Below are 72,089 nucleotides of genomic sequence, written 5' to 3'. Positions count from 1 at the left end.
ATAAGTCCTGGACCACACACACACACACACACACACACACACACACACACACACACACACACACACACACACACACACACACACACACACACACACACACACACACACACACACACACACACACGTTTGGTTCTATGTTTAATTGTCTCACCCATGGTGAATCTCCAGCTCTTGGAGTAGTGATAAGTTGTTTATAGACCCAAACATGGTAAGATCGTTCTCCAAAGAGGGGGGTTGGTGGTGGTTCTGCATAACCAAAAACTGTGCTCTTGTCATCTTATAGGTCATCCACAGGACAGAGTTATTGCAGCAGTTCTTGATGATTTAAGATTTGAGAAGTGAGAAGTTGAAACAACATGTAGCCCAAATCCCTGGTCACACTAGAAATGAGCTGTGTGAGATTTCTTCAAGTGTCTTTGAAGTAGGCTACGTATAGTTGATATATAGAAGATATCTCGCCAGACATACATAAGACATACATCAAGGAAACAACATTACACAATCTACTCATGTATCTATGCCTATTCCATGACACCTTCCTCACTGGAAAACAAGCTTTTTGTGTAATGTCTTTTGTGTCTCCATTTATTTCTGGTGGCACTGAATTTTATATCATAGAATAAGTTAAAATGACAGCTAGAATGAGATTTTATTTTAAACTCTCAACCAGACAGTCCCTTGAGAAGGTCAACACAGCCAAAGCCGGTTTGTTATTGGGCAACGATTCACATGATTTTGGATGTGAAAGTTCACCAAGGTTGAACTCTAGGCGAAATACCGCCGCCACAAATGCTAGTGTGATCAGGGACTTCCAGGAAAATTCAGAATATTTCCCGACATGGCAGGCAAAAGACCTTAATATGTGCTGTGCCAAGCTGCAGTTTCAAGAAAAACACAGTACCATGAAGGTCACACTGCGCTCTATTCAAGAAAGGATGGAGATTCTCCCAATAACCACAGAAACAGCTGAATGAATTGTAGGTATCCAATGAAGGTCCCTGAAGAGCACTTTCTCCAATGCTCACCTTCCAAGTATTTCTGTCTTTATCCAGATTAACCTGAAATCCCACTAATACCTGGACAATCCTAAGCCATCCTGGACTGTGGGGCAGCCCTCTACTAAACCCTGCCGCCCACTAGCAGCCGCGTTCCAACTAAGTTACAGATACTCCTATAAATTGCACTGTTGCACCTTCCTCTGGGACTGTTTTTTTAACCCCATACATGCACAAACATAAAAACCAAAACCTTTTTGTCACACAAACATGCAAAATCCATTACAACCGCCCGCCCCCCCCCTGCATCATCTTACCCAGCGACTCATTTGAATGTCAGTACAATGTCCTAGCCCTACTCATTTCCATCTAGGCTGTCCTTTCCCATTCAAATTCTACAGTTAACCATGAGAATTGAAACAGCACAAGTATTCTACACATTTTTTTTTCTATTGGCTCTCTCCAAGTAAGGCCAGAGGCCATCAAGGCAAGGGCACATGCTAAGGGAGTTAGCCAAGTCTAATTGGGACACTGCCTCATGCAGTGACACTAGAGCATAATCTTACCGAGAAACCTTCCACTGCTATCGGCCCCTCCTCCTCTTCAGGCTTGCCAAGGGCATCACGGCAAGGCAGGTGGAGTGTGGACAAGAAGCTAGACATTAGGTCAGTTTAACCTCAACCACAGGCCATTTTGTCCCATTTACATTAAGCACATCGGCAATCGCAATGAGCACACCTGCCCAATACCATATAATGAGATTATCAGAGACGGCCGTGTGTAGGAGATCGCATTGTGCACACACCACCCCGGCACCATCTGAAGTAGTGCTCCCGGAAATTTGGTCCTCCTTGTCCTGAACAGCTTGGATCTTTTCGAAACTATCAGCAGTGGGCTCCTGGCCCTTCAGCTGGCTGCGAGACATAGCATTAGATAATCACTGGACTTCCCCTCCTCTTCACCTGCTAAAAGTAGTGCACTGATGTCACGGTCGCATGAGGGATCAGTGAGCGACACGAGCCGAGATGGGCTGGGCTAGACTGGGGCTTGGCACAAAAACTCAAACATCACACTCGTACATGGGCTTTCAATGTAGGTATAAAAGTAGGTCTTGAAGAAAAGAAAAACAAAATCAAAAAAATTTGCTCTGTGGTATTTGACCGTCAGTTAAAAATATATATTTGAATATTGCTTCTGTATTTAGACAAGGACCTATCAGTTGTGTTATTTATTTGGCCTCTATTGACATCTTGCCAAACTGAACCCAAAGATTAAAGTTTGTGTTCTCCGTTTATTGGTTTGCGAAGATCCTAGTCAAGGTTTGAGGGTCAACCCTCAAGTCATATTCCAGGAAATGCATGAGGGAACATGGCTCAGGTAGGATAGTGTGACTCTTGCAGAAGAAGAAGAAGAAGAAGAAGAAGAAGAAGAAGAAGAAGACAAAGAAGAAGAAGAAGGCTTCCTTATGAACAATTCCATGAAATAGAGCCAATCACTATTATAGGTTGATGAGGATTCTGGCAGAGAGGGTAGAAACAGAACAGACATGCCGTTGGAACCTCCCCAGCTTGACAAGAAAGAAGCGGGTATTGCAGGCTTGTTATTGTTGCAAACTGAAGTGTACGAAGTTTGCTCTCACTGAAAGGGACAGTTGTGTAATGGAGCGTGAAAATGGAGTGAGTCACCTGCAGCTGCCCTAAAGGGTTAACATGGAGTGTGGCAAACAGTAGCAGTAGTCCACTTACACACAAAACTCTGACAGAGGAGAGGAGATGGAAATGTGTACAATATGATGAAAACTCCTGTGGTTACTCCAACTATGAAAACCTGGTCTACACAAGAAGGACTTACCTCCACAACGCCTTAGAGTGAAGAGTGGGATTAGACTCAGAGTATCAAGAGACAAACTACATTTCATATTTCTCAAAAACGAAATGCCTTGCAAGCACTGGATGCAGGGCTGTTTCAATTGATTCTGCCCCAAGCAGTCTAGATGCAAGGTGATAAAATCCCCATTTTTAAAAACACACAAGCGGCGGCACCAAGCCATGCAACGACTCAGAAGCGAGTCCAACGAACTGGAAGCAATTGCAGGCGCGAAGCAGCATTAGGCTGCTTACATCTACATTCCTGGGAGCTTCTGAAACACAACACAGCACAGGCCGACAAAGACACTTGCAGTACCTTGTTTTGTTAGAAAAAACATTTGCACAATAATATGAAACTGTCACATGCTGAACAACATCATGCAAAAACAACAGGAGGTTCTGTTTCAAATGTACACTCTCCTTAGCTGACACCTCATAAATGAACAAAGACTGAGCTGTCCACACATAAGGTGATTTCATTTCTTTTATTTAATTATATTGAACAAGATTTGTATACTGAATGAGTATTCCAGCACAATTTATATCATTATTATTAGGACTCAGGAGTCACCGCGTCATTACATGCGCCGATGCTGCGTTCAATGGAAACTCAGAAAATGTAACATGTTTAAGACAAAATGCTGATGTAAAGGCCAGTGCCAGCACAAACTAATGCTACGTTCCATGGGAACTCGAAAATTTGTCATTGGTGTCGATAATGGACTCCTGTGTATTGCTGCCCGCAGCTATATTTATTTATCTATTTATTTATTTTTATATTAGGGGTCCATCCCGCAGGACCCCTAATAATACTACTACTACTAATAATAATAATATTAAATATTGCTGCAGGCAGCAATACACAGGGTCTAGTTTAGTCGTGTTTGGTGCCTTTTACAGTTTCCCGGGTTCTCTGAAACGCAGCATGATTTTCCGAGTGTACTTGAACGCAGCATGAGCTCCCCCCAGTCCCTCTTAAGATTAAAGATTCAAGAGGTTATTTGTCACATACATATGCATAAGTTCATACATATATGCAGTGAAATGTCATGACACCCAGTGATTATGCACAATAAGCTCTAAAAATACTAAAATGTGTGTAACCGACTCAAGGCGCTCGCACAGCCAGCTGCAGGAGGCGGCGCCACAATCGCGGTGGTTTAATACTCTAGACTCAATAATCAATAAATTCTATTGGAAAAACAAGAAACTGAGAATTAAACTGGCAAACTCTACAGAAAAACAAAGACTGTGGAGGACTACCACCTCTATGGGCTGGACCCCTAAAAAAAAACCTCTGAATTTTGAAGCCGAAAACTATCTGGAACGCCAACTTCGGCATAACACATACGGTTTATGTCTTGTTTTAACCGCGCTGTCACAAAGAACTCATGGTTAAAGTTTCATCCAAATCGATCGACATACGGAGCAATCAATTTACGTGTATATTAGTATAGCTTCTTACCTGGTAGATGTCAGAAGATATGTTCGATTGATATTTTAAATCCATGGTCCACATTACTTTGCCGGACTAATGAAAAACAGAATATAAAATATTTCTTGAAATGTCGTGAGCCCGTCCCGCAAAAACACTGAAATGTGCGACTCAGTGACGCGTTCAAGATCCATTCAGGCGTCGGAAAAATAGAAACCGTGCAATGGTAATTACCCACAGAAATATAACAACGTTTTCGCATTTCATGGAAACTGAACTTACTGGAAACATAATCCGAGTAAAAAACTCAACTCAACAAAATAATTACGTAATTTAGACTGCCATCTTAAAATCGACGTAAATACGTCATAATTGACCTATACAAGACACAACATCTCCCGTCACAGAGACTCTGGATGTACTTCAGTGCAACAAGGTAAGTTATAACAATGACAACATATAGGTGAGAAAAAAAAAAGACTTTGTAATAAACGTCTTGTATAAACATTTTCCTATAACTCAACTTAAACTGAAAAGGCAGAAAGTGTTTGTGATCTTGACAAATTATTCCATAATAATTTGAATTGCAATTTAATGTTAATGTTACATAAATGTTGTCTGCAATACAATATAGACAAGTAATCTATTAAACTGAATTTTACAATTGTACATAAAACAAATAAGCTGCACCCTGTGTATTGCCGCCTGAAGCTATTTTTGTTATTATTATTATTATTATTATTAGATTGTATCTGGGCAGCAGTTTGTTTTACAGTTTGTCTTTGACGTTTAAGGCAAATGGAATTAGACTTGTTCAGATACAAGCTCAGTGGTTCCTTTCTGTAATATCATTTTCCGCCCTTCACCTAAATTGATGAAATGCTTTAGAGAAGGTGAACAATGGCCATCTATGGGATGGGAGCTATAATATTAAACCAAAGTCTAAATGCAAAAGGCCTATAATAACAGAAATGTGTCCGGACCCTATAACATTATGTTCAGGGGTGTTCCTCACCCCAGTTGTTCACTATGATTTCAAGACTCTTATCACTTAAGTTAATTTCTATTCAGAATCATACGAACAATTACATAACCGAACCACAAGGTGCTGCCGTCTCTGCCGCAGTTGGATCTTTACGGTGAAAAAAGGACTTTGGTATAAAACTGCTGCAATAAAAAATACCCAGAAATGGAGAAAGAGAAACGATCACCAGCAGTGCCACTGCCAGCCATCAGTTTTTGATCATGGCTGCTCAAAGGTTAGCATCCTGCTGCCTCTTCTCCCAGCCTTCAGCTAATGTCCCAGCACAGATAGAGGAGCAATGTATAACATAGCAGAACATATATATATTTTTTATAACATGTCACTGCGACTGAAGCTACACCTTAAACATCCAGTGGAATCAATGTGTATCAAAACTGTGAATGACCACAGAGGTTGTTGTTAAACTGCCACATGTCCAGTGTAGTTGATAGCAGATTGTGTCTTCCATTTGCAGTGCATGCAGGAGGACAGCAAGTTTCTGTGTGGTCCAAAGGCACACATATGATGATGCTTTGTTCTTACAGAGTACAAGATGAGGATTGTAGGAGTTGTGAGAAGATTCACAGCTAGCAGCTGAAGAGCCACTTTGGAAGCTTTCAACAGAAATACTGCTCTTGCTTCAATTCATCAAGATGAAATGGATTTAATGTCTCTAATGTTTCTAATGTCATGTACACTAGGTCGATAACAACTCTGCTCGTATTAGTGCACGAATAATTAAGGGTGAATTGTTCCATCAGGAGCACACCTAAATTTGCCAATTTGAAGGCCATGACAAAATAACAGTGCAGCTGCGGTTAACATATTGTGTTTAAAATCACTGACTTTATGTTATAGTGACCTATGACAAAGTAAAACCCCTCGGCATATCACAGCCAATGCTTACGTTAGGAGAATTTCCACTGCAGGACAACGTTAAAAGCATTTAACGCAGATTAAGGAATAATTAAGGTGACAAGATGATCATTGGTCAAATCTGCCTTTGCGGCTGGCCAATGTACTCTCTGCAAGGACCTGGGAGACAGGGCCGGGCTTGCGTCTTTATTGATCGGGTTCCGAGGAAATACAAAATGTGAGTTGGTTTGATGGCAGGCGAGTGTAGTACACTGAGGGGCGAATTCACAAAAGGCTTGCGCGGCATTTGCGGCTGCTAAACTGGCGCAAATAACAGAAAAAGCAAGCATCTAATTCACAAAGAACCCGCAAACAGTTAAATGGACCGCTAACTGTGCTGCCACGCAAATAGCGTCTCGGTATGCCAGTGCTATTTGTGCGTATTTAAATTTGGTTTTATTCACACATTGGATGCAAAATTAGCCCCTTTCTATGCAAATGAGTCTTGGTGCAAATAGCATCCAATTCACAAACACGCGCGCTAATAACCACACGCAGTTAGAGTGACGCTATAACTGTCTGTAGAGAGCTGGTGGTAATTGCGTGGACAAGAATAGGGGCAGCAGTGCCAATCCAGTCCCTGCACGATCAGAGCATAAATACCTGTGAAGTTAACCATTAAGATTTGAAAATAATGGAAATGGTCCAGCACCCCCCTCCTTCCCCCCTAGGCACGGGAAGACCCCCAACGGAGTACCCACAACGGGATTTTGCGATCAGATGCAGGGGCTGACGAACAGACCTCCCAACAGAATCTCCCCTTTATGCATCCGATTGCAAAATCCTGTTGCACCGGACGATTGCCCTTATTTGCTTTGCGACATGGATGATTGCGACCGGATGCCGCAAAACAAGGGCAAATTGCACTCAGCAGTGAAACTTTATGGCCGTGTTTGCACTGGCATACATTGGTGCAATATCTTTTGTGAATCAAACACTAAGGCTAATACCCAACACAAAGACTAACTGATGCGCAATTCATGGTGCTATTAGCGGCCGCAATCCATTCTTTGTGAATTTGCCTCTCAGTTGTAGCCACACACACACTTGACTCACTACATGGAGAGAGACATTTTTCAGCTAATTTTATAAAAGGGATAAGTAAGTTTTCAATTTAAAGGAAATAGCCAGAGTGGAACTTTCCTTTAATAGCCATTGGGAACATTTCCAATGCATGCACAAGACCCTAGATAGACAAAGATAAGCACAGTCAATCACTGGATTCTCCTGTGATCTGGCTTTATGTGCTTACAAACACTGCTTAAGTGAGTTCAAGTGACAGTGAGTGTTTCTGTTGGTGTAAAGAATTCCATTTCTCCTGGAGCACAATGGCTAATAATGGAGAAAGTGGTGGTGGGGACAGTTGTAAATGAGAGGGACGCAGTGCATTATCTCCCAACAGTTAGTGGTTCTAATAGCCTAACAAGACAGACCTTTTTTTGGAAGCGGGGCAACACAGTGGGAGGAGCGCGGAAACAGAAATAAAGAGTGATAATGAAAAGGAGACAGGGGTGTGAGTGTGTATGTGTGTGTGTGTGTGTGTGTGCGGGGGGGGGGGGGGGGGGGGGTGAGGACGACAACAACCAATAACCTCCCCTCAGGCCGCAGAAAAAGCACAGTGGATTAATTCATCACCACTCCAAGCCTTTGCCTTCCTCTGGAATAAATTACCAAATGGCTCTCAACTTAGACTAAACACACACACAATCTCTACTGGGCAGACAGGTCTCACAAGAGCGAGAGCGAGAGAGAGAGAACCAAAACTAACGGTACAGGAGAAGTTATGCAGGTCCAAAAAGTAAACCGTGTCCCGCATTACTCTCAGAAAGTCTAGGCTAGATAGCCACTGGGAAACACACAGAGCCCAGCTCCACGGCCCCGTGATAGGGCTTCTGTGAAGCGGCTGCTGTGGGCCCCCCACTCCTCCCTGCTGGGGGTGCCACAGCGTTTAAATGGACAAAGTCTGACATCCGAAGAAGTACTGTAGTTGTGCCGCAAAAGGTAAAATATGAACCGTGAGCGCAGACAGAGCAGACAGGAAAGATGTTCCCTACTGAACCTCGGGCTCATTACTGCCATTTTAGCCTCGTAACAAGTTGGGCTGAGACAGGGTTCACATTTACCATTCAGGAAGGCAAGCCAGTCAGACTGTGAAAGTCAAGGCCAGATAAACGTTGCTGTGTCTGGCTGTGAAATTTCTCTGGCAGTTAGTCTGTCTTGTCTGTTTACTCCTGCGCGTGCACGCACGCACGCACTTGTAAAGAAAAAAGAAAAGAGGTTGTTAGACTAACACAACTATCACAAGACCTTGTACTTGGGTCTTATCGTAGCCAGAGTGATCCAGATGGTAATGTACCCTTGACAAGGGAACCTCATACAAAAAACCCTCTGTCTATCCATCCATTCCATTTGTTTCTGCGGATTATTATTTTTCCCCCCATTAACCCCTGTGCTGGTCCTAAATGTGAATTGTGTTTCCCCCATGTGTATGTGTGTGACAGAATGTGTGACAGAATGACCCACAGACGGCGCCTGGTCACAGACAAATGCATAAGAGAGACGTCACATCTCATAAATAAGACACGTGAGTGGAGTTCTTTGGGGAGCAACTTCAGCGCGACCCCAAACCAACTCTTGAGAAACGCGAGAAACAAACGGTCCCATCTTTCAACGACGACCGGGAACTGCGTGAGGCTGAGGCTGATCATGCCCAAGCAGCGGGCGCGCACCTCCTAATCAATCAAGTGTTTGGTAATGATCTCTTATAGGTTCCTACAGGAAGCCCGCAGCCAGTCCTTTGGGATCGACATACTGTACAGTACGGTGTGATGCAGGCGGAGGCCCGTTGGAAGAGACAACGGAGGAACGCCGATTGCTGACGACGCACGGGACACGGTTTTAGCATCTGCAGCTGAAAGAGATTTGTATGCCATTAGTCTAACTCAATCAGGGGGACTAATTCAATCAGAGGCACGGTGGGTGTCTTGACGTTGGTGTGTCTGTTGCACGGACCCCTTGCTGAATCCTGTGGTGACACTTGGCAAGAGAATTCTGCTTGACGGGGGTCTTCAAAGAGCTTGTAGTCTGCCGCGCACACACACACACACACACACACACACACACACACACACACACACACACACACACACACACACACACACACACACACACACACACACACACACACACACACACACACACACACACACACACACACACACACAGTGGTGTAACGGAATGCAGATGATCGGTACAGATCGCCCCCCACAGTTCAGCACATGTCAGCCGCGGATTAATTGCAAAATTTAATGATTATAGTGAAATACAGTTTTACTGCACTTTTACTTTTTAAAGTAAAAGTAAATAATGTCGATGCAGCGTTGCACTGAAAGGAAGATGGACAGATGTGTGCTGCGATTTACTCTGAAGCACAATGATTGGTTTATGGTATGTTGCGCTGTGTTGCTGCTACTTTATGAAATGTCGTCAATGAGCTGTGGATACAGCCAATGTCACTGCTATGCTTCTGTGTGTCCGCCATACTGGAGCAGTGAAGATCCACTAGTAAACAAATACAATGTGTATTGAGAGACGCCAAATTCTCTACAAAATCGACTGTGACTTAATTCTGAACCGAATTCCATGAGGTTTGGGTTTGTCAAAAGTGAGAAGTTGAACATGATATCGGTTACTTATTGGAATTAAATTCAGTTACTGGGAGAGAATCTAATCATATTTTTTCATTCACTACTATGTTTGAAGTAGTCAAATTCTGAGAAACTGACACCACGATGCAGTGAATAAATACATAATTCCTGCTTTTTGCCTTTTTAGGGGTATTTTTTATTCTTCAGTTACACCGACATTGTGATATATCCTTGATGAAATGTCTTGCAGTGTATCTCAGAATCACTGTTTCATGATACCGTCGCTATCGTGGGCAACATATATTGATAGTATCATACCGTGACTTACTCTGTGACACACACACACACACACACACACACACACACACACACACACACACACACACACACACACACACACACACACACACACACACACACACACACACACACACACACACACACACACAATCTGCAAACATACATAATACAAAAACATAATTCACATCTAGTTCTCGTCTCTCTGCACAAGTGGAAGTGTACATACAGTGAACTACGGGTTCCCCTTGTGGTCAGTTTATCAGCTCCGGGGTCTAAATAGTTTTGAAGAATCATTGAACACACTTGAATTAAATCTCTTAAATTCTGAGGAAGTTGATCTTTTTGGACATAGTTTAACATGTTTCAGGAATTATTATTCCTGAAACATGGGGGGGGGTCTTGTGTAATGCATATTCAGGTTTTTACATTTCTTTTAAAGCTTCTGCACATGCAGTCATGCCACGATTGACAAGGGGGTAGAAGCAGATTCAATAATAATAGGGGCACCCCTATCAGGGGAGCCCTAAATCAAAACGGATGATGGCCTATCAGGTAAAAGGGCAATGCAGAGGCCTGTGCAAGGCCTGTTCTAAAGTGCTAAGGACCGTATTCCAGCTTCGACACAAATATTCACTGGACTTTATTTGTGGTTTTAGTACACAACCTATGCAACCTATAGCTATGATTTGTCCAAAATTTTAGGAGGGATTTTTGGACAAATAATCTCTCTCTTATTATATTAAAGTATTGCAAGAAAGTAGTAGCATGTATATCACAAGGCAGGAGTAAGTATTGGGTAGCCATTATGGGTAGGTTATGAAGTAAATTATTCTATGGACTTAGTAATAGCACCTCCCTCTAGGTCAGACAGCCAATTTGGTGATTAGGTATTGGAATAAATGTGAACATTACTTGCTTGTCGACCTCATAAATGCACATTAAAGACATGTTAATGACTTATGCGCTCACATATTTTATAGAGCTGAATTTGAAGACATTTTGTGACCTTTTAAGGACCTACAGACACACACATACAGAGGCTGGAATCATGGTCCTCACCTTGCAGCTGGCTGGTTTGATGGGTGCTCCCGAGGCAGGGTTTCCTTGGTGCTGTGTTGTGTTGGTCTGCTGGGGTGAGTGGGAATCCTCGGACTCTTTTCCACTGTGGTAGACCACCCTATCAGAGATATGGATGCTTGAAGCACAGCCCATGCTTCAACCCACTTCAGCCTTTTTTTTGTCCTTCCGCGCAAGTCCTTGTATTGGCGAGGTCCCCACTCCTCTGCGTTTCTGGGCCAATGCGCGTTATATCAGACGGGCTAATACAAGAACCGCCAGCAGGCATGGGAAACAGCTCCCATGCATTCCACCCTCCAACTTTCCTTTCATCACATGGAGTCAATTGGAGTTATTTCGTGTCATCCTCCAAAACATCATGGATTCCGTTATTCTTCAGTTCCAGGTGCACTTGCTCACTCACTCACTCACTCACTCTGGCTCCACGCCATCATCATCCTCACCATCATCATCATTTCTTTCATCCTCAACTTCACTGTTATTCAAGTAGGCCCCGGTCCTCCTCGGGATCATGCAGCAGTAGTTCTATCCATTTTCCTTTTTTTTGTCAAAGGAGTCATTCGACGTCGTCTCCCCCACCCCACACCCACACCCACCCACCCGAGACGATCCGATGCCCAACTCCTTTTTTTCTCGTCCTTCTCGTCTTTCGGCAGACCGGTTCCCAGCACAGTGAAGTCCAGTCCTCGGCCCGTTCATCAACAGGCTGACACATCCACACCGCTGGGTGCCCTGGTCAACACTCCCCCTGGCAGCATACTGCACCGAGGTCCGGCCGAGCACCCACCCGCCCCCGCTACCCCCACCTCACTTGCGAGGACCTAGGAGCTGCGGAGGACTTCGGACGGCTCGCACCGCATTGAGACGTCCGCAAATCGCTCGCACGAACGCCGGGGTAGTCTAGACGTTGGCTACAGTCCACTAGGCCCACGGTGCTCTCTCATTATTCAAAAAAATAAATGAGCGTAGACGCTGTCGGACGGTGATATGTGGAGGTAACTGCCGTTGTCAATCTTCTGCGTGTGAGGAGGGAGGGAGGGGGGGGGAGAGAGAGAGAGAGAGAGAGAGCGACAGGGGGGGAAAAAGGAGAAGACCGCCGATCCGCGTCGAGAAGTTTCGTCTGTGGGAGAAGGAAGGCGTGTGACTGAGGTTGCTGCGGGCGCCGAGGCGGAGAGCAGCTACATTATGATGGTTCCCTGCGCGTCTTCTCTCTGCCTTTTTTTGGTTTTTTTTCCGCCGTTCGTCCTTCCAGTTCTCTCGGCGCTGCTTGACAGCGGCGCGTCCAATGGAAGCGCCCGCAAGGATTGACCTACAGCCTCTGCTGACGTCAATGCAAATGAGCCGCGCTCGGCCAATCGGCGCTCGGCCCGCCGCCGCTGGGCGGTCCCCACGCTGCGGGGGAACTTCGAAGTGTGTCGAGGCCGGGAGCAGCAGGGCGGACGCGGGGGGCCGAGGTCGCGTTTAGAAAATGCAGTCGACTGACATTAGAGGTCAGTTCTTTAGTTCTTCAGCCGCATAAACTAGCTTGTGCTTTGGTTGTAGGAAATAAAATAAATAAATACAGCGAGAGAGAGAGAGAGAGAAGAAATTCACACAAGGCCTACGGTACACATGGACTGTGTGCAAAGGCCGACATATCCTGTTACTTTCTGCGTCAACTAATGAGAGATAACGATACTTAAAATGTCAACACTTTCACCATAAACCACGGTAACTCTAAGGCGCAGGCACAGAGTGAACGTTTTGAGATAGATACGAGGTCTTGTCCGAGATCTAGATTTTCAGGTTACATCTGGTAATAAATGAGTCGTGGACTTTTTGTACCTTTTTTTTTTTTTCCTACCATTACTCAACAAATCAAATCCAATCCATGATGCAGGCCTATCTAAATGGTGCAGCCCACCCACGTGCAGGGCACTCAAAGATAGACATTTTCACTTTTTCCATTTGTTGATTTGTGTCAAGTTTGACGTTCGGTCACATGAAAAAGAAAGATCATAAACTTCCCCAGGCCACCTCCGGTTACCCTTTCATGTTCAATAAAGCTGAGTTCCATGAGTTTCTATAATGACAATCATTATGGATTATATTTGTGAATCAATTACATTTATTGCGTGTGCTCCACTCCACTCCACTCCACTTCCTACATCCCGCTATTTAGAAGAAAGAAAGAAGAAAGAAACAGTCTTTAATCGTCACGCAACACACCACACTACAACACATGCTTGCACACACACACACATGCACACGCTTTGATGGTGGCCGGTGAAATGGATCCTCTGCTTTTGACCCATCCTGGCTTGTCCTTCCTCCGGGGGCACAGCCAGGAGCAGTGGGCAGCATACGTGGACGCACCCGGGGACCTGGTGATAAGTGTCCATCGCTGGTCAGACGATGATGGGTGCATGTTTTTGGTGGGGGTCCTTACTGACGTGAGGTGGAGGAAACCCCATGTGAGCACGGGGAGAACATGCAAACATGCATTGATTTACTGGCTAAATGACACAGAAAATAATAGTACTTGGTTCATTTTGAAGTGGTAATTCAAACAAATTAAATAAAATAGTATGAAAAAATCAAAGTAATGATAATGAAATAAAATATCATAAAAAGGAGAGTAAAAGATAAAAATTGCAACATATAAGCAATATCCGAAAAATACAAAGCATGAATAGTTAAATATATAATAATATAAAACCTTTATGTTACTTCTGCACAATCAGCAGATTACTTACCAAGGGGTGCCAGTACGCTCACAATTAATTACAACCTTTCAAAGCAAAGAGATGCATTTACCACAAGAAGAGAAAAAGAAAACACAGGGTATTTTGAGTTTGTATGCAGCCACGTGCTTCCAACCCCCAGGGTGAACTGTTCAACACTTTGTGGATCTCCCCTTGTCTGCAAGTGCTCACATGGTCTGCTGCGTCACGCTTGATCTGGCGCTGGGGCGAAGGCAAAACTGCTGCAAAGAGCACAGAAAGTATCTTACAATTGGGTTGAGTGTATATCCAACCATCACAAGTTCACTTTTTAACTTTTTCAAAGGAAGGAAAGGAGAAAGAAATGATGACCTGAGAGATGGATAACAGATTTTCAAGGGCATATAAAAATGTCCCCCAGACACAACAGCTTGAACCCAAATGCCCTCTTCAAGGTGACGCCGTTGCTGTTTCATGTACTGTCTGCACATATTGTGCCAGTGCTGTCATTAACGTATTAACATGCAGTGACCTTCACTTCAACGCGGGCCAGTTGTGGGCCACCTATTGAAATTTGGAGGCTGATCTAATATCTTATATCTTTGCTGTATTTTTGTAGCATCTGGGCTACACATGAACACACAGTGAAGCACTTATTTTCTGGAAAAAGTGACACCAATTTTAAATAAAAAATGGGCCATGTGCTATATGTGGTTTGTGTAGATGCAATGGAAAAGATTTTTGGGATCATAAGTGTGTGCCACGAATGATAGAGGTGGATGATCTGGAGGCCTAAATGGCCACCCTACTGAGCACGGAGGCGGCTTGTGGCCGGCCGAAGGAAGAGTTGGCTTAACAGCGTCCTAAAGGAACCAGCTACGAAAAAAGAAAGCTCATATGTGCATGCTCCGGTTGCCGGCAGTCATTTGATTTGAGATGTTCAGAAGCTCAGTCCCGGATTAGTAAAGGGTTGAGGTTGGTTTGATCGTGTATGCTAAATCCTATAGTGTGTCCACTGCCGGGGTGGGAAAAGTCCCTAAATGCATCTTTTCAATGTGTTGTTATGAGATGTGTTTCGGTCTATCCCTGTCACAAGTAGCAAGGGCCCTTTGTGGTCACATGGCAAGTGATGGAACATTGATTATGAGGTTGCACGCTCAAGACAGAGGGGAGACACAAATATACCACCTCAACCTCCTCGAAGCACAGGGAGGCGGCCCCTATCCCAGTGATCTGGAACCGGTGGAGTCGAATTTCAATTCCCCCATCCCACTCCCTTTTGATGACCATCATTTTGACCAATGTCCCCAAGACCACCTTTTTTGCAGACTTTAACCCTTAATAGATGACACATCCTATAGCGTTTTACTCACTTAAGACACTTGTGTTCAGTTTTGTTGTATGAAACATTACATTGCTCTCCAGTCGATTAAGTTTTGATCTGATGTGGCAGCCAACCCATGTGACAAAGCCACTCGTCATACGTCTCTGACATGGGCCGGCATGAGTCAGGTCTTCCCCGGATTTTCATATATTTAGGGAGACAAATACATCATTTAAGGGAGACAAATACACAATGCCAATTCAATCAAGTCAATTGAATTTAACTGTGATCTGTTTCACAAAATTGCTTTATACCATAGGGATAAGCATGTAATTTACCAGTAGGTGGCAGCAGAATACAGACATTGGAACAAGTTGCTGCCAACTCTCTCGTGTCTGTCTGGTGTTGGTTTTTGATCTGTTATATAAAAATATCCACGTTTTACCTGCTTTTCCTGAAGCCGTAAATCATCGAAGGGTGAGGGCACACAAGCCTCCCTGACACTTTCACTCACCCGCCATTCACTATTGTGGGCAATTTAGTCTTCGATTTTCGTCTTAATAGGTTGCGGGGGGGGGGGGGGGGGGGGGGGGGGGGGGGGGGGGGGGGGGGGGGGGGGGGGCAATGTCTGTCACTTTGGAAGCCCTGCGTAGCCATGCGCGCCTGCCCTCCTGTGGGGGAAGAGGGAGTTGCATGGAAACTGTAACGCTCTTCAACTTCCTCATTCATTTAAATTTGCCACTTAAACTCCTGAGAGGCCGTGGTAGAAAGTATTTTTTCCATTCGCAAATACTGGCTTTCATTATTACATTTGAAAAAGTGAATTCAATGCAGCTATTATTGTAAAGATGGCTATTATGAAATATTTATCAGATTAATCGCAATGTTTCATGGAATATTTATTACATATATTTAAATTATTGATGTCATAATTCAATTGGGATTAATTTGGTCCTCCACACACATGACATATGTTTGACAGGTATGCCTATAAAGTTGCATTTTATTTTGGCACTGTGTGAGTCTGTCGGTATTCACTACACTAGCGTTCGCAATGACCAAGCCCCCTTACCGTGAAATAACACGGGTCCTCGCTTCTCACCAATTTGCTTAACAAACTGGTCCTAGGAACGGAACTCGGTCGTTAAGTGAGGAGTACATGTACACCTATCATCCACAACATTAAAAGCACCAGCCTAATATTGTGTAGTTCCCAAAACAGTGCCCCCAAAACAGATTTGACCCATCAAGACATGGACTCCACAAGACCTCTGAAGGCGTCCTGTGGTATCTGGCACCAAGACGTTTGCAGCAGATCCTTTAAGTCCTGGAAGATGCTGGGGCCCCCATGGATCGGGCTTGTTGTTCCAGCACATCCCACAGAGACTCCATCAGATTGAGATCGGGGGAATTGGGAAGCCAAGTCAACACCTTGAACTCTTTGGCATGTTCCTCAATCCATTCATGAACATTTTTTGCAGTGTGGCAGGGCGAATTACCCTGCTGAAAGAGGCCACTGGGAATTCCGTTGCCATGAAGGGGTGTACTTGGTTTGCAACAATGTTTATGTAGGTGCTACGTGTCAAATTCACATCAACATGGATGCCAGGACCCAAGGTTTCCCAGCAGAACATTGCCCAGAGCATCGCACTGCCTCCGTCTGTTTGCCTTCTTCCCACAGTGCATCCTGGTGCCATCTCTTCCATTTACAAATTACATTTACATTAAGTCATTTAGCAGATGCTTTTATCCAAAGCGACTTACAAGGGAGAATAACATTCAAGCTACATTGCAACAGAAACATTAGTGTAACAATAAATAAATACTGCTAAGCAGTGCTAAGTAATTGTAAGTTAGGAGAGGAGGTGCTCTCTGAACAGCTGGGTCTTCAAGTGCTTCTTAAAGACAAAGAGGGAGGTCCCTGCTCTGGTGGTTTTCGGCAGCTCGTCCCACCAACGTGGAACTACAAATGAGAATAGCCTGGATTGCCGTGGTTGTGCAGCTGGCAGAGCCAGGCGACGAATGCAGCATCCGGGGGGTAACATGTGCTCTTACAAGAGCATTTAAGTAAGTGTGAGCATTCCCAACAATATCTCTGTAGGCAAGCATCAGAGACTTGAACTTGATGCTAGTGGCTACAGGTAACCAGTGGAGCTCGATAAGCAGCGGAGTAACGTCTGCCCTCTTTGGCTGGTTGAGCACCAGTCGCACTGCCGCATTCTGTATCATCTGCAGTGGCTTCACCGCAGTAAACAACGCACACGCACCCGGTCATCCACATGATCTAGAAGAAAACGTGATTCATCAGACCAGGCCACCTTCTTCCATTTCTCTATGGTCCAGTTCTGACGCTCATGTGCCCATTGTAGGCGCTTTTGGCGGTGGACAGGGTTCAGCATGGGGAATCTATCCAGTCTGTGGTCTGACGCCTTTCTATCATAGCAGCATGAACCTTTTCAGCAATTTGTGCTACAGTAGCTCTTCTGTAGGATCGGACCAGACAGGCTAGACTTTGCCCCCCACGCGCATCAATGAGCCTTGGGTGGCCATGACCTTGTCGCCGGTTCACCGGTTTCCGTTCCTTGGACCACTTCTGGTAGGTACTAACCACTGCATACCAAGAACACCTCACAAGACCTGTCATTTTGGAGATGCTCTGACCCAGTCGTCTAGCCATCACAATTTGGTCCTTGTCAAAGTGGCTCAGAACATTACGCTTGTCCATTTTTCCTGTTTCCAACACATCAACTTCAAGAACTGACTGTTCACTTGCTGCCTAATATATCCCACCCCTTGACAGGTGCCATTGGAACGAGGTGAGCAATGTTATTCATTTTACCCGTCAGTGGTTTTAATGTTGTGGCTGATTGTGTATTATACAATGTATCAGCTCCATGAAAGAGATGAGATAGCATTTTACTAGGGCAGGGGTCGGGAGCTAATTATGGCTCTTTCGATGACGGTATATGACTAACAGACAATTCTGAGCTAAAATTTTTCATCACAATTAACAAGTAAGAAATAATTATTCTGTGTCATTTTAAAGTAAAACAGGTAAGAGAAATTACAATTTTGGAAATCAAATTCAAAATATAAATGTGGCGGACAAGTCAAGCACTGGCTGCGGACCACAGAAAGACTTTTACTCAGCGCCCTGCCCCTCCCGGGTCTCTGCTCAGGCACCACTTGTGGGAGTCTCGGCCCATAGGTAAGGGTTTAGGGAGGGAGACGGAGTCTTTCTGGCCGTGGTGCGCCGACATGGCGAGAGCTTTATTGTTCTTTTCAATATGCGGCACACAGGCCACAATTATATATATATATATATCACTGAGGATTATTATAATAATTGTGGATAATAATGATCCTCTTGGGCACAGGAGGAATGGTGTTCCACTGCTGGGCTGCTTACGAGCCCGCGCACCGATCCCCTCTGTAAGACAGACAAACATTCAGGAAACTCCCTGTCTCGAGTCGGACCAATCAGCTGAACACAAAGGGACAGAAATGGAAAAAACTTCAATATGTATTTGACAAATAATCTCTTGAACTTGAATCTGAAGACCAGCTGATTCTTAAAACTTGGAACGAGCCTCCCGTCACACACCACACAATGCAGCGTGTGAGTATTGCCGTATTGACCATGTTTGTCTCTACATACGCATGTGAGCACTATTTCTTGCATCTGATCAACATTAAGAGCAACCTACACTCACGTTTAACTGATGGAAGCCTCAACGCCTGTATGAAGCTTAACCTCACTACGTATGAACCAGACTATGAGGCCATCAGCAAAACCATGCAGCACCAGAAGTCGCATTAATGGTAAAAAGTATTTCATTTATTATTGGTTAGCTACAGTATAACAACAATATTATTAAGAAGAATAAGTAGAAATGTATTATACATATCGCTTTTTAAAGTACTCAGAGATTTGTTATACGTTAAAAATGTATGCCTTACTTAAAAAATGCACGCATTAAGTTGCATTCACTTTTATTAAATATTATATTCTCACAAGGAAATACATTTAGAAATATTTGGCTTTTATGGCTCTCCCAGCCAAAAAGGTTCCCGACCACTGTACTAGTGTAATATGACCAAAAATAAAATGCTGGACTTGGATGCAGTTGAATCTGCAAAGCTAGAAATGTTATGCCTAGATGATGACAAAAAAAAAAAAAGCCAAAAGCATTGGGAACACAAATGTCTCATGACTACTTAAATGTAGTGTTTAAAGAACATTTTTAATTATAAAATATTTTGGTTACATTGGTCTGGCGCTCTCCCTTTCTTGCGAAGAGGCTGCCATACACCACCGTTGCACACACACAATCAGCATACATTTGTGAAAATATGTGAGTGGACAGGAACTTTCACGTGTGCAGGTCATCACCCCAAGGAATTATTAAAGACAGTGAATCCCTGATTGAGGCTTGAGCCTTAAAGGTCCAATATGTCACCTCTCCGCATTAAAATGTATGAAAACTACTAGACCTATGTTATATATTTTGTTGAGTTGTGGACTAACATTATCCCATGTGTTTCTAACGATTTTCAAACGCAGACATATCAGTCATTTTATTGTTAGTAACGGACCGTTTTATCGGCCTTTACCCCGTCCACTGCTAGAAGTGCCGCGGTAACGCGGGGAACACCGGATGTGACGCCAGAGATCCTGACATAACATTTTTCTACTACATTATTGTTTGTATTGTTCTACTATTACTTTACTAACCATTGTTTTATGGAGCACGATTATTTATTGCCGTTTGCCGCGCGTTTTGTCGCGGAAACAGTCCCCGTAAAACGCACACGTGACAAATGAGGACTACAACTCCCATGACCGCACGCTACTTCTGACGTCATCAGACGCCATCCTGTTCGTTATTGTTCTGATTGAGAGACACTTAGCGGCAGAAATTATATATTTCACCTCTAAAAGCTAAATATGACCTATTTTCGATGTATTTTAGAAGTAGAACTGCAGGGTCCCACGGCGACGGATGTCTGTTGTCCAGCAATGTAAGCCTCCACCCAGGGAGTTGGCATGGCGCACACTCACCTTAATGGGTGTGATACCTGTGGAAATGTAATGTCATTTAATATTATCACACACACACATATCTAAGAAAGGTAGAGAGAGATTTCAAATATTATAATATGTGCAATCACCAAGGTCTTCAAACATTTTTTGAATGGTAGGTTCTTTGGTTTCCAATTTGCAAAAATAACAACAACTTTATTATTATTACTATTATTATTATTATTATTATTATTATTATTATTATTATTATTATTAATAATAATAATAATAATAATAATAATAATATATATATATATTTTTAGTAGTAGTAGTAGTAGTAGTCATAGTAGTAGTAGTCATAGTCGTAGTAGTAGTAGTAATAATCATCATCATCATCATCATCATCATAATTTGCAACTTCCCTGCAAAATAGCCACACATTAAACTCATAACATCATAATATTATTACCCACCATCAGGCATCATGGGCAGGGGAGGTTCCACAATAGTCCAGTCAGCCTTTTTAAAGATTTTGACCTGAAGGAAACCAAAATAAAAGGAAATAACAAACAAGCAAACACATAAATAATTAAAAGAGATACTGGTGCACTGCCTAATAACATGCACTTTTTTTGAGTCTTTCTTGGAGGTTTTTCTCTATGCATTTTGTTTATTTCCCAGCAGTTGGGTTAGGGTTAGCACTCTCTCTCTGCACCCATCCATGGCTGGATGGGTGCAGAGAGCGTTTCAGAGCTCTTCCAGTGCTGTGGCTGCAGGAGGAGCTGTCCCTGAGCCAGCAAAGGAGGAATGACCTGTCTGTGCCTACAATGAGTGGGACCCACTGGAGGAAGTCATTGTGGGAAACAAAGTAGGTCATAGTGCGGGGAAAGTACTGCCTTTAATTTACTGTGCACATTGACAAAGTGCTTATTACTGAGAGTTCACTCACCTTTTCCTTATTAAAAAGGATTCTTCTGGCCACAAATGTATAAAAAAAAGTTTTGCACTCCTGACATTCCACAGGTGACTGGTATGCTATAAATTTGAAATGTCATCAATGGCTTAAGAAGATAAGATAAGATAAAATAAGATAATCCTGGGGGGAAATTCCAAACTACAACAGGCTCATTGTCGTATGGATTGGATTGTCATGACCAAAAAGGTCCAGACCCTGGCCACTAAAAAGTGTGGATCTCTGGACGATGTTTCTCTCTGCTTTGGCCTCAAAAACTTGTAAGAAAGAGCACTGGAACCGAGCAGAGTTTGATGAAAAAAAACCTTATTGTGTATATGAGAGTCAAGTACAACAATAAACAGTGAGAGGGGCTCCGGAGCCCGACTAAAAACCTGATCTTTCAGACTTCCTTATATACCCAAGATGTTCTCTTCTCCTATTATACTGTATGTCCTGCCCCTTTCAGCGCTGGGAACCAATCATAGTCCTGTTACTAGGGAGTTCTTCTCTGCTCCTTTCAGTGTAGGGAACCAATCATAGTCTCGAGGGTTTGTCCCAGGAAACCAATAACAGTTTTGTGGGGTGTGAACCAATCACAGTCCTGTTACTGGGCAGCTTCCCCTTCGGTTCCTGGAACACCCGTGCCATATACAGGTACCCCTCACTTTACAACCAAGTTCTGTTCCTACAACCAGGTTGTTAAGCGAATTGGTCAATAAGAGAGGACCCATGTTATTTCACGGTAAGGGGGCTTGGCGATTGCAAACGCCAGTGCAGTGAATACTGACAGAGTGTGGGAACAAGACAGACTGAGAACAGTGATGCGTGATGAGATGCTTGATGCAGCGTGCACACCGGGGTATTGTACACAGCGTACGATATAGACTGGTCTGAGAGCTGCTTGTAAGTCTGAACGATCATTAAACAGGTAGGTCGTAAAGTGAGGAGTACCTGTATGGGCATATTCCCTTTTCATGACCTTGGCCTGTTTCTTTGTTTCAACTGTATTTGGCTGGTATTCTGTTTAGGCCTGTTTTTGTGGAAAACTTAAGTTCTTTCTGTTATTTTATTACTTCCCTTTTTGGGTTTTATAGCATACATTTTTTAAAAGGTTTTTTAATACATATACCTTGAATATTGGTGGTTTAGTATAACATGTAATCAGTTTCTTGTCATGTGGGGGTTAATAACTAAACACAACAGGATCCAGCACCTCTGCATAAGCTGCAGAGCTGTGGCTCGAGCTATGAGCTACGTGTTCCCCGTTTCTCGAAACAAAACAAATAGAAATAGTGTGATTTTAGCTTATTATTTTTCAGAATTTTTTCAGTCGAATCGGATTCACACCTGTCTCCCTCTCCGATGGTACAGACGATACGTAAGCCAGCGATGCGGTGTCTGCGATAAGTGGCAGAACGGTGTGTTTTCATTTCACCTCTCTCGAATGAAACCGTGCATAAATGGAGACGCTTTCTCTGTGACTCCCTCCCAATCACCCCCTCTCCATGCATTATGTGCAGAAAATAATCTTAACGAGTCTACGAGTCGTGCCCCTTCCTCCTTGCCCCATCCCCACACTGTGCTTAGTTGTTTTATTTGGAGGAACAGGGCACAGCGATCGGGGCGCACAGAGAGCCATATTCGGGTACGTGTCCTGATGCTGATGGTTGACACATCTAAAAATATATTTATGATTCGTCTTATTTATAATTCCTCATTGAAATGTTATCCCTGTGCAATTTGTAAGCTTCCATCTGTTTTATCCTGTTATTGTAATGCATACTGACTGACAATAAAACAATTGCTCGACTTGAAGAATCTTGACTGACTGATCTAGCAGTGAAATCGACCAAAAAATTAACATCAACAATAATGAATCACACGACACATCAGTAAAACATAACAAGTGACACGTTTGTTGAAGAATAGATATAGATATATCTATATTCAATCTATCTTACTTACTAATACAGTGGTATTACAATTTTTTTTGTTGAGCCTCCTTCCCTAGGATTTCAAGGACATGACAACACCCCCCCCGGCCGCCTCCCAAAAAGAACAACTTAAAAATGGGCCATATACAAACGAATGTAGTTTATAGTAAACAAGGTCGAGCAGTCACATTCATTTGTGGCCCTTATTGCCAATTCACACAGGCTAAAAGGGACAGAAAGGTGCTCAACAAATTATTTAATTAGTTAATTAAATTATTATTTCATAATAATTAATTTATTGTATTATTTTCGGTGATATTATTTGCAGTAGATTTCGAAACTTTAAATTAACTCATGAAATGAAATTAAAAATGTTAATGTTTTTTTTTTTAATGTTCTTTTTTTTAATCTTTCATTTTCTCATGCCCTTTTGCAATTCCTCCTCGCCCCACTAGGGGGGAGGCAGTTTGAATACCGCTGTACTACCAGTACAACAGAAATGTTGCTCAAAACCTGAGTTCAACATCAATGGCATGACTTTGTATGTTTGTTTTTTTCTTTATTTGTGTCACTATCCACAGGCTAACACATTTGAGAAATATTGGCCCTTCTACCAGGAAAATCCTTTCCAGAGGAACACCTGAAGAAAGCTGTTGCTGAGATTGAGGAATTGTGCAATGTTCTGTGTTTTGAGGGCATGTATATGTATGTGACGAATAATCTCTTGAACTTGGGTTACAGCATTCCGGTCTTCCCCACTGAGTGGTTAGACTATGGTTTTAGTCCAGTTTATTGAATAGTCTGAGATGGCTGACAATTTTGATATAAAATTAAACACTTCCGGTAGGGAATATATTGGGTTATGTAAATATAACAAAATATCGTCTGCATATAAACTGATTTTGTAAAATTGAGTTTCCTGTTTGTATGCCAATGATAGTACTGTTTTGATGGACGGCTGCCCCAAGGGGTTCAATAAAGATGGTGAATAGTAAAGGGGAGAGCGTGTCAGGGTTCGCCCGGGGCCTACCGGCATCGGCCACTAGATGCCGCCAGTACTGCCTTTTCAGGGTTGCTCTGCTTCACCTATTTCTGTTCTGATTACCCTGCCTCATTAGGTGATATGTTTCACCTGTGTCTCGTTTGGTCGTCCCTATTTAGACCCTGTCGTTTGTGTCCTCAGGCGCTCAGTCTTGAGTTTGTCTAACCTCATGACAACGCTCTTGTTCCAAGCTCCCGAGACTTCTTATTTGTTTTTGCCCAGTTTTTGTACTTGTTTTGAGTAAACCTCTATTTTTGCCACCTCGCCTCTGCCTTGTTCTCTGCACCTGGGTTCACTCAGCATACCTCCTAACAGCAAGACTGAGCCACAACATGGACCCAGCAGAGAGCCAGCCTCCAGAGGTGGAGAGCCTGCGGGTGGCCTTGACGAACCAGGGGGCTGCGATTCGCCGTCATGGGCGGGTTCTCGAGTGTTTGACCACTCGTCGACACGGCTACTCCGGCTCCGCCAGGGGGGACAGAGCGTAGCGGACTACGCCGTCGCATTCCGCACCCTCGCCGTGGCGTCCGGATGGAACAGCGAGGCACTCATCGCGGCCTTCCAGGAGGGTCTCAATGAGGGGGTCAAGGACGAGCTGGCATCCCGGGAGGTGCAGGAGGACCTGGACACGCTCATCGATACAGCGATTCGGGTGGCCAACCGCCTCCGGGAGAGACAAGGGGAACGCTTTTTCCCCGCTTCACCAAGACCAGCGCGCAGAGCGGCTCTGGGGACGAGGCCTCCCGAGCATCCCCTGGCTATCCCGTGCCCGCCTCCAGCATCAAGGGAGGAGCCGATGCAAGTAGGCAGCACACGGCTCTCTGGGTCCGAACGTGACCGGCGGATGAGAGAGCGCTGCTGCTTGCACTGTGGGATCCCGGGGCATTTCCGTTCTTCCTGCCCTGAGCTCTCGGGAAAAGCCAACTCTCGTCCAGGGTAGGGAGAACTGCGACGAGGCCAACCTTCTCTCCCGAGCTCGAGGCGACCGGGGTCCAGCTGGCTGCCTCCCTCGCCTGGGGAGATCAACATCACTCCCTCCAAGCTATGGTGGATTCCGGCGCTGCAGGTAGCTTCCTGGATGTAGGGCTAGCAAAGGCCCTAAAGCTCCCTCTGGCACCTCTAGAGCATCCTCTCACGGTGACAGCCCTGGATGGAAGACCACTGGGGTCCGGTAGCGTGTGCCATCTCACCGCCCCCCTTTGGCTGTCACTGGAGGGAAAACATTCAGAGGTAATCCAGCTCCACCTCATCCACTCTCCTGAGTTTCCACTGGTCCTGGGCTACCTATGGCTAGCCCGTCACAACCCACATCTGGACTGGGCCTCCGGGCGTCTCACCGAATGTGGTCCTGCCTGCCACACCACCTGTCTTCGTTCTAGTCCGTCTTCTCACCCTCTCGAGTCTCCAGTCCGTGTCCAAGCTCGGGCCCCTTCCCAAGCCCCTGCCCACTCCGGAGTTCCTGTCCGTGTCCTGGCTCCAGTCCGTATTCAAGGTCCCATCCCTCCCGAGTTTTCACGAGTGCCCCACGAGTATGCCGATCTGAGGGAGGTCTTCAGCAAGAGACGGGCCACCACGCTTCCTCCCCATCGGTCCTATGACTGCGCCATCGACCTTCTGCCTGGCACCTGCCCTCCTCGAGGACGTCTCTTCTCTCTCTTCTCACCTCCCCGGCGGGCGCAGGGTATTTCTTCGTGGGTAAGAAGGATGGCGGCCTGCGTCCCTGCATTGATTACCGTGGTCTGAACAAGATCACGGTCAAGAATCACTACCCCCTTCCTCTCATGTCCACATCTTTTGAGCAACTGCAGGGCGCCACCATCTTCACCAAACTCGATCTTCAAAACGCATACAATCTCGTCCGTGTCCGCGAGGGGGATGAGTGGAAGACCGCCTTCAACACACCTACCGGCCATTATGAATACCTGGTCATGCCTTTTGGATTGGCCAATGCGTCCGCTGTCTTCCAGGCCTTTGTAAACGACGTCCTCCGTGAGTTTCTCAACCGCTCTGTGTTCGTCTACATTGATGACATCCTCATCTTCTCCAGGACCCTTCCCGAACACATACAGCATGTGAGACAGGTCCTTCACCGGCTGCTCGCCAATGGCCTCTATGTGAAACTGGAGAAGAGTGAGTTCCATGCCACCACCGTTCAGTTCCTGGGGTTTGTCATCACCGAGGGTCACGTCCAGATGGATCCCGCCAAGACCGAAGCCGTCTGGGACTGGCCCCCACCCACCTCGGTCAAACAGGTGCAGCGCTTCCTCGGGTTTGCCAATTTTTACAGGCGATTCATTCGGGGTTTTAGCACTGTGGCGGCTCCCCTCACTAGGACATCCACAGCCCGCTTCGCCTGGACTGCGGAGGTTGAGGGGGCGTTCAGGGCTCTCAAGACGCGATTCACCGCTGCCCCTGTCCTGGCCACACCAGAGCCTACCCTACCCTGGTGGAGGTGGATGCTTCCGATGTGAGAGTGGGGGCCGTTTTGTCCCAAAGGACTCACGACAAGAAGCTCCATCCATGTGCTTTCTTCTCCCGTCGCCTCACCCCAGCGGAACGGAACTATGACATAGGGAACCGGGAGCTACTCGCAGTCAAACTGGCGTTGGAGGAGTGGCGGCACTGGCTGGAGGGGGCCCAACACCCATTTGTCGTCTGGACCGACCACAAGAACCTGACATACATTCAGGATGCCAAACGCCTCAACTCCCGTCAAGCCCGATGGGCCTTGTTCTTCAATCGGTTCAACTTCATCCTGTCATATCGTCCCGGGTCCAAGAACCTCAAGCCCGACGCTCTCTCCAGACAGTTCGACCCTCCTGAGCTGGTTGAACTCCCCGAGCCCATTCTCCAGAGCTCCTGCATCTTGGCTCCGGTCCGCTGTGGAATCGAGACGCAGGTCCGGCAGGCCCAAAGGAGGGAGGCGGATCCCGGCAACGGGCCCCCGGGTCACCTGTTTGTCCTGAAGGCTGTCCGATCACAAGTCCTGCAATGGGGGCATTCATCCCGCCTCACTGGCCACCCGGGGATCTCCAGGACCCTCGAGTGTCTCCGCAGGCGTTTCTGGTGGCCTACCATGGAGCAGGACGTCCGGTCCTTCGTCGCTGCCTGCACCATCTGCACCCAGAACAAGAACCCCCGGTCACGTCCCATGGGGCTGCTGCATCCCCTTCCCATCCCCAGTCGGCCCTGGTCACACCTCTCAGTGGACTTCATCACCGGCCTTCCACCGTCTCGGGGCCACACCGTCATCTTCGTCGTGGTGGACCGGTTCTCCAAGGCTTGCCGCTTTATTCCTCTGCCCAAGCTCCCCTCAGCTCTGGAGACTGATGAGCTCATGGTGCAGCACGTTTTCAGGGTGTTCGGCCTGCCCCTGGACGTGGTGTCAGACCGCGGCCCGCAGTTTGCATCCCGGTTCTGGAAAGCGTTCCACCAGCTCCTCGGCGCCTCCGTCAGCCTGTCCTCCGGTTTCCACCCTCAATCCAATGGCCAGACGGAGCGGGTCAACCAGGACCTGGAGACAACACTGAGGTGCCTCGTGTCCTCCAACCCTGCCTCCTGGAGCGACCATCTAGTGTGGGCGGAATACGCTCACAACACTCTGCGCTGCTCTTCCACTGGCATGTCCCCGTTTGAGTGCCAGTTCGGGTACGTACCTCCTGTTTCAGGAGCAGGAGGCGGAGGTGGGAGTGCCGTCAGCCCAGCGGTTCGGCCAGCGGTGCCAACGGACCTGGCAGAGGGCTCGTCAGGCCCCGCTGAGGACATCCCGGCAGCAGCAGATCCAGGCCAACCGACGGCGCAGACCAGCGCCTATGCTCCGTCCGGGCCAGAGGGTCTGGCTGTCCACCAGGGACCTTCCATTACGGGTGGAGTCACGCAAGCTCGCGCCACGGTATGTTGGGCCCTTCAAGATCGTGCGGCGGGTCAATCCTGCCGCATACCGTCTTCTGCTCCCCAGGTCCATGAGGATAAACCCCACCTTCCACGTGTCGCGGCTCCGACCGGTGGTCACCAGCACCTTGGCGCCCACCTCCTCCGGCGCCTCGCATCATCGACGGTCAGCCCGCCTACACGGTCCGCCGGCTCCTGGACTCCCGCCGGGTCTGCGGGGCCCTGCAATACCTGGTGGACTGGGAGGGGTACGGGCCGGAGGAGCGCTCCTGGGTTCCGTCCCGGGATATCCTGGACCCCTCTCTGATCCAGGATTTCCGCCGTCGCCGCCTGACACTCCCTGGAGGAACCCAGGAGGAGCCGTTCCTAGACGGGGGGGGGGTCCTGTCAGGGTTCGCCCGGGGCCTACCGGCATCGGCCACTAGATGCCGCCAGTACTGCCTTTTGAGGGTTGCTCTGCTTCACCTATTTCTGTTCTGATTACCCTGCCTCATTAGGTGATATGTTTCACCTGTGTCTCGTTTGGTCGTCCCTATTTAGACCCTGTCGTTTGTGTCCTCAGGCGCTCAGTCTTGAGTTTGTCTAACCTCATGACAACGCTCTTGTTCCAAGCTCCCGAGACTTCTTATTTGTTTTTGTACTTGTTTTGAGTAAACCTCTATTTTTGCCACCTCGCCTCTGCCTTGTTCTCTGCACCTGGGTTCACTCAGCATACCTCCTAACAGAGCGGACATCCTTGTCTTCGTGCCACGTTGTAGAGTGAAACACTCTGAAGTGTAACCACTGGTGATGTTATTTTTAATATTATATTATATAAATATATTATATATATTTTTACTCTTCCTAGACTGATGCAGTCTGACAGATGACAAAGACTATGTTAAGATCACTGGTATTAATACTGTATTGTGATCTATGGCTACTTTTTGGAACAATAAAAACAATCAAAATCAATTTATTTCAAACAATGTCTTATTTTATTAAACAATACAAAGCATCTACCCATATTCCTATTTCCATATTCCTTGTATATGCTCGTATGAGCAGCAATGACTCGTAGTATTGATGTAATAATTAAAACACATAATACCTGTATATGCTTGACAGGTAGGCCTATGAAGTTGTCTTTTATGTTGGCACTGTGTATTAAACAATACATCAGCTCCATGAAAGAGATGACATAGTATTTTGCTCGGGTAATATGACCCACATTACCCTAAAATACTGGACTTGGATGCAGTTTGTGGTGTGGGGATGGTGTGGTTTGAGCAGCCACACATGTCCTGGGTCTAGGTAATTGAATCCAGGATCAGTGTGGCTGTACGCCTGTTGCGCATTGATTGGTCTTATGAGCATCAGGTAAAACCCCCATCCCCACAAAGAATTGTTAGATTGAGGCTTCAGCCTTAAAAGATGAATATGACCTATTTTAGATATATTTTAGAAGTAGGACTGCAGGGTCCCACGACGACGGACATCTGTTGTATAGCAATGTAAGCCTCCACCCAGGGAGTTGGCATGGCGCATGCTCACCTTGATGGGTTTGATACCTGTGGAAATGTAATTTCATAGTACGTTATCACGTACACACATATCTAAGAAAGAGAGAGAGAGATTTAAAATGTTATAATATGTGCACTGACCAAGGTCTTCAAACATTTTATGAATGCTAGTTTCATTGGTGTCAACCATAACACGCTTCTCATCCAGCATCAGTACATTCATGGACAGCCATTTAGAGCCCAACCACAATGGGTGATCTACAAAAACAAAAACAACAATAATTAATATAGCTGCAGGTAACAACACACCGGGTCCATTATTGACATAAATTGCACATTTTTGAGTTTGCATGGAACATCGTATCGGTTTGTGGTGTTGCTCCTCTTTACATCAGCATTACGTTTTCCGAGTCCTGGTGGCACACTGAATTACTAAAACAAGGATACACTTGTTGCATGTTATTACTTTATCCTAAAAATCAGAACATTGCTGTCTCATGCAGTCCACAGAATCCTGCCTCACGGTGTCTCTGTGGAAGGAAACCACTCCGTATGGAAGTTCCCAACAACACAGTTCCATTCAAACAGATTAAACACTGCATGTCCCTCCCTGACATTTTATCAACTTTTTATATTTTTGGGACTGACATAAAATGGGCACGATTCAGACCTGTTGCTCTGGAGTTGCAAGTGAACGCCATATGTGAGGACACAAACACGAATATGTTTTGGACTCCTTCAGATTGTGTGTTAGGACTGGCTCGAAAACCGCAAAAACACAACACCGGGTTAGATGCGAACAGAATGTGTTTAAATTTACAAAAAGGGCAAACTAATAAAATATCAAACGAAACGCCCCGCTGACGTCAAGCAGGTAAGGCGAGGTGTGTGCGCGCGCACACACACACACACACAGACAGACACACACACATATGGCGAATTGGATGATGATGATGTCACAAAGCGTTTTACTCCACAAACTCATCTCACCTCACCACCCGACCGGAGGTTTACGAAGGTTGGTATGTCGGTGATGCACAATCAATCGCCTACTACCGGTCAATTTCCGTCTGTTTTTTCACTAATTCCTGCTCTGTACATTAGGATAGATTTGGATGAAACTTGACCCACGTGATGTCAGCGACGCCCCGGTTCTAACGACACCTCAACCATGTCCATTGCAGCAGAGGTTGTTCTGTTCCAGACAGTTTGATTTACGATAGCAGTGTAATTCACGTTTTTCTTTTGAAAAGTTGAGTTCAGATTTTTTGTTGGGTTACATTTTCAGTAAGTTCAGTTTCCATGAAATACAAAAAAAACGTTGTGATACTTCTGTGGGTAATAACCATTGCACAGCTTCTATTTTTCCCGACGCCACATTGGATTTTGAACTCATCACTGAGTTGCACGTTTCAGTGTTTTTATGGTATGTGCTGACGACATTTCAAGGATTATTTTCTGTTCTTTTTTAATTAATTCGGTAAAGTGATGTGGACTACTGATATCTACTACTAATATCAATCAAATAGATCTAGTGACATCAACCAGGTAAGAAGCTATATATATATATATATATACATACACAGAAGGAGCAACTCGGAGAGGACAGCTGGGACATGACAGAGCACAGGCAGATCAGTGATTGGGGCATGGCTGACCTATGCAAGAACCGTGACAGGTTTGCGCTCGGACCCCGGCTGTTATTATATCCCCCTCGATGACGTAATTCCGCGCCGGAGCCTGGGAATGCCCACCGGCTGCGGTTCAAAATGTAGAGCAACTCGGGTATACGGGAAATTCCTGCGTTTATTTAATGAAAAATCTACATGTTTTGGAACGGAACATATGTTCTGTACATCTAATACAATCAATATATACAGTACATATCTGATTTTGAAGAACGAATGGTTTGAAAGAATGAGCTGAAAGAATGCGGTTTTTTTTTGTAGATGTATTTTATTGAATAAAACAAATGAAACCATTGTGCATAACCATGTGTAACAGGTGTTATAATTTACCTATAATAAATGTGAATTATTGCAACAAGTTTAATCGCAATACTTAATGTATTGCAAAACTCATATTGTATGTTTTCGCACCGCAGGAACTTTTTCATCATTCTGAGGACTTTTTGGAAGAACTGTCCCTTTCATTGTGTTTGCGCTGCAGGCATTACTGCAGGGACGATCGTAGTTCTTACAACCCCATTTTGAGCAACTCATTCAGCCACTGCTCCAGGACAGAGACTGAATCTTCAGTGATGGATGTGCCGGTGATGGGACAATTAATAAAATAAAAATAGAGTTTTTGTTGTCTATGTATTTATTTAATTTCACAAAGTGAATTGAATGAAACAGAAATGGCTTCTTTGCATTGCGAAAGTGGGAACAAAGTTTTAAATTATATATTGTAAATCTAATTTGAGTGACAATTCATCAACTGGATTGATGAATTGTCACCAGTGTTCTCCAGGGAGCTCCCTCAGGTCCTAGTGCCCCTATGGGAGTGCCCTCATGTGCGAAAACACACCGCGTCGTATGGTGAGGTCCCAGATGTTATATATTCCCACTCCTATATATATATATATATATATATATATATATATATATATATATATATATATATATATATATATACACACACACACACACATATATGCACACACACACACACACACACACACACACACACACACACACACACACACACACACACAGTAGTGTGTCATTCTCATCTGATTCCATACTGCGCTTGTATAAAATAAAACATTCCTCTGTGTTCTCTGTGACGATTGAACGAGCTTGAGACATACAAACAACAACAAATAGCAGGGTTAGCATTGAGATGATAATGTACATAATAGCAGTGTAAGGTTTAGAAGATAAGGTAATTCATACAGTATATTTGAGCTACCATATTTCCTCAAATATAAAGAGTTACTCAAATAAAAACTGGGCCTCTAATAAATGCTGGGGCTATGGTCAACACAAACAAATTAAGGCCTAAGCCCTACCTCAAATTAAGACCACGGTTAGGGGAAAATCTGAGGATGAACTACTGGTGCCTGTTACACAGCTTGTGTACAGGTTAAGCATTATGTACATTTCCGCTGCTTTACTGTAAATTGATAAATTCATGAATACAATAATGCTATCTTCAACACTTTCTTGTTTTCCGCTCATTGTCTGAGAGGTGAACCTAACACTGAGAATTGGAGGAAGTTTTTTTTTTGTCTTACAGTGTGCTGTAAGACAAACCTTATAAGTTATTATTACTTATAAATACTACTCTATGGAAATACTTATTTGAAATATATTATTAATATCTATCTTTATTAATATCTGCTTTTTATTACAACAACTAATGCACACGCACAAGTGTAATTGATCATCTGTGCATATGACTATTGATTGTATGAGATCATTTTTATCTGTATGGCTGCATCACCCTTTATTGTTTATCACATGTTTTTTCTGTTTTACCTATTGCTTCCTACTTTCTGTTTTTATATATTTATTTATCATTATTAATCTTTTTTATAATAGCCTTCCAGTCTACAACTTTTACACAAGAATACAGTCCTTGTCTCCAATTGCCGCAGTACACATTTTTTGAGTGACTACGAAGCAGACCACAGGTAAAGCCTTGGGCCATCTCTTTATTTACATTTAATGGCCGATCGATGTGTTACCCATTAGGTCTGGAAGCCCTCACACCTAACCCATACATATGCAAACGCAGACCCATTGACAAAAGTCTCCACATTCAAATGGGGCAATCCACCCCTTTCTCACTGAGAGGTGAAAATTCCTCTCTGTAGGGGGGGAATCAAAGTTGTTCCAGTTTACTATCACGTGGCGATTTATTTAATAGTTGGCAACTAATCCGTGAAGTAAACCATGGAGTTTAAACTGTACCAACAGCAAAACAATCTTGAGTGTTCAGAAGGACCCATATGCTGTTTAGTCTCTTTAACGTTTCTACAAATTATTATTATATCCCTTTTATTGATTGATTTTCAACATTTTATTGTGCCATTGTTGTTTTTTGATATTTGGAAAATCAATCTATTAGTGGGGGGGAGCTTCTCCGGCAGAGAGGCTCGAATGCAGAAATTTGTTGTCATATTTCAGAATTATTTTAAGTAAAATAACAATTAGATAGTTTGAAAACCTTCATTTTGAAGTCAAATGGCCGAAGACTAGAAGCTATAAATCCACAGACTTGGTCACACTATTCTTTCCATTTTAGATTTTTAAATTTTGTTAAAGAATTAACTGTTTAAAAACTCTTTCAATTCTCTTTTTAAATACAGTTTTATTTTAATCACTACCTTATTTTACGTATTATGTAAAGATGAGTTGGCTCTGAGATTAAGAATCTCATTACTGGTAATGATGCTTGCGATGTTATCAAGTATTTGACAATTAAGTTGAAACTATAATTACATAGACCTAGTTTGAGTGCTCTCAATACAAAGCTTTTGAAGTTTGTAATTAAAAAAAAATGTAAACAAAAAACAGCCCCCGTTTCAAAATTAAACAGCTGTGCAACATGTAGATTAAAATAAATCATGTTCTCATTCTGTTCTCATTCATATGACAAAAATACAATTGAACTTTGATAGATGACCTCTGGCCAGGGTTCAAAGGACAATATCTCATCTAATGAGTCGGGGTTACGGGTGAAACTCTAAAATCTCTCTCTGGAATGTGATTGTGTTTTTGTGAAGTTAGCGCCATCTCATGGTGACACACTGCAATTGAATAAATGGGCGTGTTTACAGTTTAAATTAAACACGCCCTGTCCAGGACACATGAGAAGGAGGGGAGATTCCAGGTGAATGGCAACCGGCTGGGAAGTGCATGGCGGTTGGCTGGAAACTGGCTGAAAGCTAGTTGCAAGTCAGTTGTCAGCCAGCTGGAAGAGGCCTCGTCAAGTGGCTCCTACTGTACACGTAAATAGATATATTTGGTAACTTCTGAAGACTACAGAGTAACCGCTTCAATGCCGCCCAATGGACACGGTCCGACTGGACATTCTCAATTGGAATCTGTACATTTATAGCAAATAATATGATGACATTATAAAGTGTCTTACTGTAAATCTCATCTCGTTCATTTACAAAGGAGATGTATGACATCTCAGTTAACCAAGACCAACGGAATATTTTGGGTCAAAGTTTTTCGGTTTTTCACTAATATCGGCTCTGTATGTGGATCGATTAGGATGAGATTTAAACCATGTGATCTTTGTTACATAGCAGCTTAATTGACACCTGTTTCTAGCTCAAGCCGAAGTATGTGTTCCAGATAGTTTTAGCCGGGTTGGAAATTTTTAGGCGTCAGACTACTGGCTTGTCGGTCTTAACATAACACACAAAAATTGGACGTTTTTTTGCTAATATCTGCTCCGTATGTGGATCGATTTGGATGAAACTTCAACCACAAGGTCTTTGTGACAGAGCAGTTCAAAGAAGACATAAATCGTGTTTATGTGTTATGCCAAAGTTGGTTTTCCAGATAGTTTTACGCTTTAGCCCTGCGGGCTGGACCCCTAATGATAATAATAATAAGAATAAGAACTAGAATAAACAAAATTAAGTTGCAACTTCCTTGCAAAATCACCAAACATTTAACTCACAACATTACAACATTATTTATCTTCCATTACCCACCATCAGGCATCATGGGCAGGGGAGGTTCCACAATAGTCCAGCTGGCCTTTTTAAACATTTCGATCTTGAGGAAACAAAAATAAAAGGAAACAAGCAAAAAGGTGTTACAGTGTCAGACCACTAGAGGGAAGCACAGCTTTGTATCTTATTTGCTTCCGTTCTCACCTGGTGACAAGGCAGAACAGGGTTCGACAGCACCAGTCCTGGGCCAATGATGTTAAAAGTAGCATCAATGTGCATGGGGTTGGGGTCATCAAAGGAAAGGGTGTGGACCTTGTAGGTTGGAGCCAGATGGCGACGCATCCATTCAATTCCCATGTAGTTTGTGACCTGGAGATAAAGCCAAGGAGTTGGTGTGGGGAAGGAACACTCAACATGCAGTTAGCCTCTATGATCCTTGACAGCGCTGCATTGAAGATTTTCCATCTGTGTACATTGATTACTGAATAACATGACCTACTGTGTATAGATATAAACTATAAAGATGACAACAGGAATTCTTCCCAGTGACCTATCTCTGAATATAGGCAACTGCATGCCAATCTTTAACAGTCATATTAAATAATTTCCTCCTCCTTGAGGAAAACTCCTTGAGTTTTCCTCAAGTTTTTTATTTAAATAAACATATAGCAATATCAATAAAATAACTCCTATTTGTTTCTTCACATTTTATGTCCACAAACCTTTAACACAACATTGTGAAAGGAAGCATTTTAAAATTTGTGAATAACTAATATTAGGTTTTCTATAGTTTTATCCAGAAATATTCTCAGTCAGCTCCAGAACCGAAGGGGCGTGGTCTGGTCCTTATTCATATTCATGGACTGAACTTAGAATGATTTGTTAATTGACTTGCTGACTAGCTTTAGACCTATCAGTTTAATTGACGTAAATAGAAAAATAATTGCCAAGGTACTTCCAATGATTGGAAAAAGTCCTACAACATCTGCTAGACACAGACCAGGTTGGCTTTTTAAAGAAGACGTCATCCTGTAATGTCAGAGGGGCCTGAATGGAGTTTTTTGAGATATACTGTACTTTTCCAAAATTTGGATTCTTCATGGCTCCGTGGTAGGCATGGCCCCGCAGTCGGAGCGCAGCTGGGGTGGCAGGGCATGCGTATGTTTCTGCGTCCCGTGATGGGGGTGTGGGGGGGTGGCCCATCGTGCCGGGGCTGGTTAGGTGTTCCGTCTGGGCCTGTGACCCGGGCGGGGACCTGAGCCTGGCTTGTGTGCTTGGCGTGGGGCTCACCATGTGGTCTCCTTTGGTGAGTCCTGTTGTCGCACCGGGCTTCCTGGGCACCTGTCCTCTGGCGCTCTCGTTGCCGGTCATCGCTGGGGGGGCAGGCTGTGGGTGGGGGGGGGGGGTCGTCTGCGGCCCTCTGTTCTGTAGTCCGCATGCGCGGCGGCTGGGGGCTGACCAGGGGCCTGATGGGGGCGCGGAGGTGCCTGGCATGGCGGAGGTGCATGACGGGCCGCTCTGCGCCCGTGGCTGGTCGCTGTAAGTTGGTTGCCTCCGGCTACGGGAGGTGGGTCTGCTATGGCGTGGTCAGGTCCGGAGGGGGGGGTCCGCGTGGCCATTCCCCGGCCTGCGGCGCACCTGCCTTGATCTGGTTGTGCTTCGCCTATCCTTGCCAGTGCCAAAACTCATACTCAGTACATACACCATACAATAGGCCTAGGGCTTGCGGGACAGGTGGGGTGTGAGCTATGCGGGTGGGGATGTGGCAGGTGGCTGCGATCTGGCCTGTCACGTTCCTGCCCTGACGTGCTTCTCATTGGTCTCATAAACTTTAATCCCACTCATATTAGCCTAGAACACATACACTTGCACACCAATCCTACTCTGAACAACACTCCACCAGACCAGGGTCTGCAGGGCAGGAGGGGTGCGAGTGATTTGGGATGGCTTGCTTGGAGGACTCGCAGCCCCAACCCCGCAGCCCCACACTCTGCAATTTTAACTGCAATTACCAACAGCTCACAATGAGCGCTTGGGTTTTCTGGGGTGGCGGGTCGCTGGTGGGTTGGTGTGGGGGCGTGGCTGGTCAAGGGGTGGCCCAGGGGGCCCCCTGTTGGCTGGGCTCGTGTCCTAGTAGTTTTGTGTGTGCTGCGACTTGGCGGGGCTGCGGAGAGCGCCACCGGGTGCCTTCTGGGGCCCCTGGGGGGCCGCTTGTTGTTTTGGGTGTGGGTTGGCGTTCAGCGGACGGCTGTCGGCCTTTGCTCCTGCTTCTCTGAGGCGGATGCCCCGGGTGGTGGGGGTGGTGGAGGGCCCATATATCTGGTGGCCTGCTAGCGTCGGCGGGGGGGCATCGGTGGACGCTAGCAGGCTATATATATATACACACACACACACACACACACACACACACACACACACACACACACACACACACACACACACACACACACACACACACACACACACACACACACACACACACACACACACACACACACACACACACACACACGCCACCAGCATCGTTGCATCCCTCTCCTTTTCTTCCTCATTTACAACCATAACTATGACAGGAAGAGGCCACCTGCCCATTTGCTGTTCCAGCTTTCCTGGACTTTAATTAACTCTGTTTTTTCAATACATTTTGTCATCCGATGTTTATGTTTTTGTGTAAATGTTGTTTGGTTCTATGTTTAATTGTCTCACCTGTGGTGATTCTCCCCCTCTTGGAGGTGTGATCAGTTGTTTATAGACCCAAACATGATAATTAGTTCTCCAAAGAGGGGGGTTGGTGGTGGTTCTCTATAACCAAAACCTGTGCTCTTGTCATTCTACAGGTCTTCCATAGGACAGAGTTGTTGCAGCAGTTCTTGATGATTTAAGAATTAGGAGCTGCATTGCAGGGTGAGAACTTGAACTCCACTTGCAGACCAACTCTGTCCCAGATGCAACGGCATACAAATACCCTGTGTTGTATTCCCAACATGCTGACAGCACAGGTTAAAAAAAAAAAAAAAAAAAAAGAATGACTTGATGAGTGATAATGGTAGCTAGAAGAGAGAGTGAGGTTTTTAGAAGTATATCATGTTTGCAATAGAGGCCCACACCCACAGCGGCCTACATACTTGACTCCTCTGGGCAAACACATCCCTCCCAGCCCTGATGAAGTCGGCGGCATCGAAACAAGGCTCGTACTCTGTGGTCACAAACTTTCCCTGGACAGTAAGCTTCTGTCTGTCCTCCGCCGTGCGCAGGTTATATTCCTGGGAGGGCACAAGCAGAAATTGGATCAGCTCCAAAGAAATTAGACTGTTGGGAACTGCTGGAAATAACCTTAACCTCAGCCTTCCCGAGATACTCCTGATCTCCAAAACCTGCACAGTAGGGCCAATAGATCCAACAGATCACGCTGCAGTCCAGTTAGGTCCAGCATTGGAATCAGATATGGTTACAATGTCTTAATATGAAATATATGAATCAGAAGTTTAAACTGAACCAGAATTTTTTTTTTTTTTTTCTCCTCGAAATTGCCCTCCCTGAAACATCAGAGTGTCAGAAAGAAGATTTGGTTGGCCCGGTAACAGAAAACATCACACCTTGACATCAGAGCAGCTATAATGTCAATGAAAATAGGGTGAGAGGGGTTCCTTGCAGAGTCCTACAAGAAAAACACAAATATTGCCAATATTGAAATATTGATTCCTAAATCTACACATGTGGCATTAATTTGGGGCAACTGCCCGACACATTTAATGACGCACTGATGTCACTTATTCTCAAGAAGGATGAGGACCCTGCTGATCCTGGGAGATTTAGACCTGTCCATTTAATTGACGTAGATAGCAAAACTATTGCCACAGTACTTATGATGAGATTGGAAAAGGTCCTATCACATCTGCTAGACACAGACCAAGTTGGCTTTTTAAAGAAGAGCTCATCCTCTAATGTCAGAGAGGGCTGAATGGAGATTGTTAAGATATACTGTACTTTTCAAGAATTTGGATTCTTAAACAGCTTTACTACATGGGTTGAGATAATATCTGCTGGATACTACATTAAAAATTCCCTTCCATCCCTTTTGTTAAATCTTGTTAAACCTTTTGTTAAATAAAGGTGGTCAAAACAAGCCCTATTCTCTGGTATGTAGTTGGTTATTTCTGTTCTCCAATGTGTAACCATACCTGATCATACAGCTCATCGGCCATGGTGGGTTTGGGAGCAGTGGTCCATTTGGCACCCTTTCTGAAGTACTCCTTCATCAAGGGCCTGTAGGCGCGATATTCAAAGAAACGAGCCCTCCAGGCCATGGGAGCCTCAATGATTTCATTGCCCACGACCATGAGGATGTCTCTGGGCATGGCAGCGTACATGCCTGCAATCAGTTTGAATCATTTTAGAATGACAACACATCATTGAATATATAGTAGTATACATGCTTATACAAGTATACGTGCTATATGGATATTTACAATGCCTCAATTGTTCAGGTATTATGTGACCACAATACCTGATGTTGAAAAATGTCTCAGCTTCATGCACTGGTGTTTACCTGATGATGTGAAGTCTGGGGTTTTGTATTCAAATGACCAGTCAATGGGCTCCGGCCTCCGAACAGTGACGCCCTCGAGACGCAGAACATTGCACAATTCCTCAACCTCAGCAACAGCTTTCTTCACGCGTTCCTCTGGAAAAGATTTTCCTCCATTTTCTTGGTAGAAGGGCCAATATTCCTCAAATGTGTTAGCCTGTGGATAGTTACACAAAGTGGTAATGATATCACAACATGGGTTCATGTGAAGAGACTGCAGAAGAGGACTCACAATGCTAGTTTGACCTAGGCTGCTGCGTTTATACAGCGGGTGGACAAAATAATGGAAGCAGCACATAAAATGTGAAAAATTATGTCATAGGAATAAATGGAAAATAAGCTGGCTCACTGACAGCGGGCATCTACGATGACACTGTAGTTTGTTAGAAAGAAAAGCTCTCTATGAAATTTTATGTCGAGAGAACAGTAATGTCAAACTGTGGTTCTGAGCAACAGTTCTGTTGTACTGGTAGTACAGTGGTATTCAAACTGCCCCCCCACCACTAGAATAGAGCTAGAAAACTAGAATGTTGACAGACATATCGGCAGACAGTTGAATTTAGGCCTACGTGAAGTCATCGCCTGCATATGTTGTGCCCTATCGATCTATTCAAAATTGGCACACATTGTTCATTGTTCATTGTTGGAGCTTCACTGATCACGTCAGCCACGCAGGGAGCGTGCGGCATTTCTCTACTTTTGCACGAGAGGTTTATTTATATATTTTTTAATGCGCTACCAAGGACCTTAAGCTGCTGTCGGATTTGCTAATTGATCAAGACCCGTTTTAAATACAAAGAAAAAACATACATGTCATACGTAGAAGTAATGCAATTCAGTAAAAACACATCCACCTGACCTGACCAATTTCAACAATTACAGTTGTATCTCACATTTCAATTATATTAAAAGTTATTTATGGCAGACTACTATAAAAACATTTTTATAGTATCCATACTAACACGTATCCAGTAAAAATAACATACCCCGCTCCTGTACACCAACGTGCCTGGTGTAGTTCTGAATTTACCTCCAGGGATTATCTTATTTTATCTTGTCTGCTTGAGCCATTGATGACATTTGAAATATGGTCAACTTACTTTACCCAGTTATCATAATTACTGTACTTGTCAACACTGAAGTCAACTGTTCAAACTTAAATGGCGTTTAGCTCATGAAAGAAGCAAAAAAAAAGATTTTATTTAAAGGTAAAGTTTAGTTGGTTGGGACAGGTCAAAATAGTTTGTTGTATTTTTCTTTAACACTACATGCATTTTTGTAAATTTTATATCAGTGAGACACAAATGGCGGCCCAGTCGTGAAATCTCCCATATACTTATGTAAACACCGGAGCATACCAGTCACCTGTGGAATGTCAAGAGTGCAAAACCTTTTTTTATACATTTGTGGCCAGAAAAAGCCTTTTTAATAAGGAAAGGGTGAGTAAAACATCTGTAATAAGCTCTTTGTCAATGTACAGAGTATATTAAAGCAAGTATTTTCCCTCCACTATGACTTACTTGGATTTCCACACTGAAGGGAGGCACACAAGCGTTTTCAGCACGACCCACAATGACTTCCTCCAGCGGGTCCCACTCATTGTAGGCACAGACAGGGCATTCCTCCTGTGCTGGCTCAGGGACAGCTCCTCCTGCAGCTGCAGCACTGGAAGAGCTCTGAAACGCTCTCTGCAGCCATCCAGCCGTGGCCCGACCCAACAGCTGAGAAATAAACAAAGTTCATAGAGAAAAAGCCTTCAAGAAAGACCCAAACAACGTGCAGCTTAATGGCCGTTCCTCAGATTCTAGAAGATCTGTAAGGCAAGTGTTGCACTGAGGTAAAGTTAGAAATACATTGGATATTTGGATTCTGCGAGCAAATATCTTATGCTGCTTATGCTTTCGACAGAGCATCATGGCCATTCAGATGCGCACCATCGCAGACGCCCCAATCGTAGATGCGTTCTACATGAATATGCATATCTTGTACAGAAATTTCGCTACCTCGATGCCTGTTCACGCTTAAAAAAATAATAATAAATGCGCCTGATAAAAATAATAAATCATGGACATCAAGGGTCCCCTAGGACTGTCCTGGTTTCGAGCTATGTGTCCCGAGTCCTGATAGAGATCTGTAAATCATAAAATGTCCTGGTTTTCAACATTCACTACCAAATTGTCCAAGTTTCCAGCACAATTTACACAACAGTAATATTAATAATACTATACTTGACATTTTTGAGTGTCAAACACAATGCTGCATTTTCTTGAATTTTTATTTACCAATTTGTGCCTTTTCTGCGTCAATTTATGGGGGAGAGGAAATGTCTTTATTCATGTAAAGGAAAACATAAAATTCAGGCACCAGGTGACAATTCAACTGTTTAATTCTTGTGCTTTTGAAAATAGATCAATATGTTAACAGTGTGAAATTGCGTGGGCATGAAGTGTTAGACAGTTACTGGACAGAAGATGATATTTTTGTCTGTTAAACTACACAAATAGCATAACTTACTCAGTCTTTGTGGCAGACAAGGTGGCGTGGTTAAGCCACGGTCTGCAGGTGACGGTGCTGACTTCCTCCTGTGGCAGCGCAGCTGTACCGGATCTGCTTGATCAGCCTCTTTAGCGCTGATTGGTCGGACTCGGCTGGGAGAGTTCTATGTCCTGCCAGGCCTTATCTGCCGCTGAGCGGGCCCGCCACAGCAGATTTTTTACGGAGCATGTTACGCTGAGGTTAGGATTAGGCGCTAACCGCTGGTTTGTTTTCTCCGGATGGATTTTCAAGGTCTCCCTACCTCTGCGGCGGGACGCCTTGACATCTGTCGAACCGTCGAAACAGTGCAAATCACCTCGGTGGTTACCCCCCCCCCCCCCCCCCCCCCCCCCCCGCTCTCCGAACAAGAGGGAGGGTGTGTTTTTACCTAAGGTTGATGAACCACTCTTTCTTTCTTACCCAGTTGTGGACGAGTTTTCTTTCACTGACAGTCAGGATTCCCTCTCTCTTTTCTCTCTCTCGCGTAATGCTCCAGCACAGACTGCTCGAGAGCCCCCCTGCCATAATGCAGCTTACCTAAGGTAAGGCAGGGTTGCCCGCCCGTGATGCCACGGACCAACGTGATGCCGTGGGTAAGTGGACTGTGGTCAAGCCAGCTTCCACTTCCAAAAACACTGTCAAACTAGCCCCCAAGTTGTTTTGCGGTATGTGTATATACTAGTGATAAAGGTAAGAGCGAGAAAGAACTGATTAAAAAAAAAAAAAAAAGGCGACGTTCCAATGAACAAAATTTTACATTTATTCAGTCAATAATAAATGAATGAATAAACAAATAAAAATGTATTTATAACTAAATACAGCAAAATGTATAATAACTGAATAATAAATAAAGGACTAATAGGAGAAACATTAATAACCGCCTGCATTGTATTTCACAATGATTATGGACCACCTTGCAATGTCACTTAGACAATATTAGTAAATTCTGATGTTGAATTTCAAAATGAAAGCCCTCTAAAATGTCATATATGAGCTGCGTTACGTCTGATTTCAGATTAGAATTAAAAGGAAACTTCCTGTTTCCACGGACGAATTTCACCTCAGGATGATGGCAGACTACCAGACAATGCCACTCAGAAAATTATCAGACTCCAACAGTCCTATTTTGTAAAACTTACATTTAGCAGACGCTTTTATCCAAAGCGACTTACAATTATTCAAACACCGACGGACGCAGCCATCAGGAGAAATGAGGGGTTAAGTGTCTTGCTCAAGGACACTACAGCATGCTAGCAGGAGGAGCCTGGGATCGAACCAGCAACCTTTAGATTACTAGGTGACCAGCTCTACCGCCTGAGCTACTGTCCCCCCTGTAAAACAAAACTTTCCGTGGTTTTAAAGACTTCTGCCTCCCGTTCCTCCATGGTCACCTGCCTGTGTGCACTTGTTTTTTTTTTCTCCCAGAACACTGCTTTGGAGCAGTACTGAATCTTTCTCTTTATTCTGCAGAATAAATAAAAACTTTAATATTCTCAGTTTTGTTTTCTTGTAGCAGACAGATTAACCTCACAGAGCATGCAGAAGAATTTCTTTTTACGATTTTACAATCTGGCATAGTCAACAGGATTCTCTGCTTGGCTCTGTTGGACCTCTTGCCCAGGTTGTGTGCAAAACGGCAGGCATGGACCGACCATAAGACATCCAAGAAGGAGTCGTCTGGACATGACCGCAGATCCATAAGGGTTAACATGAACAAATTAAGGTGATGACTTACTGAGATATTATACTGATGAGGAAAAAAATTTGAGTAAGCTTAGATATTGTGCCGATCAAGGAAGATCGAAGGAAAAGCTATTGTGAAGGAAATAGCCCTGAGTAAGCTTAAAGATTGTACGGCTCTAGAGGACTGTTGAATAAGCTTTGTCAAACTCAGAAATCCTCCCCCTCAGATAGACGTATCGCCATTTGCGTGCTGCGCAAATTAGGAACGGGCAGTGGATAATCAGTCTGGAGGACCGTGAAAGTGGCCAATGTTGCATCGATCAAGAGAATTGTGTTTTTTAAATTTATTTATTTTTACGTTATTCAATAATAAGTCAACATTATTGAATACATAATTATTATAGATTATTCTTGATCCCTCCTAGCAAAAGCGTTAAGGACAAGAAGAACAATAGTGCTCTCCTTTTTTCCTCCTAGCAAAAGCGTTAGGAGAGGGTAGGGGAGGAACTTCTGGTATTGTCAAGATTACATTAGATTAATCAATAAATAAGGTCAGAATGGTTTTCTCTCTTGTTTCTTCCTAGCAAAAGTGTAAGGTGCCCATTCCTGCGATAGGTGAGAAACTTCTGGTGTTGTAAAAATACAATAAAATTAATTAAAACTAAAGTAAAATTGATAAATACATTTAAAAAAATGTTTCTGTTGGTCGTGCAGTGTAAAGAACACAGGTTTGGAAATAAAGACACTCCTTTTCTTTTAAAGGATAAAAAATAAAAATACAATAATAATTATAATATTATATTTATTTATTGTTTATTATTATTATTGTTATTATTATTATTATTATTATTATTATTATTATTATTATTATTATATTTTTATTTTTTATTTTTTTGGAGGGACTGGTAGTCCAGCTTACTTTTAAGTGAGCCTTATGAAGTTTCGAATAAGCTTAACTTAATTTTTGCCAGGTACTCCAATAGGGTTTTTATTTGTGTTTGCCCTTTTCTCTGTCTTTTGTATTTACTTAATTTGCAGTGATATACTTTCACATGAATCCTGTGTGATCCAATTGGTGTCTGGGGCGTGTGACCGCCTGTCTGATGAATCACTGTGGAACATGTATGAATGAGATGAATTCAAAGTGATTTAATCAGTGTCTTGGGGTATGCTAGCTACCTAACTAAGCCAACGCATAAATGTTGATTAAGGAGTAGGCAAGTGACGATTAAGTGTGGTATGAATGTTGTATATAACATGTTAAACTATGTGTTAAACACACATATGAGTCCCTGTGGAAACAGTAGTGTTATAATCTAAATATCTGATGGGATTGTTGGAAAGGATACTGCAAGGTTTTTAATTAATTTGTGAATTTCTAAAAGAGACAAATCTGTATGTGTGGTAATAACCTTTTTTTTTTCTCTCTATCTTTCCCGGGTCAAATCGTACGCTGAAATTGGAGCATACTGTACGAAAACCAATCCGAGAATGGAATGTATGACATGTATGACAAACATGGGATTGACACGGTACAACAATTACAATTATGGGAGAAACTGGGTTTTCCAACTAACAGCAGCTTTAGTTTAAACCAACTACGACAATTGAGGCAGAAACTGGAATATTATGAGAGGGGAAAGAAGAATAGAATAGGAAAAATAGATTGGAAAGCGTATGATGCATGAGTAAAAGAAGCAAAAAATAGGGAGACAAAGCAGAAACTAGGTGATACCGCTCATCAGATGGTAAATGTGACCGACCGCGTACTTTAGGCTCATTTAGTGGCTTTTTTGCATCATTGAAAGTGGAGAATCAGAGCTTCCAAACAAGTGTCACTTGTGCAAATCAAGCAAATATTTTTAAAGCTATGACTTGTTTATTGACAAGGGTGTGGCAAACTGTGATTCTGAGATAATCACCTCTAAAGTTTTACACACACCAGGTTCATTTAGCCAGCTCAGAATGCAAATGGGGTTGGCAGACAAACAAAGCCTCATGGCTACTTAACATACTGCTGAATGGGCCAATCATGAACAGCGTTGAACAGCGTCAACAACACAACTATTTTTGTTTAAAAAAAAAGGTTTTATTTAACAGTAGAATATACATGTTTTATAAAAGTGGAATTATTTTGAAGTTTAAAAGTACGGACAAAACAACAAAATGTAGTAGTAGTAAATGAGTCTATCAATATTATGAGTCTCAGAAAATCTGCAATCTGAAAATTTGTCACCAACCTCAACGGACTTCATCACGTCATCAACTTCCTCTGTTGTAACAAAAGAGGACTTATAGTCGGTCTCCTCCGGTGGTTCTTGAAAATATTCAGTTTCATCATCACATTAAGTTTGAAATCCACTGTTTGAAATGTTCTCCAAGTCCGGAGTAAAAGATTCAGAAGCACAGTCATTCTTCGCGTCGCAGTCGGAGAACTGACTATCATCGCGGAAAATGAAGTCCAGTACGCGCTGCTAACACTGACTTGAATCTATCGCACTGGTCAGATTATGATTCAGAGCTATGAAATATGATTTAGAGCTTCAGCCACCCGCTTCGCGTAATCCATAACGATACGGAGAAGAAAGTTTTCACAGACAGGTGAGACCGAAACACCCCCATGCTGCGCTTTAACCGTCTGTTTACGGAAGTGACGTGCTGTATTCCACTTTAATAAACAAAAAGCAGCAAAATATGTATGCCGAATTGGGACTACTGATAGCTTGCAAATGGCTCAACTGTCTTTCTATGAGAGGAACCAACGAGGTCGCGGTAGAGGACGAGGACGACCAGGCAAACGAGAGAATGCACTAGGCCGAAGAGGACCAGGATACGGCAGTGACCGTACATTCATGTGCTAGTATTGCAACGACATTATGCCCATTCCTGCTCTAACAGACTCAACAGGAACGAGGAAGAAGAGAAGGGCAATGGGAACAAGGACGAGGATACCAAGGACGTGTGAGAAAAAAATGCTTACGATCAACTATTTTGAATGAGGACAAAGGCCTCTACCTCCAGAAGGGGGTTTTAAAACATTTGTCTCTGTTTCCCCAGGAACCCCCAAGAGTTTATGTAAAGAGAAATGTTTTTGCTCCCTACAATGTCAATTCTAATATGAAAGAACAGAGCACATTTGGCCCTGTTTACCTTCTATGGAGATGAAGAAACTCAACAGAGGAGCCTAGAGGTGCATTGTCTCTTTCTCAGACCTCTGACCCAAGCAACACCCTCTGTTGTTGTATAAAGCCCTCTTGATCAGAAATCAGATCAGACTGGTCTGAACACTGCTTTGGAGCAGTACTGAACCTTTCTCTTTATTCTGCAGAATAAATAATCTTGATTATTCCCAGTTTTGTTTTCTTGTAGCGGGCAGATTAACCTCACCGATTATTGCGGAAGAATTTCTTCCACAGTTTGGTGCTGTCGGCAGGATCTCTGCTTGCCTCTGTTGGAACTCTCCATGCCCAGGTTGTGTGCACAACGGCAGGCAGGAACTGACCATAAAGACATCCGAGAAGGAGTCGTCTTTACATGACTGGCAGATCCAGCAGAGAGCAACACGAGATCTTGGAAAAATTAAGGTGAGGACTAACTGAGATATTGTACCGATCAGAGAAGATCGAAGGAAAAGCTATTGTGTAAGAAATGGCTCTGAGTAAAACCTCTTTGTGAACTCAGAAATCCCCCACCTCACATAGCCGTATGGCCTGTTTGCGTGCGGCGCAACTAGGACAGGGTAGTGGATAACCGGTCTGGATGACCGCGAAAGTGGCCAATATTGTATCGATCAAGATGATCCTGGATTTTTGTTTGTTTATCTTTATTTTTTTGATACATATTTTTTATTCAATAATAACTCAACATTATTGAATACATAATATCATAGAGTATTGTTGATTACTCCTAGCAGAAGCGTTGAGAAACTTCTGGTGTTGTAGAAATACAATACATTTAATTAATAACTACAGTAAAATTGATTATAAAGAAAAAGGGAATAAAAATAAAATCAAAGACAATAATAATTGTTATAATCATAATTTTAATTATTGTTTTGTTTTGTTTTTTACTATTTTGTTTAGATTTCATTTTGGAGGTATTGATGATACAGCTATGCGACTTACTTTCTAACTAGTTTCAGTAAGTTTTAATTAGTTAGGAGAACGGAGTTCAAGGGCCCACTGTGTGACTCTTTTTGCAGTATAATACACTTTCACATGAATCCTGTGTGACCAAATTGGTGTCTGGCGGATTGATCACTCTGGAACACTTATGGATTAGATGAGTTCGGAGAGATTCTATCAGTTTCTTGGGTTTTGTTTAGCCTCCTGGCTGATAGTATTTTAATGAAACAAGCGAATGTATAAACGCAAGATAAGCGTGGTATGTGTGCTGTACATAATATGTTAAACTAGTTTCACTCAGGAGTCCTTGGTGTAAAAGTAGCATTATAATCTGAAATATCTGGTAGGATTGCTAGAAAAGATACAGTAAGGTTTTTAATGAATTAGGACATTTTTTTGATTTTTTTAAATCCTGACAATGAAAGTGGGAAAGTTTGCCCATGATGCATTTGGGATTCTTTGTTTAGGATGAAACTTGGAGAAGAGTGCATGTAAAAGTCATTTTAGTAGGATATTGGTTCAGGAGAGGAAGCTGCAGAACTGAATAATTTAACTAAAAGTCAAATGTTGTACAACAGAGATCTATGCTGTGGTAGTATGAATAGATATTGCATGGTTTGAATTGTTGGATTGTGTTTAGAGAGATGATTGTGATGTTGACAATAGTGTTGTGGTGAGTTGAAGCAGGTTTCAAGTTGCTAGAAAGTGTTTATAGTTCATTAAATGCGACTTTGGCAAGGTTAGGAGAATGGTGAGTTTTTTTTATAAGAACTATATTTGGTACTCTGTTAATAGATTTTATGGAAAAGCATTCCAAAATTGGTAAAACTAAATTGATCCATATAAATTAAAAAGGATATTGCTTCCAAAATATGTTTTAAGACATCGCGAGAGGAGGAAGAAGAAAGAGGAATAATTGTTTTGTTTTGTATACAAGTGAGGTAATGGATTGTGTACGTTTGCTTACTAAAAATTGAAACACTTAAATAAATGTGAAATATGTTGGCCATTTAGATGTTTTTTTTTTCATTTGGACATTCAAAAATTTTAAGTTTAAACTTGAAAATATCTTGTGATTCCATTAATGTTGTAATTATATATTGATGAATTAACCAACCCATCTATTCAGTGTTTTATTTCTGCAGTTTTAAGCAGGAATCCACTGACTGCAGTTTTCACTTCTGACCAGTGTAGATGTGACTGCATCTGATTGAGAAGACTTGGAGGACTGACAAAAAGATCAGATCAAGGGGAGTTGCTCTACAATTGAGTAAGGCCAGAACATGTCCAGCATTCAAAGGTCCTTGTACATTATTGATGTAATTAAAATTAGTATTTAACTGATTTGCAAATTTGATTATTTAATAGGCTCAATTGGAATTATTTTGAGATGATATGCATGCAAGTATATAAATACTTGATTAAAGTATATAAATACTTGATTAAAGCTAAAGAGCTAAATCCAATCAAGACCTTGATTGGATTTAGCTCTAAATCCCATATTGAGCTCAATCGTTAAAATGATTAAACATGCCAGATATTATAGAGTGCATTATAGAACCAGAATAATTCTTGATTAGCTCTTATTTTAATATGACATTCTAGTTGTCTAGTCTAGTTGTTGAAACAATCTTCAGAAGTTGGGTTAAGGATTACTGTGTTAACACTCAGGGACACTGTTGTCAGAGCACCCTGGAGTGATTATCTCTATGACGCTGCTTCTTACAGTGGTATACCTTTCTTTTCATCTTATGATAATGTATGAGAACAATACATTAAGCACCTTAGGGTTTTTTCATACAAAACCAAAAGCCTGATATCCTGCTGATAGACTTGCCTACTCCTGCATTTCTGAGAAGGTCTGTGAAAACCTTGTATACAGAGATCCAGTTTGGCCAACGTCTTTTCTGAATAGAAAAGAAAAGACTTGGAACATTTTCTGAACAACGAAAAAACTTCTGTTATGGAAAATCAAATTCATGCGTTGACTCCTGCTGATCCTTCCCTCCACCAACGAACATGAAGTGTTTGGCCTCCAAGTACAGCAGACGCACAATTGGAAAATATGTTGTGCACAGTTGAGGAGCCTAATCAACTCAAGGAGAGTTTTCGGTCACCCAGTTCGCGGCAAGGAGGCCGCCAGAAGACTCCTCTCCCTCCGCCAGGCTCCCCATAGCATCGCCTCCCTCGTCGTCGAGTTCCGGACACTAGCCACAGAAAGCGGCTGGAATGATGGAGCCCTGCAGGACGTGTTTCAGCACACCCTGAACGACGAGTTGCGGGACGAGTTGCCGCGGTGGGACGAGCCCACGGACCTGGACCAACTGGTAGATACCGCCATCCGCCTGGACAACCGGCTACGGGAGCGCCGGCGCGAGAGGGAGGGGGCGAGACTAAAGCCCGTGCCTCCCGCCTGGGTGGCCACTCCCCGGTCTCCAGCACCCACTACTCTCGGGCGCCTCCGAAGTCTCCCAACTCACTCCGATGCCGAGCCCATGCAACTTGGTCGCTCCCAGATCTCCCCCGAGGAGCGAGCCCGCCGCATACAGACCAGCGCCGGTCTGTATTGCGGCCGTCTGTGACACCTCCGAGCCACCTGCCCGGTCCGGCCGGGAGAGGGCGACTTCTTGGTAGGGTTACGTTCCTGTCCGCTCCAGCTCCAACCCACTCTCCCATCCTCTGCTCCCAGCTACCCTCTCGTGGGGGGGTATAATACTCTCTTTCTCCGCTCCCATAGATTCCGGGGCTGAGTCCAACCCTCCACTGGGTGCAGGGTTCTTCTTCGTCGCCAAGAAGGACAAGACCCTGCGTCCCTGCATTGACTTCAGGGGACTCAAACCATCACAGTCAAGAACAAGTACCCCTTGCCCCCTGATGGACTCGGGGGTACATCAGGGGCCACCCACTTCTCCAAACTTGACCTCCGCAACGCTTCCCACCTGGTCTGCATCCGCGAAGGGGAAGAATGAAAGACTGCATTCAATAACCCGCTCGGACACTTTGAATATCTGGTAATGCCTTTCGGTCTGTCAAATGCCCCAGCGGTCTTCCAGGCCCTAATTAACATGTCCTCCGGGACATGCTCAACTTGTTTGTCTTTGTGTACCTCAACGACATCTTGATTTTTTCCAAAATCCTCTCCGACCTCTTAAGACACGTAGGCCTGGTGCTGCAACGGCTGCTGGAGAACTGTCTGCTCGTCAAGGCTGAGAAGTGTCTCGTGTGTCTTTCATGTTCTAGCTAGCTAGCATCATTGGCCGAGGGAGGCTGGGGATGGACCCCAAGAAAGTAGCTGACGTGATGGAGTGGCCAACCCCAGCCAATAGGAAGCAACTCCAATGCTTCCTCGGTTTTGCAAACTTCTACTGGCGCTTCATCCGAAACTTCAGCTGTATCGCCGCTCCCCTCTCAGCCCTTACCTCCACCACAGTGGGCTTCAAATGGACCCCCGCGGCAGAGGCCGCGTTCCTGGACCCCAGAAGTCGCTTTTCGTCGGCCCCAGTCTTGGCCCAGCCTGACGCCAACCTCCACTTCGTGGTACAGGTGGACGCTTCGGACACGGGGGTAGAAGCCGTACTGTCTCAGCACTTTTCAACAGACGGTAAGCTCCACCCCTGTGCCTTTCTCTCCCGCAGGCTCACCCCACCCGAACGCAATTATGACGTGGGCAACCAGGAACTCCTGGCCGTCAACCTAGCCCTGGAGGAGTGGCGCTACTGGGTTGAGGGAGCAAAACCACCCCTTTGTCTGGACTGATCATAAGAACCTGGCCTGTATCCGGACGGTGAGGCGGCTCAACTCCTGGCAGGCCAGGTGGGCCTTGTCCTTCGGCCGGTTTTACTTCTCTCTCTCCTACCGCCCAGGCACCAAGAATACCAAGCCTGACACCCTGTCCCACATGTTCACGCCAGAGGAGAATGCAGGGGATCCAGAACCCATCCTTCCACCCCCTTGCCTTGCCGCCAGGCTCACCTGGGAAATTCAGTCCCTTGTCACCCGAGCACAGGAACACCAGCCCGACCCAGGTACCGGACCCCCTAACCGCCTGTTCGTTCCTGACTCCGCACGCTCCCAGGTTCTGCAGTGGGCCCATGCCACCCGCCTCAGCTGCCATCCCGGGATAACCCGCACCCTGGCTGTCGTCCGCCAGCGCTTCTGGTGGCCGACCCTGCTCCCTGACACCTGGTCCTTCGTCTCTGCCTGTCCCACCTGCGCCTGGTCCAAGACCTCAACCCAACCCCGCTCCAGCCTCTTCTGCCCGTTACCCATCCTGACTCATCCTTGGTCCCACATCACCCTGGACTTTGTCACCGGTCTCCCACCATCCCGGGGCAACACTTCCATCCTCACAGTGGTGGACCCCTTTTCTAAAGCGGCACACTTCCTCGCCCTGCCCAAACTAACATCGGCAAGGGAGACCGCGGACCTGCTGGTGGCCGAAGTGTTCCGCCCCCATGGCATCCCGGCAGACGTGGTGTCGGACAGAGGTCCCCAGTTCACCTCCCAGGTCTGGCGCACCTTCTGCTCGGCCCTGGGGGCACAGGTCAGTCTCTCCTCCGGTTTCCACCCCCAGACTAACAGCCAGACGGAGCGGGCAAACCAGGAGGTGGAGGCCATGCTCCACTGCCTGACAACCACCAGCCCCACCTCCTGGAGCGACCAGCTGCCATGGGCCGAATACGCCCACAACACCCTGGTCAACGCCTCCTCCAGCCTGTCGCCCTTCCAATGCTCTCTGGGCTACCAACCCCCGCTGTTCCCTGCCCAGGAGGCTGAGATTGCTGTACCCTCCGTCCAGGCCCACACCCGTCGCTGCCGGAAGACGTGGAGGAGGGCCCGCTCTGCCCTACTCCAGGCCTCCGCCAGGTCCCAGCGGTGGGCGAACGGGCACCGTGCGGCTGCACCCACATACGTCCCCGGACAGATGGTATGGCTCTCTGGTAAAACTCGCTCCCCGGTATGCTGGTCCCTTCCCTATTTTGTCCATCATCAACCCCTGTGCTGTATGCCTCCGTCTCCCTCCCTCCCTCCGTGTCCACCCCACCTTTCATGTGTCCCTGCTTAAGCCGGTGGTTTCCAGCCCTCTCTCCTTCCCCGCCAAGGCCCCACCACCCCCCCACACCATCGACGATCACCTAGCCTACACAGTGCGGTGCCTGCTGGACGTGCCGCGCCGGGGGAGGGGCCTTCAGTACCTCATGGACTGGGAGGGGTACGGTCCGGAGGAATGCTCCTGGGTCCCTCGGAGACAGATCCTGGATGCCTCCCTCATCCGGAAGGGCACTCGCCCTTCCGGTTCCAGATGTCTGCCAAGGGGCCTCCATAGAGGGGGGGGGTACTGTTAGGCCCACGGCCTCCCAGCGCCACTAGATTTCAATTACCTTCATCACTCACACAGTATTTATTCGACAGCTCCCCAGTCACTCATTGCCAGACCGTCAACTAGCTTACCCGAGTTGTACTGCTACTGGCCTAGTTCCTAGTTCCTAGTTCCTAGCTCCTAGTGCTTTTTTGAAGTCCCTAGCTTATGTCTCCTTGTTTCGTCTTCCCCTTACCTGCTTGTCTCCTCTCTTTGACCCAGTCTGTCCGTCCCTCTCCAGCCAGCCCGGTTAACCTGCTTGTCTCCGCTCGTTGACCTAGGCTGGCCGTCCCTCTCCATCCAGCCCGGTTCCCCGTCTCTCCACCCGGATCCTGGACCCCTCCTCCCAGTTGTCATCATCATCCCTGCACAGCCCTGCTCCATTCCTACCTGACTGGGTCCCCCCGGCCATCTCCACCGTGTGGGCTAATAAACATCCTTCGTCTGCCTCCCCTCTCTCTGTGTCGTGCGTTTGGGTCCCTCCTTGCTCTGGTCGTGACACAGATTAACCTCACCGAGCATGCAGCAGAATTTTTTTCTACACAAAACACACATATTTTACAAAACACAGTTGGTTTTTGAATCAATTACTGCAATGTTTGCTTTAAGAATGCTGATGGAAAAGTACAGGGAAGGCCAGAGGGAGCACTGCATCTAGGCGTGACAAAGGCATTCAAAGTGGAGGTGAGATTGCATCAAGGATCAGCTCTGAGCCCTGTCTTGTTTGCAATGGTGATGGACAGGTTAACAGATAACAGTTAACAGGCAGGAGTCTCCGTGGACTATGATGTTTGCGGATGACATTGTGATCTGTAGCGAGAATAGGGAGCAGGTTGAGGAGAGCCTGGAGAAGTGGAGGAATGCATTAGATAGAAGAGGAATGAAAGTCAGCAGGAGTAAGACAGAATACATATGCCTGAATGGGAGGGAGGGCGGCAAAAGCTGAGAATGCAAGGAGTGGAGGTAGAGAAGGCGGATGAGTTCAAGTACTTGGGGGCGACCATCCAAAGCAGTGGAGAGTACGGGAGAGAGGTGAAAAGCGTACAGGCAGGCTGGAGTGGGTGGAGAAGGTTGTCCAGAGTGAACTGTGACAGAAGGGTTCCAGCAAGAGTGAAGGGCAAGGTCTACAGGACGGTAGTGAGACCAGCTATGTTGTACGGTTTAGAGGCGGTGGCACCGACAAAAAGGCAGGTGGCTGAACTGGAGGTGGCAGAGTTGAGGATGTTGAGGTTTTCACTGGGAGTGACAAGGATGGACAGGATTAAGAATGAGTACATTAGAGGGACAGCTCAGGTTGGACAGTTTAGTGGAAAAGTGAGAGAGGCCAGATTGAGATGGTTTGGACACATGTGTAGGAGTGATGACAGTTACAGTACATTGGAAGAATGATGCTGAGGATGGTGCTGCAAGGAAAGAGGAAGGCCAAAGAGAAGGTTTATGGATGTGGTGAGGGAGGACATGCAGGCGGTTGGTGTAAGGGAGGAAGATGCACAGAACAGAAGGTATTGGAGGTAGATGATCCGCTGTGGCCACCCCTAACGGGAGCAGCTGAAAGAAGACTATACTGTATATATATACACACATATATACAGTATACACATATCTATACATATTATATCATATCATATTATATCATATCATATTATATATATATATATATATATATATATATATATATATATTTGTGTGTATACACACACACACACACACACACACACACACACACACACACACACACACACACACACATATACAGATACAGCCAACAGCTACAGATATATCAACCAGTACACATGCTCACATGCCACATTGTATATTTCTCACTCTTTGAACCTCAAAATAAGTATAGTTCCTTTTGTTTTTATTCTACGTATTTATTTCCTCACTCGTGCTTGCTTGGTGCCCGTCACTGTTCGCGTGCGTGTGGTGAGTGGGAAATCCTTTCCACACACGTTACGTGAACTCCCAGTGCAACTTCCTAGTTTGAGTGGCATTAATCGATCCTCCACGATCCGCCGTTAGTTCACTGTACCTCCAAAGATAGCAAATACAGGGTGTTTTTAAAGTTGGTGTAACTATTGTAATTGAATAAAACCTAAAAAGCACCATGCGCAAGCCCCCCTTGACTAGAGTATGCTCTCTGTATTTGCTGAAATTCCATACCAATATATAAATAAAGTAAGGCATTAATGTAAAGTACTCACTTGTAACCCAGCGACCCGGCAACCTCCTCTAAGACCTCTCAGACCCAGCATTGTTCAATGAGAAATAAAATAAGAAAAAAGTCAGATTTACAGCCAAAGGTTATTTTAATGATCCTTCTCCTCTCACTGCGGGGACTGAGAACACCTCCCTGTCCTTTAAGAATGAGCCGCGAGTAGCGCTATTTATGCACGTACAGGTCACCTTTTATTTGAACTACCGTAACTCCCAGCCCTTAAAACAACTTGCCCTTTCATTGGCTAACATAATCCTACACATTACCCTAATACTACATCTCCCCTGTCCGGAGAAGAAAGGGTAGACTGCCTGTCTCATCAGACCTTAGACCTTCAGACCTTTCATTGCAACAGCAAATTAAATAATAAACACTGGGCATTTATTAAAATATTTAACTAATATTCTTTCTTAAAGCAGCACTATGTGACTCTGGTATTTGGGATTTGTTGCCCCTACCGTTTCTGAGTGCAATTGCTTTTTTACACCACTGTCGTAAAACTCCATCTGGTGTCCGAAAATAATTAATTTTACTTGACAAATTTAAACGTTACTGGTCACAGTCTATGTTACAAACGCAAATAAAATGTTCCCCTAGGTTACAGTGCCCCTTGCACGGACCTCGCCATGTCAGCGAGCACTCCTCCAGAGCCTCTCTCTCCAGGGAGCCGTCGGAAGAGAGGGCGCGGGGAACAGCCCCCAGCTTCCGGTGTAGGTACAGGATGTACTCGGTCTGGCAGATCGGCTCGCATACACGAGTCAGAGGATGAAACAAACCCCGTGGCCAATGAAAGTGAGGGCCGGAGTGCGCCGGCTTATGTGCGGGTGCCGGGCACACCACAGGCCCGTCTCACCCGCGCAGTCAGGGAGGTGGAGCGGCTACGTTTTGTATGAGCATTATTACCAAACATTTTGACCATTTTAATTGATCATTTATCATTTTTACAGGGCAACAAAACAGTTATTACCGGAGCCAAACATCAAGGAAGTGACATAGTGCCGTAACACGTAAAACACTTTCCCTACCATTTCGGATCGAACACAAGTAATCCAGCGCAAGAACAGGAGTTCGGGGGTGGGTGGGAATGAAAGAGGCGCCATTCATCATATTGCAAGTCGGTGTAGCATTAAAATGATTTTGAAGCTTTTATTTTAAGGTAAAACAAAAAAAGTTACATAGTGTTGCTTCAATATATTTGAAATATTCACATTCTTGTGCTCAAACCTTTCTGTAACATTATTATTATTATTATTATTATTATTATTATATTTATTATTATCATTATTATTATTATTATTATTATTATTATTATTATTATTATTATTATAACATGTATTCTCTCTTTATCTGCAACTTTATCTGTTATTTATCAACGCCAGTTAGGCTCCTAATATATTGATGATGTTAGGGTTCTATTAGATTGGTGACTGCTGACATCTCAGGCTTATTGTTTGCAGTTATTAATTGTACCTTTAAGGGTATAAGTAAAAATTATACAAATAAATACATAATAAATTAAAATAGGAATATAGTACTGAACGCTAAATATTAAAATGTTTTAGTATGTGAATCACATTTTTTCTTACCCTCTCAGGTTGCTTAACTCATTGTTGAAGTTATGTGGAGCCTCTGGTAATGTTTTCTTCTGCCACATTACGGAAATTTATTTAGACTGATTTTCAATTTATCAATGGCAGCACACTTGTTAGAATATTGTAGTTTATTGATCTGCTTTTGTCGTAGATACACAGGAATTCCTAAAATACTTAGAACAAGATGTTTACAGTTTCTTCTTTCCCTTATAACTCCAGCTGGCACAAAAGAACATTCGTTATTTGAGTCATGACATTTATTTTATTTTAATTTTGTCTCCTCAGGGTCGTACCCTGGCATGGCCTTTCTTGGTTGTTGTTGTTATTGTTGTTTTTGGATCATGGAATGAGGCAATGCTTGCCAAGCCATTACACGGTAGAACCTTTTGTTGCTTTTCAAACAAGTTTTTTGCACCAGCTCCATGTTGGGTTTGCTGGATTACTTTAACTGTGGATGAATAAGATGGTTTAATGTAAGCTGTGTTGTTGCAATCTTATGGAAATCAATTACGTCTTGTTGCATACTATGCTCGGAAACCCGCTTAACTTTTATGGAGATTCACATGATTGCTTGACAGCAATAGCCCTCGTGGCATCGCCCCGCCCAGATCTTACTACTGAAGTTCTTGAAAAGTTCAACTACAATGATTTAAAAGCATGAGTACAACAAAAGGAGTGTTTTTGCTTGGTTTGTTTGTCTGCCATCTGTTTTTGCATAAAACAGTGTGTGTCTATCTTTGTACAACTGACTGTGTTTGTGTTTCTATCTATGGCAAACTGTTTTTTGTTTTTATTTTTGATTGCATGAATATGTACAGGCAAGTGTGATACGGTGTGGTGTAGCTGATTGATGAGACATACAGAACATCTGTTTAATGTTGTGATGTTATAACCCCCCCCATTTTGATCTTTCAATTTGTGTTGTTTACATGAATGTACTTGACCCCATCTCTAGAGGAAATGTTGGAGCCAATGTAGCCAACCAAGCCGCCGTACCCAATTTTTGCTCTGTCTAATGGTGGTTGCCTCCTCCACAGATGAGGACACAGGCTCACTAACCAGTTTTTTTCCTCTACTCAAACGTATTCTGCACTAAATTATTGGAGTGGCAGAGACGCTTGGTACATGGAGCTGTATCTTTCCCACAAGGTTTTTTCATTGTTTGACATATGGTAGGTACCATTTGTCAAAAAGGAGGGATATAGTTAGAGAATTAAGGAAACATAATATTGTGCTTAGAACAATGCAGGAACCTCATGATGGACTTATCAAGCTGACGCTTTGTCATGATTAAAATATTGTTTGGTGATAATTGACATGTTTTTCAGAATGGAATCCCAGTAAAAGTAAGCTCTACTGAGTTTTCATTCCTGTCATTAGTGATGATGGGAATGCGAGGACAATCACATGGTGCGACAGGACTGTCCCAGCATGAATTGCTGACCAGGAGACCAATGCAATTAAGTCTGTCTTCTGTCGACAAAAGCCACATATGAATTACATCACGTAAACCAGTAGTGATCAGATTGTCCAGTTTAGCTTTATCATTGTTGGATTTACTTTATTAATGGATTGTGTTGATGGGATTATGTTCAGGCAACATTCGAGAAATGCCTTCTAGGAAAATTTGAAAACCGTTGCATAATTTACACACTGTCAGTTATTTTGTAGCCTAAGCGAGATTGTATGGACATTGTCTCCTACATATTAGACATTGTGATAATATTATTGCTGTTACACTAGGATGCATTCATACATTTTTGTGCTGAGTCTGTAGTTGGTTATTCAACATAACTGTTTGGGATATTAAATAATTATTCCACATACACTATTTTACATTCATGGACCTAGACTAAACAATGTTGTCAAAATGTGTGTCTCTCACCCAAGTGTTTAAGTCAATGTGCCCAGGTCAAACCAGCCCTACCCATCCCACTTGAAGGACCACTACACCACCTCCAACCAGGTGACTAGGTGTGGACTTCTGGGAAAGCTGGAACTCCGCCAGATTCATGGGACCGTTCCAGATCCTCCTCACCACCACAGTGGCAGTGAAGGTGGGAGAACGACTAACGTGGGTACACGCATCCCATTGCAAGAAGTCTGCCACCTTCCAGAGGACCAGATAAACGACAAAACGGAGAATCATTGGACGTGGACTGAGATCACGATCCTTGCGGGATATGTGCTAGTAACCTCGGTCCCTCGAAGAGGATATGCCACTCCAGTATTTCTACTTGAAAAGGACGACGCCCCATCAACAGGAGAAGATTGGACACGGCTGTGTGATCATCTTTCTCATCATGATTGCCATCGTCCTGTTAATCATCCAACCCTGGAACACAGTTCTGCAACGAGACTCAAATAATAGCCGCTCCCCGGCCCCACTCTCTCTCACATCAGATCCAGAAGAAGAGCCCCAAGTGAGAAATGAACGTTCTGTAACTAAGAAGCTGTTAAACAAGAATTAACTTCGATCCGTTGAATGGTTCTCCAGAATCGTATGGTACATATGGACATAATGAGTGTGGCTCAAGGAGGTGTATGTGCTATGATAGGTGAGTCGTGCTGTACATACATTCCTGCCAATGATGTAGAATCAGGAAACTTGTTTTTAGCCATACAAGCTATGAAAGAGTTAAGAGATGATTTAATGAAAGATCAAGCTAACACTTGCGACCCATTTGCTTGGCTAAGGATTGCACTGGGGCCATACATTTCTATGTTCATAAAGATATTGATACCTGTAGCGATAATGTGTTTAATGCTATGTTGCTGTCTAACGTGTATAGTAGCTATCTTTCGTAAGATGATTACTAATATGGTGATGGGACAGTTTGTCTCTATACCACTAGATGATTGGAAACCACCTGATGATGACGGAGATGTTGAGACGCTGAGATGCTGAAATAAGGAGATGTTTGTCTTATAATGTTTATCCTTACTTATAGGATGTGTTAGTCATTACGTGCACAATGCATTTTTCTGTTGTCATTATTAAGTGATAACTATTGATTTATCTGCATAGTGTTATGTATTAGTGGAATCTCTATGTTTATTTTGTTTATTTCATTATGTGGTTCATGATTATTTTTTTGTGTGTTTTCTAGTTAGAATTGTAAGATGGCCACACAGGATTTTTCCTCTGTATGACTGGGGGTTTTTATCCTGTGTGTTGTCATAGTATAGTAGACAAACCCTTACTGGTCTTTTACTTTTCTCCAGCCAAATGTGAGAAGAGAGGTTTGACCAATTTGAGGTGGAGATATCTTTGAATTATATCTGGAATTTGGTTATGAGTTCAAATAGTTAAATTTAGTATTAGATGTGATTTTTCTCAGTAGATTCCTATAAGATAGAATTGAACGATATCTCTGAAGTATAATTGTCTTGTATCCAATTTACATTATGGAATTTTAGCATTATTGCATTTTTCCTTTAGGTGTTGTTCCAGTAGGGACAAAAGGAGGAAATGTGAGAGAAAAATGCTTACAATCAATTATTTTGAATGAGGACAAACCTCTACCTCCAGAGGGGGAGTTTTTTTTAAAACATTGTCTTTGTTTTTTCAGGAACCCCCCCAAATTTATGTAAAGAGAAATGTTCTTTCTCTCTACAATGTCAATTCTAACATGGAAGAACCAGATCACATTTGGCCCTGTTTACCTTGTATGGAGATGAGGAATAAACACAGGGGAGCCTGGAGGTTTATTGTAAGGGATTGTAATACACGTCTGCTAGGTCATGTACAAATTCCTGTGAATTTACTGTTTGAGGTTGGCATCCAGGGAGACAGTTGAGGGACACAGACTTGTGAATGACCTCTGACCCAAGCCACACTCTCTGTTGTTGTATAAAGCCCTCTTGATCAGAAATTAGATCAGACTAGTCAGAACACTGCTTTGGAGCAGTACTGAACCTTTCTCTTTATTCTGCAGAATAAATAATCTTGAATATTCTCAGTTTTTGTTTTCTTGTCGCGGGCAGATCAACCTCACCGATCATTGCAAAAGAATTTCTTCCACACTCCTTTACTATTGTCAGTAGACGAGTATGCCGTTCTTTTATTTCTGGTGTCACGTTCGATGTCACAAAGGCACTGGGTGTTTATAGGTGGCTCATTGTCCATTGCAGCATTCTCGGAAACCCCAGGTGGCAGTAGAGAGACAGCACCCTGTGTAGGATGAAGTAGTAAATAAGGAAAAGCGCTAGTAGACACTAGACAGCACGCAAACGTGGCTGCACGCATGGCATTGGAGCTGATTTTTGCCAAGGAGGAATTGCTATTCATGGTGGCTAACGAACAGACAAAAGTAAATACAAATAAAACGTTATCATTTATTTGTAAACACAACTTTTCAATGACCCTGTTAAATTAAAGTAAAATCATCAAATCTGAGTGAGCTGTTTGCGTGTACTAATTTCTCTCTGTGTCAAAAAGTTATTGGTAAACTCTGAATTTCAAGTCGAGTTGTGCTGCAGATAAATGTTGTCCAAAATATTAGAAATAAAACAGCAAAACACTGATCTTCCATCGCTTCCTATGCATTTGCAGGGAACGCTCTTGCGCCAAGTCACAAAGCTAGCATTAATTATGCTAATTATTATGACATTACATAGATAACACACACAATACTCTCCATAATTATGTTATTTATTTTTATCAATGTTTTATATAATATTTCAGAAATGTTTCACAATAAAAACAAAACAATACATCAAGTACTCTAGTTAGTTCTTTTTGTGCAGAACAGGTATAAAGAATATTTTTCAGACATAAATAATAATAGTAAAATAACTTATTGAAATAAACCTCAAAGTCCGACCAGTGTGTGTGAGAGACATAAATAAAGTAAACATGAAACTGCAACAAAACAAACAAAAAATGAGTTGTACTCCAGGCAATTACTAAAACAATGCAAAAATGGGGTGTGGGTAAACATACAACAGCTAAAACCTGTTTAAACAGTTTCACACCAACGATAACCCAAGCTGCACTCTGAGAGCCTGTTTGTGGCATTTTTTCATTTTTCTTTTTGCCCCTGGCTGCATTTGCAGTAAAACTTGAGAATCTTGTGCATTACTACTGTTGCAGAAATTAAAGGATCGCTTTAATCTGCAGTTTGTCAATCGGTGGTCATAAATAAAGTAGCAGACGGACGTTGGTTTTACTTGTACAAGGGTTGGATCAGAGATGTGCTAAGGAGCAGCTCTCTGAGTCCAACAGTTTATTTTCAGGGAGTCAGAGAATATATGGTCAGTTTGACGTCACAGATACAGAGAATATACAGTCAGCTTGAACTCACAGGTGCAGAAAATAATTTTTCAGCCCAAGATAAGGCAAGATTTGAGGATGGGTCCATTTTTTTGGCAGGAACCCAAGGGAGGACACAATCTAAAAGGTTTGTGAAAGAATTAACCCTGTGTAAATAAATGTGTGTGACTGACAGCTACATGAAGTTGTGTTCTTCATTTTGTGTGTGCATATACTGTTATATACATATACTGTTTATGTGATTACATGGATTTAGATATATTGTAACATTCCACCCTTTTAATCATATAAACGTAAGGATAATAATAAAAGAAATATGGAAAATGTTAATACTAAAATATGAAATGTATAAACCTCAAAATAGAATATTAAAAATGAAACCCACGCGGGGAACAAAATATATACGTAAAGCACATTACAACAGAAAACAAATCAACAGCCAACCTCAATAGGTACACATAAATGTATACTAAGAATAAAGCGGGAACAAATTCAATAAAATAAGAAATACCAAGAAGAAATAATTGGTATGTCAACAAATAACCCTGTTTGTTTATAGTTAACAGAAAAAACGAATCCCTTGACATCCGGTAATACCCAGTGGGAAACCCAGGAAGTCCTTTTGATGGAGGGGCGAAGGAAAAAGATGACCATATAACAAGATGGGGAGTGACCAGGCTAGAGAGGGATCGGACCGGAGGTCCAAGGGTCATCTGGTGGAATATTTAGTTCTTTACCACCTCTACGTCGAACTCTGAGGAGCTCCATGCTTTAGTGGACCTGTCTCATAGAGGGACCATGGACCTCAGCCCACAGCCAGATCTCCATTTCCAGCTTGGCCAGGGGTGAGGGCGTATCTAAGGAGGGAAGCAAAGAGGAAAATTCAGGTTGCGCCAAAAATGCCATTTGCTGCACCCACACAGCCTTCAAAATCATAGCACGGATGATCGGAGCAAGCTGCTCATATATTCTGCAGGGCAGGTACATGTGCATCGCGCGCAGGGCGCCTTATGATAAGACCTTATCTTTATCTTTTTTATGTTTGAAGCTCCAAACAAGCTCTGTGAAGGAGATCTTTGTTCAATCATTCTGAGACTCACCATCACTCCCCACATCTCCACATCCCCACGTACTGAATAAAAGAGGCATCAAAGAAAGGCAGAATAACAACGAAATGCATAAATGCATTACAAAATGAAAAACACATCCCAAAACCCCACAGTATCCTATAAACATCAGAATAAAACAAATAACGAGTATTAAAACACCGGCTTTGGATAGTGGGACTCCCTATTTGCCTAATATTTTGTCCAGTCAGACAGTATTCCACTGAAGTTGCGTCTAGCTGCTCACCGAGGTCCTTGAACAATTGAAACATGTAATTGACAAAGCCTTGTTGATTATAATAGATGTAGTTCACCCAATCGACATTTTTGTCAATAACCAGGGACAAAGTATTGTATAGATGCAAATCCACTTGAAATTTGGTTTTGTGCCTTAAATTTGTGAGGGGACCTCCCTTGGAACTCTGAAGGCATCTATGTCGACACAGAGAGCGTTTACAAATTGTGTTATTTTTCAGTTGACATGGGTGCAGTGTATCATGCAGTCCAAGATGTATGGCGATGTGGCCATGTGTACTCCATTGGTTGTGGGGTTTTTAGGTTTGAAGACCCCATTATCTTTTAGCGGTTGAGCATAATGCCACAGTATCGGGAGTACTGTTAATAATGTTGTGATTAGTATGAATACTAGGGTCCCTCTCACCCTGCGGAGTCATTTTAATGGGTTAAATGGCTGTCGTACTTTGCCGGCTCATGGTTTCTGCTGGTTGTAATCACTGTTGGCTTCCTTGGTGGATGCAGCGTTGATGGCGCTGGCGTTGTTTTGTCCACAGGTTGGCAGGGATGTCCTAAGCGGGGGAGACAGTTCTGGTGGTCCAGTTGGTTCCGTTGGTTCCTCTGGGGTCAGTTGGTTTCAGTCATGGTTATATATGGGTTTTAGTTAATAATCAGCACTATTGTCTATACTAAATGTGTGTAGCTTGGAGTGGGTGAAACTCAGTGTTATAATCTTTGCTGTGTGGTGGCTAAGCTGTGGATCCTGGGTGAGGTTCGTCACACACACACACACACATTCACATGTCTTCAGCAAAGCCCATGCAGTTGGAATCTCTTCCAGAAACTTCTCTCAGTACACTTCAACCCTCGAGCCGCTCACTTCCTCCTATCACTGTTCGTGACTTTAAGAGTCCATTTCTCATCCACTTTTCCATGTCGTTCTATATAATATATAGAACTATATATATAGAACTATATACAGTGGGGCAAAAAAGTATTTAGTCAGCCACCAATTGTGCAAGTTCTCCCACTTAAAAAGATGAGAGAGGCCTGTAATTTTCATCATAGGTACACTTCGACTATGAGAGACAGAATGGGGGGAAAGAATCCAAGAAATCACATTGTAGGATTTTTAATTAATTAATTGGTAAATTCCTCGGTAAAATAAGTATTTGGTCACCTACAAACAAGCAAGATTTCTGGCTTTCACAGACCTGTAACTTTTTCTTTAAGAGGCTCCTCTGTCCTCCACTCGTTACCTGTATTAATGGCACCTGTTTGAACTTGTTATCAGTATAAAAGACACCTGTCCACAACCTCAAACAGTCACACTCTAAACTCCACTATGGCCAAGACCAAAGTGCTGTCAAAGGACACCAGAAACAAAATTGTAGACCTGCACCAGGCTGGGAAGACTGAATCTGCAATAGGTAAGCAGCTTGTTGTGAAGAAATCAACTGTGGGAGCAATTAGTAGAAAATGAAAGACATACAAGACCACTGATAATCTCCCTCGATCTGGGGCTCCACGCAAGATCTCACCAAGTGGGGTGAAAATGATCACAAGAACGGTGAGCAAACATCCCAGAACCACACGGGGGGACCTAGTGAATGACCTGCAGAGAGCTGGGACCAAAGTAACAAAGGCTACCATCAGTAACACACTACGCCGCCAGGGACTCAAATCCTGCAGTGCCAGACGTGTCCCCCTGCTTAAGCCAGTATATGTCCAGGCCCGTCTGAAGTTTGCTAGAGAGCATTTGGATGATCCAGAAGAGGATTGGGAGAATGTCATATGGTCAGATGAAACCAAAATATAACTTTTTGGTAAAAACTCAACTTGTCGTGTTTGGAGGAGAAAGAAAGCTGAGTTGCATCCAAAGAACACCATACCTACTGTGAAGCATGGGGGTGGAAACATCATGCTTTGGGGCTGTTTTTCTGCAAAGGGACCAGGACGACTGATCCGTGTAAAGGAAAGAATGAATGGAGCCATGTATCGTGAGATTTTGAGTGAAAACCTCCTTCCATCAGCAAGGGCATTGAAGATGAAACATGGCTGGGTCTTTCAGCATGACAATGATCCCAAACACACCGCCCGGGCAACGAAGGAGTGGCTTCGTAAGAAGCATTTCAAGGTCCTAGAGTGGCCTAGCCAGTCTCCAGATCTCAACCCCATAGAAAATCTTTGGAGGGAGTTGAAAGTCCCTGTTGCTTAGCGACAGCCCCAAAACATTACTGCTCTAGAGGAGATCTGCATGGAGGAATGGGCCAAAATACCAGCAACAGTGTGTGAAAACCTTGTGAAGACTTACAGAAAATGTTTGACCTCTGTTATTGCAAACAAAGGGTATATACAAAGTATTGAGATGAACTTTTGTTATTGACCAAATACTTATTTTCCACCATAATTTGCAAATAAATTCTTTAAAAATCAGACAATGAGATTTTCTGGATTTTTTTTCTCATTTTGTCTCTCATAGTTGAGGTATACCAATGATGAAAATAACAGGCCTCTCTAATCTTTTTAAGTGGGAGAACATGCACAATTGGTGGCTGACTAAATACTTTTTTGCCCCACTGTATATATATATATATATAATGCTGCAACACAAAATACAGTGCACATGAGGAGGAAACAGACATTCTACAACTACCAAAGTCTTACCACGTCCCAGACAGTCAATGCTAACACAGATTTTCAAAATGGCACTGCGCACCTTAGTTCCCATGGCCCTGTTGACTGGTCGAGTCGTGGGTCATACCATGGTCTGCGGTTCAGACCATACAACAAACCTTCACACTCTCACAGATTCCGTTTACACACAAAACATAACAATAATTCATACAACACTTAACACACAGATTCTATTCTCTGCACAGGAATGTTGCCACTGTATCTGCATTTTTACTGAATGTCTGGCTGGTACTGAAAAGGTGGGGGCTTTTGGATTACGGATTTCGGATAATTTGCACTGTGATATCCCTACTCTTTCCTGGCTTTGACCCTCGCCTAAACTGTCATTTCGAATTTTGGAACGTGGACTCTGGCTTGACTAGCGCTTGGCTAGCGTTAGGCTAACGCTAGCTAGCCTGTTAGCCTAGCATATTGCTACCTATGCCGTCATCGATGCCTACCTCCACGGATTGTGGGAACTGTTTGCGCCTGGTCGACAGACTCAGCGCTCTAGAGAAGTCGGTCTTCAAAGACGTCCACAGCCTGCATGAGGATGTGAAGAAGAAGGATGAACTGTTTGTGGGTCTGACCTCCATCGCTAGCGCTCAGGCTAAGCACATCTCCTGCTCCATGTCCTCCGCTGTGATCGGACCGGATTTAGTCTCCACTCTCCCATGGCACCATCCATTCTCAATGCGGGTAAGTCGGATCCATGTGATGCTCCGACAGCTGTGATAGAGGAGCCATGGCCCAAGTCCAGGACCTGTTTCACCCCAGAGCCCTGGACCCTGGCGGCGCGCCGTGGCCGGTGTTAAGTGCTCTCCTTGCGCCGTTCTATGCCGGAGACTCTCTGGCTGGAGAACAGATTCCAAGCCCTGGAGCCCACAGTCGATGCCAGAGATATGCGGAAATTCCCCTTCTTTGGGGGGGGGGCTCACAGTCCACCGTGGCATCGAGGGCACCAAGACGGTCTCTACCGCCGCCGGCCTCGTTCCCACTGCCGCCAGACTATCCATCGCCTGCCCGGGCCTCCGCTCCCGAGACAGTTGGTGGCTGCTCCGCTGCCGTGGGCCCTGCTGTTTTCAACACCACAAAGCACCGCCTTGGCTCCCGCAGCGCGAACTCCGCCTGTCGGGGCCACTCACAGTCACTGACTTGGACCGCCTGCCTGCGCCGCCTCTGGGAGGTCGGTGCTCTCCTGGCTCGGCTGCTGCGGTCCCTTGGAACTCTTCTGCTGCCGGACCTTCATCCATGCTCATTGTCGGCTCCTCCATGGTTCGAGGCACCACCCTGCTTGCGGCTAAAACCATATGCTACCCGGGTGCTCTTGTCCGGGATATAGACTCCAGAATCCTACAGCTGCTTGATCAAAACCCGTCTGCCTCCACTATTCTTATGCACGTAGGAACCAACGATCTCAGGAACAAACAATCAGAGACACTTAAAAAAGACTTTACGAAGCTTATTGACAGTTTTCTCCAGTTGGACCTCCGGTTCATCATCTCCGGCCTGCCGTGTCCCAGCTTTGGAGACGTAAAATTCATGCGTGTCCTTCAGCTACACACATGGCTCAAGGGATACTGCTGCTTCCTCAACGTACCGTTTGTGGACAACTTTGGCACCTTCTTGGACCGTCCAAACGTCTTCAGACATGGTGGAGTTCATCCAAACTTTCACGGATCACGCCTCCTCGCCTTAAACATGAAACTTACGCTGAAATCTTCTGTTCACTGCTGATGTTTGCTGAATCCTATCCACTCTGACATTAATGACTGTCACTCTGCTCTACAAATTCCTGTACTTAAACCATAGACCAAAATTACCTAACTTCCCTGTAACATACAGGAATCTAAACAATTTACCACCGAACTCAAACTCTCAGTACCCCGCAAAGCCATGCACCCAGAACAATAAAAATGTCTCTATTAAACGTAAGGTCACTAACTAACAAGTCATTTTTAGTTAATGAGCTTATAAGTACTCATTACCTGGATTTTGCTCTATTATCTGAGACCTGGCTGGATAGAAATGGCTCAGTCGCACTCATTGAGACAGCACTTCCTAATTTCAAGTTCATCTAAACCACTAGAGCTGACCAGAGAGGCGATGGAATAGCTGCTGTCTTCTCTGATATCTATACTTGCAAGGAAATCCTCCTCAGAGAATTCACGTCTTTTGAACACCTTGCTATATCTATAAACTGCAGTGCCCCGATTTTAATCATCGCTGTCTATCGGCCACCAAAATCTAAATGTGGCTTTCTTGATGAATTCTCTGAGCTACTGTCCAAGGTTTCCACTAGTTATGATAGTGTAATTATCTCAGGTGATTTAAATATTCATGTTAACAATCAAGCAGACCCAGATGCTCAACACTTCATGAGCCTATTAGAGGCATTTGACCTCACTCAGCACGTTTCTGGACCCACCCACAATAAGAGGCATACTCTGGACTTAGTCATACCAAAAAGACTAAATATCACTGTACCCTATGTCATGGATTTTGCTATTTCAGATCACTGTTGCATTTTCTTTGATGTGTCTGCTCATAAACGTATCATTAACAATAATACCATTGAAACCCTTAATAGAATTGTAAATGAGTTACCACTGTTCAAGGAATCATCGATTGAGGATCCTGTGAACAACTTCAACTCCAAAATACAAAATATCCTTGATAAGATTGCACCTGTTAAAACTAAAAACATAGAAAAACAAAAAGCCCCCTGGAGAAATGACGCAGTTATTAGGCAGCTTAAGAGAGAGTGTCGCTAGGCAGAATGAAAATGGAGAAAGACTAATCTTCAGGTTCATCATGAAATTTACAAGGATAGACTCAATCGATACAATATGGAAATTAAACAGGCCAGACAGTCTTTCTTCTCTAAAATCATTAATGAATACCTCAACGATAGTAAAGTGCTCTTCTTCACTGTTGATCGACTTGTTAATCCACCATCTACAACCCCCTCAGAGATGCTCTCCACTGAAAAATGTGAGGAGTTTGCTACATTCTTCAGTAACAAAAATATATCTATCAGACAGAATATTAGTGCCTCAACATCCAGAAATGAACTTATCCTTCAGTTCCTCAGTAATATGACTGCTGCCATGTCTCATTTTGTCGCCTTAGACATAAAAAGACTGGACGATATTGTTGGTCAGCTCAGGTCCTCCACCTGCTGCCTGGACCCCCTCCCTACCAAATTCAAAACAGTTTTTAACTGCCTAGCACATGAGGTATTAGACATTTTAAATGGCTCTCTTCAATCAGGTATATTCCCAGCAGCATTTAAAACAGCTGTCTTTAAACCAGTCCTGAAGAAGAGCAATCTCGATGCAACAGTTATTGCCAACTATAGGCCCATTTTCAACCTGCCATTAGTCAGCAAAATACTTGAAAAAACAGTTTACCTTCAGCGTAACAACTATCCAACCTCAAACAGCCTTTTAGACACCTATCAATCTGACTTTCGACCTCATCATAGCACAGAAACAGCCCTTATTAAAGTTCTGAATGATCTACACATAGACAATGATGCAAAAAAACTATCTGTTCTTCTGCTCCTGGATCTCAGTGCTGTCTTCGACACTGTTGACCATCAGATTTTATTAGCGAGATTACAAAAATGGATTGGCCTATCTGGCCCGGTTCTAATTTGGTTCAAAACCTACCTACAAGACAGGCAGTTCTTCGGGCCCATTGGAGATTTTGTGTCAAACAAAGTGGATATTGTATGTGGAGTGCCCCAAGGTTCTATTCTGGGACCATTATTGTTTAACCTCTATATGCTTCCACTGGCACATATTGTAAAGAAACACAAAATAAATTACCATAATTATGCAGATGATTCACAACTGTAGATATCCCTATCTCCTGATGACCTACCCCACCTACATTCCTCACTCAGTGTATTAATGATATTAATGCATGGATGTCAAATAACTTTTTACAACTGAACAAAGACAAAACAAAAATACTCATCTTTGGTGCAAAGGCTCAAAGACCGAAAATTGCGTCTTTGGAGAGTGTGTGAGGGTGTCTTCGGAGAGATAGTCAAAAGGACCTCCCTCCCAAGGTCTGTTTGGAAATTTGACCCGTAACTTAGGGATGCCAATTAAAGGACCGTGACTGGATTAAGATGAGATGGTGCACACAGTTGAAATTTCCGATTCCGGTGAGGGCTACCACTTCCGGTTCCAGTGACGTCTTTGCTGTGCTTTACTTCGTTGAGATAAAATGGTACACACTGTTGACTCAATACAGATGAGGAGATTTCTGGTTCCGGTGAGAGCTACCACTTCCAGTCCTGGTGACGTCTTCGCTTGTGCGCTGCTTCTGTTGCTGTTCTTGTTGCTGCTGTTGTCTGCTTCTGGTATTGACACTGCTGGTGTTGTCGTTGCTGCTGCTGGTGCTGTTGTTTGTGCCACTAACCTTGTACCTTAACTGGTGCCGTTGCTCTCACTTACCTTATACCTCAACTTAACGTAGCCTTAGACTTCTCTACTTCTCTTCTCTTCTCTCTACTTCTCTCTACTATCTCTAACCTGAGTAACCTTTCCAGTTCCGGTGAGAGCTACCACTTCCGGTTCTGGTAACGTCTTTGCTTGTACTTTGCTGCTGTTGTTGTTGCTGCTGGTGTTTTCTGTTGATGTTGCTGCCACTGTGGTTGGAGTCTCTTTTATTGTTGTTTTTGTTGTCTTTGTTGTTGCTTTTGTTGTTGCTGTTATTTCAGGGGCATTCTTTTGTAATGACCAGCTGACAACTACGTTCTCTCCTTCTTTATTGCATTACTTTGTAAAGCGCATTGTGTTGCCCTGTTATGAAATGCGCTCTATAAATAAAGTGTGACTTGACTTGACTTGACTTTTGGTTCCGTGACAGTTCTGCTGCTGGGAGATGATGATGCCATTGAGCAGATAACAGTTGGCTCTGCACTCTTGGTTGTAAGGAGAAATATAGATTAGACAATACAGAATACAGAATTATTTAGCGCTAAATAAAATGGAGAAAATATATTCTAAGAATTGTATCACTATATCTAGAGAGCTATGATACCATCTTGTGTTTCTCTGACCTAGACACATGCCACAAATTCTCACAAATTGTGTTTACTCTTTTGGCACAACCTGAGAGTTCTTTCTGGTTCGTATATGATTAGCATTTATTTTATATATTGAGGTGCATGGCCATTTATAGCTTTATTTACAAGTAGCAGAATTTTAAAATCTTCCGCCTCGTTGAAACCGGCGAGAGGTGTTTTGCTGAGGCCGTGACGGACCTCGCTGACCTTGGGTGATGGCCTGAGCGAGCATGGTCGTCTGGGTTTGTGACTCACGTTGTTTATTTTGATCTTGTTTGTGGTCTTTGTCCCTTTGGTGTGTCTCATAGGTGTGTTCAGTGCGGAGGATGGTGTCAGCAAGGGTT

At 43.9% G+C, this 72,089-nt stretch overlaps 2 protein-coding genes across 4 annotated transcripts in view; both read right to left on the bottom strand.

Moving 5' to 3' along the window:
- Nucleotides 1-11,788, bottom strand: part of pde8a (phosphodiesterase 8A) — a 40,158-nt gene extending 28,370 nt beyond the window's left edge. Inside the window, exons 1-2 of one of the 3 annotated variants that reach the window (XM_079997370.1) lie at nt 11,244-11,788; nt 9,050-9,148 (exon numbers count right to left, since the gene is read on the bottom strand). In XM_079997370.1, coding sequence (XP_079853496.1) covers nt 9,050-9,148; nt 11,244-11,396 — 252 coding nt within the window. In that variant the 5' untranslated portion in view covers nt 11,397-11,788. Of the gene's footprint in view, nt 1-9,049; nt 9,149-11,243 lie in introns of those variants that run through there. The other 2 variants (XM_079997371.1, XM_079997372.1) reach the window with 2 other exon arrangements.
- A 17,784-nt stretch (nt 11,789-29,572) lies between these two features.
- Nucleotides 29,573-52,471, bottom strand: LOC307227876 (glycine amidinotransferase, mitochondrial-like; the record flags this gene model as incomplete). Its single annotated transcript, XM_079997318.1, has 10 exons — nt 29,573-29,682; nt 29,776-29,892; nt 35,312-35,375; nt 35,477-35,641; nt 38,398-38,535; nt 39,454-39,644; nt 39,822-40,017; nt 41,381-41,581; nt 51,622-51,732; nt 52,412-52,471. The coding sequence occupies 10 exons, from the start codon at nt 52,469-52,471 to the stop codon at nt 29,573-29,575; spliced, it is 1,353 nt and encodes a 450-aa protein (XP_079853444.1).
- Between the last annotated feature and the right edge of the window lie 19,618 nt (nt 52,472-72,089).

Source organism: Zeus faber, assembly GCF_960531495.2.
Source record: "Zeus faber genome assembly, chromosome: 3".
Lineage (NCBI taxonomy): Eukaryota > Metazoa > Chordata > Actinopteri > Zeiformes > Zeidae > Zeus > Zeus faber.
The sequence above is the reverse complement of the archived record's forward strand: the minus strand, read 5'-3'. Positions and strand labels throughout refer to the sequence as shown.